The 60,948-nt window shown below is 33.3% G+C and overlaps 4 protein-coding genes across 4 annotated transcripts; 1 reads left to right on the top strand and 3 right to left on the bottom strand.

Annotated features, from left to right (window-relative positions):
- Positions 1-18,091: 18,091 nt before the first annotated feature.
- TRIADDRAFT_19608 (uncharacterized protein) lies at positions 18,092-18,370 on the bottom strand (the record flags this gene model as incomplete). Its single annotated transcript, XM_002108435.1, has 1 exon — positions 18,092-18,370. One exon carries the CDS (start codon positions 18,368-18,370, stop codon positions 18,092-18,094), a length of 279 nt encoding a protein of 92 aa, XP_002108471.1.
- Positions 18,371-33,047: 14,677 nt separating this feature from the next.
- TRIADDRAFT_19120 (uncharacterized protein) lies at positions 33,048-38,392 on the top strand (the record flags this gene model as incomplete). Its single annotated transcript, XM_002107637.1, has 5 exons — positions 33,048-33,121; positions 35,349-35,446; positions 35,604-36,853; positions 37,359-37,505; positions 38,234-38,392. Coding segments are annotated over 5 exons (1,728 nt in total), but the record flags the coding sequence as incomplete, so codon positions are not given.
- Positions 38,393-42,670: 4,278 nt separating this feature from the next.
- TRIADDRAFT_4444 (uncharacterized protein) lies at positions 42,671-46,733 on the bottom strand (the record flags this gene model as incomplete). The annotated part of the gene is made up of 5 exons (XM_002108436.1): positions 42,671-42,880; positions 42,976-43,110; positions 43,202-43,242; positions 43,343-43,532; positions 46,569-46,733. Coding segments are annotated over 5 exons (741 nt in total), but the record flags the coding sequence as incomplete, so codon positions are not given.
- Positions 46,734-57,238: 10,505 nt separating this feature from the next.
- TRIADDRAFT_16340 (uncharacterized protein) lies at positions 57,239-58,505 on the bottom strand (the record flags this gene model as incomplete). Its single annotated transcript, XM_002108437.1, has 3 exons — positions 57,239-57,429; positions 57,533-57,534; positions 58,237-58,505. Coding segments are annotated over 3 exons (462 nt in total), but the record flags the coding sequence as incomplete, so codon positions are not given.
- Positions 58,506-60,948: the final 2,443 nt, after the last annotated feature.

The raw sequence follows: 60,948 nt of genomic DNA on the forward strand, positions 1-60,948 counted from the left end.
AAGCTACTGAGTAGCAACATAAAACACCTTTCCAATATACCATCTTTTCGAATGGATAGATTCATGATATCGTTCTATACTTCAGTTGAATTAGAATAATTGTTCAAAACAGTTAAAATCATCTATTGCATAAAATTGTATTTCATTCGATGCCTGAAGCTTAAGCTACATTAGTACCGACATAAAATGTTTTTTTTGAGACAAACAATTCTATTATATTAAGAAAGTGATGCTAACAAGCACCAAGCTATTTAATTCGATTGGATGCTTGTCTAAAATAGTTCAAATCAGCGATTGAATGAAATCTAATTTGATTCCTGGTGCTAAGCTACAGTAGTACTAACATAAATCGCCTTTCCAATATCCAATTATTTTGAATTTATAGATTTATGCTACCTTTCTAGACTTAAGTTGAACTAGAATAATTGGTCAGAATAATAAAAATCAGCTATTTCACGAAATTATACTTAATTCGATACCTGAGGCTTAAGCTACATCAGTACCAATATAGAACATTTCCCCAAGACATCCTATTCTGCTACGTATAGGAATTGATGTTCCTAGCACTATGCAACTTAATTCTATTTAAAATTGATAGACTCATGCCACCATTCTATACTGCAATTGAATTAGAACGATTGTTTAAACGATTAAAATCAACTATTGCATAAAACAGTGTTTAACTCGATAACTGGGGATTAAGCTGCATAAGTATCGATATAAAACACATTTCCAGAGACATTCTATTCTGCTATGTTGAGGAAATGATATTATCCCATGCTACTCAATCATATTTAGGATTGATAGATTTATGATACTATTCTATATTTCAGTCGAATTAGAATGATTGTTTAGAGCAGTTAAAATCAATTATGGCGTGAAATGGCATTTCATTTGATGCCTGGGGCTTAAGCTACATTAGTACCAAGGTAAATCGCTTTTTCAGACGTTCTATTTTGCTAGGTTGAAGAATGGACGATAGCACCATGCTACTTAATTAAATAGAATGGTTGTCTAAAATAGTTAAAGTCAACTATGGAATGAAATAAATTTTTTTTGCAATAGTTGAATTTAAACCACACGGTGCTGATTAATCATAAATTCTAATTCAGCTGCATTATAGAATGGTATCACGAATCTATCAATTCGAAATAGTCGGATATTGAAAGGCGTTTTTATGTCGATACTACGTAGCTTAAATTACATTGATAAATTATTTTTCATAAGATTTATAGCAATTTTGTTTTCGCTAACTTATTAGCAGCTATTTCTAATCCTTCACCTTTACTGCGAATTGTAAACTAGATTATCTGGCTGTGTGGTAATTGGAATCAATTATATGACATTGATTGAATGATCACAGCAGCTTTCCGCAGCAAATATCCTACCTGGACAATTAATTAATGGTTACCGGTGCCATTCCAACACTGATAGTATTCTGTTGATTTCGTGAGATGTCTACCTATCCGAAATATCTAGAATGTTCATTTAAATTGCAATAATTACAAATTATATCTGCATCCGTCGATCTATTAAATTACGTGAATATGCAGATCATAAATAGAGGTTTTCTTTTGCACTAAATAATCTGCTTTACTAGCAGAAATGCCAAATAAAGTATCTGCTTCCGAAAAATTTTGGGCATATAAAATAGAGCACCTTTTCATGCTTCATGAAGTAGGATATACAGTAAATGTTATAAGAAATCATCGTGTTATTAACATGCCTTACAAGGATAGGCATAATTATTAAAATTAGCGCCAGGATTATTCCATTTGAGCTTTCTACCTTTGCATTAATTTTGCTACAGTTACAACATAAGTAAAATAGAACGGCAAATACAAAATTGATGAAAAATATCAAAGTTGTTATGACAGTAGAATATAGTATAACAAGTTCAGCATTCATTTATCAACGGCAATCGTATAGAATTTTTGCAGATGAAAATTTTTTCTTTTCCATTATATTATTAGAAATCTTTTGCAAGAGATTTTATTAATGTCTTTATGTTTATCGTTGCGATAAGATCATGCATGGTACATTTAAACTAATTTTTGTGGCTGGAAATATATTGCTCTTAATACTCTAAGAACTTTTATTAGCGGTGTACTCTAAAATTTGTCCTATAATAAAACTAAATAACATAAATTAAATTCATTTTTTGTAGCTTTAAATTTCTCATTTCTAACTCTAAAGGAGCTTTCATGAATGCCCAATAATTATTGCCCATGTTGTCATCACTCTCATATAATCATCCAGTGTTGAATTGATTTTCTGGAAGTGTAAAGTTCTTGCTCTTCATTCTCTAAGAGCATTGGTCAATACTCACATTTAAACTACTGTGATACGATCAAAGAGTATTAAATTATATTAGTTTTCTGAAGCTAAAAAATTCTTGCTGTTAATTCTATACCGGCTTTTCATGAATGCCTGTATTGTCGTAATAGAATCAAGCAGTATTAATTAAATTGATTCTCTTTATAAGTGCAAATTTCTTGCTTTTGATCTTTTAAAAACTTTATGAATGTCCTTCTTTCACCACCGTTATATCATCGTAAAATATTTAATTAAATTGTTTTTCTGTCGCTGAAAGTTTCTTACGATTAATTCTAGAAGAGCCTTTATGATTGCCTGTATTTCTTATCGTCGTGATAGAATCATGCCCTTTAAAATAAGTAAGCATTCTATCCCTGCAAATTTGTTTCTCTTCATTGTATAACCATCGGTCTTACTCTCATCATAGCGATCTACTGTAATCATACAATGTTAAATTGATTTTTTGTAGCAGAAAATTTTTTTCCTGTTAATTCTATATGACCTTTGTTAAATGCCTGAGTTGTTGTTGTGATAGAATCAAGCAGTATTAAATTGAATCGATTTTTCATTAACTGCAAATCTCCCTTCTTTCCATCACTGACACATAATGAATCACCAAATATTCAATTGAATCGTTTTTCTGTGGCTGAAAGTTGTTACGATTAACTCTAGAAAAGCTTTTACGATTACTTGTGTTTCTCATCGTCATATTAGAATCATGTAGCATTAAAATAAGCTGATATTCCATCGCTACAAATTCATTGCTCTTGACTATGTCACTGCTGCTCCTATCCTCATCACAGTGATATAGTCGTACAGTGTTAAATGGATCCCCTGTAACTGGGAATTTCTTGCTGTTAACTCTAGAATAGCTTTTATGAATGCCTGCGTGCATTTGGTCTGGTAGAATTGTGCAGTGTTCAAGTTTGCTAATTTTCTATAGCTACAAATTTCGGGGCTTTGATCCTGTAATCGCCTTTATTAATGCTCTTATTTTCATTATTACGTTACAATTATGCAGCGTTAAGTTAATTTTCAGTAGCTGAGAATTTCTTACTCTTAACACTATAAGAGCTGCAGTTGCTGTAATGCTCATGTTCACATGGCGATGCCATCATGTAGTATTCAGTATTGATTGATTTTCTGCAGTTACTAATATCTTGCTTTTAATTCTCAAAGAGCTTTTATTAATGCTCTTATTTAAGACATTGTTACATAATCACGCAGCAGCTAATTGAATTGATTTCCTGCAGCTGGAAATTTCCTATTCTTAATCTCAGATGTGCTTTTATTCATGGCCGTATTCTTGTCACGGCGCCATCATCAAGTGGTGTTCAATTGAATTGAGTTTTTATGGTTAAGATTTTCTTGTTTTTTTAATTCTCTAAAAGCGTTCGTTCATATTCATATTCTATTGTAATTATAGAATCATGTAGAATTAAATCGAATTGATTTTCTGTAGCTGGAAATATTTTACTTTTTAATTCCCTGAGAACGTTCCTATTCTAACGTAGTTCTAACGTAGTTATGGAATCATACAGAATTAAATCGAATTCATTTTCTGTGGCTAGAAATTTCTTGCTTTTAATTCTCTTACAGTATTTATCCATATTAATATCCCTACAAGATTATAAAGTAGACTCATGTAGTGTTAAATCGAGTTGATTTCCTATAGCTGAAAGTTTCTTGTTCTTAATTCTCTACCTGTGTAATAAACTCTTATTTAAAAAGAAAACTTACTCCATTGCCGTAATAAAGCTTAAAATTAAAGTATTTACAGGTTATGAATATAATGAACTTAGTCAACTTTGAAATATCTTGCAATTATGTATTACCAGTGGTGCTTTACGCTTAGTGAAAACTGATTGCATGCTATAAGATAGAATAAATATGAAAATCAATAAAACTAACTATAGTTGCTTCAGTGCCTGTAACATTTAGAACTCTATACGATAGGATAGGTTGCCTTTCCTCATGTTGATGGATACCTTATGATCTGAAATATATCGTAGAGATGATAATAACTGAATGTCAAAACTTTCAGTGGCTGCAGCAGCGCTAATAAACAAGTGTAATTCACATAAGAAGTATTTGGAAGGAGAAGCCTTTCCTTCCATTAGAAAACCCAAATTGAAGTTATAGTATCGCCCGATTAATAAAGGGCAAATTCTTATAAAAGTATGCTACAATGCATGCTGATTTAGATTAGCTAATTCAATGAAAAAATTCGACTCCTACTGAATCTAGTCATTGACGACGGTGCTACTTGGACATAATCCATGTCGAAGGTTGTCGATGTATGAAATGACCTCCATCTTTAAAAATACTTCGCCAATTGCCAAGATGCCGGACATTTGAAAATAGATTTCAGGTACAATATCATGCACGATAATATTAACTTAAAGTCGGTACGGACAGAGTCTAAGGAATTTTAAAGCGAAGGCAAATATTCATCGGCATATTCAATGGGTACCGTGTAAGTTGGAAGCGGCCATTGTGGGCTAAATTAAGGCATTGGATATTATCTACTAATGGGGTAGCCAAAATTGAGGTTTAAGCCCTAGTTTCAAAGGACGAAAAACAGGTTTTAGGATTGACAGGAATAATGCCTTTATCTTCCCTTTAAATTTGCCAGCATTTGTCTTGAACGCTTAAAGTAAAATGAATTTACATTATTTGCTGTCTTGATTAAAGTGCTAGCTAGTAAAGTAATATACCGAGTTATCCTCTTAACTTGCCGGTATCTGTCATAAAGCTTAAAATGAATTTACAGTATTCGTTGTCGTGATTCTCAACATGTATGCTCATCTAATAATAATAATAATATGCCGAGCTATCCTTTCAATATGTCTGTATCTATCATTAAGGTAAAAATCAAATTTTGTATTCTTCGCTGTCATGACTGAGATGTAATAGAATAAATCAATCGATCTATTCTTTAAACTTGCTGCCTCCTTCTGTTTCCAAAATTGAAAATAAAGCGAGTTTATATTCTTTACTGTCATGATTGAGATGGAAAAGCGTAAAATAATATACCAGCTATCCTTGCCAGTTGTGTTATCAAATTTTAAGTAAAATGAATTTGTATTATTTACTGTCAAGACTGAGATATAAGCTAGGTAAAATAGTATATCGAGCTATTCTTTAAACTTGCAGCCTATAGCTATCTCCAAGATTTAAAATAAAATAAGCTTGCATTATTCGCTGTGATCACTGAGATATGGGCTAGTAAAATGATGTATTAACCTGACCTACTCTTCATACCTGTTGCCCATTTCTATCTCCATCATTTCAAATAAAATAAACTTGCCTTAGTTGCTTTTTTGATTGAAAGGTAGGCTAGTAAAGTGATATATCGAGCTATTCTTTAATTAATTAAGCTAAATGTCCAAAATTGTCTCTAAGATTTAAAATAAATGAATTTCCATTATTCGCTGTTGTGCTTGAGATGTAAGTTAGTAAAATAATATATCGAGCTATTCTTTGGTTTAAACTTATTTTCTATATCTTTTTACTAGGTTTAAAATGAAAAAACTTGCTTTAACGCTGCCATAACTGAGGTGTAAGCTAGTAAAATAATATATCGAGCTATTCTTTGATTTAAACTTATTGTCCATATCTGTTTACAAGGTTTAAAACAAAAAACTTGCTTTATACGCTGTCTTAACTGAGGTGTAAGCTGGTAAATAATATATTAAGCAATTGGTTTATCCCTTGAACTTGTCAGTATCTGTCATTAGAGTTAAAAATAAAATGGACTTGCATTACTCACTGCTTTGATTAAGGTAGAAGCTAGGAAATAATATATCAAAGTTAAGGTTGTCCGAGATTTGACTTGCTAATCGAATGTAGTTCAATATCAGTCATTGTCAATTTCTTGAATTCTACCCTACTTCTATTACTGCCCAAAACCAAATTTAGGTAGCCATACTCTAGGATTACCTATTCTACAACAAGAAATCTACGAAATTAAAGTAAGGTAGGTAGATTCAATTCCTTAATCTACGAATTCTCCAATCTTCTTGCGTAGAAATCATACGACGATTTTAACTATGAAATCAATCGTTAACTAATCACAGAAAATAATCAAAAGGATTGATCAACTATTGAATTTGGTTTTCCATCACCTTTACTACTAGCGAATAACAAGCAATATCATATGTATTTCATTTTGCTGTAGCGTAATTCATAGAGCAAGGAAGCTTTAGGAAGCTCAAGGAAATGAAGCATTTTCAAAGCTAAAATAATTTGAATCAATCACCCAGCAACGTAGTACAAATTATACACAATAAATTACTGTACAGTATACCAACAACTTGAATCAACTCTTGCAAGTACTACTATCTAATTTGACGCTGTCAAATATCCAAATATCCAACATCATTCATCATCTTATTCACTAATAATTCATTGAAGTTAGAACTCATTCCTACACGACTCTTTTGGTGCCCTGTAGACAAATGGAATAGTTCCCTTTTCCTTGATACTCTTTGAGTTCATTTTTTTTTTCTTTAACAGACTGAGCGTTTCCCATTGTATAGGATAATGGAAAATTCTAAAATTAAATAATGAAGCCATAATAGCTGTCTTAACGAATCTATGAAAATAAAATAGCATATTGAGTAAGCAACTATCATGTCTTATTTGTTTTCATCATCAATACATCGCATTAGATGCATAGAGTAACAGACTTGTTTAGGTGGTTAATTCTTTCTCAACAATAAAAGGATATTTCTTCATAGTGTGTTGTTTAAATACCCTACATTATTAGAGCTGTAAGCATTATAATGGAGAATAGATGATAATCCAGGTAATGTTAATTTACTGTATTAAAATTGTCTCCTAGGTAATGTATACTTGAATCAATTACAATACTCATAGAAGCGCTAGAATACAGCAGATTAGTAGCATGCATGTTGCCTTGGTCAATCACCATTGATTGAAATAGATATTTTTAGTCATTTAATTTAATGTCAACCATCCAATTTATTCCCTTGGTAGTTGTTCGACAATATCCTACTACAGAAAAAATGGCTGTATCATACGTAGCAATTCTTTAGCTTATAGCTACTATAGTAGAAGACACTTGAATTAAGCGAGAAGCTCGGGCATAATCTTGTAGATTGGAATTGATACGAGTGATTGCTATTTCCTACTTTGATACAATACTTTATAGGCCTATATTATAGCTATACAAGGGCAAAGTGTAGGATATCAATTAGAATCAGACATAATTACTTTGGCTGTAAATGAAATATACTCAAGATTTAATTCAATGGAATAGCATTATGTTATTTAACTATTGTAGGCAATAATCTGTAGCAAGCATTAAACTATTTATCAGGGTATCTTAGTTTGTATAATAACGAAACAGTCTCCTCTAGTAATAGGCAATGATTGAATTATTACTATTTGAATTTAACTTTGTTTCTATGACATACAAGGAAAGTATTGGTACATGTGGTCAAGTAAGGAAAATTGACTAATGGATACCTTTAATTAATTTATTCAGCCCTGAATGTGGAGATGATGCAATGACATGGATTATGTAATTATTGACTCCGCTCTTGGACATTTTAGGAAATCTTTTTCAGTTCTGCAAATGTCCCCGGTACTGTATTGACCATGACAGATAGAAGGGAATCTCGATTTATGAAAGAAAGCATCTCATAGCAAATTTTATTATCATATCATTGTCAGCATGGTTGAAACTAGTTTCTAGGATAAATGTCAGCATAATCACCATACTAGCGACAAATATATCGTAAGTTTACACCGATTCATGCTTGATGGTACTACTTTGCAATATAAAACACTAGAGAAGCCTATCTTGCCGCTATCTAATAGCAAAGATAAAATAGACGCCAATTTTGACGGACATTTTGCCGTGCAATTCTCTTCATTTATGATTATTTCTACCGCATTCTACTTGATTAACATAGACTCATTTCATAAAATGAATAGCAGCATTGGACTAGAGTAAATAATATCTGATTAATATACAGGTATGTATCATATTGTACACAGGAATGATGACGTCTATCATGACATATGTTGTAATATAAACATATTTTGCCTCTGCTAGGATGGCAATTTTTGCCGCTATGATGGAATTGAGGTGGATAAGGTGGCTAGCAGCTCTTTTTAACTTTAACCAGGAGAAAGTATACTTCGTTATAGGATTGGGGCTTTTGATTGTTTTTGATCTTATTGTATCAGGATCGTTTTCAACTTTTGCAACAGCGGTCATTGATCATCTGCCGTTGAAAAGGGAAGAAAAAATCATTTTCTCTCTACTTTCTCCAATATAGAGATTTTCGATCTATTAAAAAAATAGAATGGATTGCATTGATCATTCTTCTTAGGGTGTCTATTAGTTTTATTCAAGCCATTGTAGTCATTGCTGTGGACTTGATAGCATCTTATTATCCATTAATAAATTACTTCTGGGCTGTAATCGCCTGAAATAACTATTGACTCGCATAAAGACAATAGTCTTCTTATTTTGTTAATCTATATTCTTCTCTACAAACAAACTGTAAACTATTATTCAACTCATTTGGATCCACTGTTTGAAACTATTTTTCTTCTGACCGCCAATTTTAACGGCTGCTTTATTACGATAACAAAGCAACAACATCATTACTGTATAAAGATCAATGCAATCATCAAGTGAATAGATTCCATCATATAGATTTTTCTTTATAGCGATGATATTGTTTTAATCATTGTTAATTTAGTATATTCATTCCCCTTTTTGACCATTAATGCATAAATTCTTGTGTTGTATTCTCCATTCAATGATAATAATATTGCTAATCGCAATTATTGATCGTCATTCTCAATAGTCAATGCATAATAATGCGACAAAAGGTGAAGAAAAGCTGTATAACACAGTGAAAAAAAAGTGATTCTCTTGTCTATTCATAGTGGAAGAATAATTTGTGGATATGTTGTATGCAATCGATCAATGCGTTGATTTCCTATATCAAGAATAGGCGATCCTTTTTCAGTGGATACAATCTTTAATATTGAAATCGAGCTCGATTAGCAAAAATATTGACCCACTCTCAAGGCAGAACGACACGATAGAATAATGATGCTATCCAATTCCCTCCCCTTCGTTTAATTTCTAGTTTGTTAACGCGTAATTATCCGCTGACAGGCGATCAACAGAAATAACAGCTGCTAATCATATAAGAAGGAGGCTGGTGCAATAGAATATCACCAACAATAGTGGCAACAATTCTGTTTTATGTTGTGTATTATAGCTTATTCTAATTTAAACAATACTTCCCCATGAATAAAAAGAATGAAAGATTCTTTCAAAAAACAGCTGCTAATGACCTGATGATGATGATGATGATGACTCAAAGGCGTAGCAAACTTTATTTTTTATTTTTTATTTTTTTTTTACTCTCTCTCTCACGTACAGTTCTTCCTTTATTTTTGTTGATCTTTTTATAACATCCTTCTACAGGATGCTCATACACATCTGTCACTAAAAGTATGCTAAGCTGGATAACTTCCATTCCATTTAAATACTATTCAATTCGATTGATGAAGTTATTATGCAATAACAGTAGTCTTGACAAGTAATTCAATAACTTCAATAGAAAGCATAATAACAGCTTTAAATTTATTCTATTAGCTTACAATGTCAATCTGAAGTCTATCGTCCTTTTTTTTTACATCTATAGATCTAATTATTTTTTTATTTCTAGGAATAAAATTGGTATGACGCAACCAGTTTTTTTTAATAACTTTAACTTAAAGCTATAGAAAAGGAACATTTCTATACATTTGGAGCTTAAAATGGTCGCCAACTTGTTATTCAGTGAAAACTAGATCCATCATGATCGATAGGCAATGATCACGAGCAAGGAGTAGGAAATTGAAAATTACATATTTACCTTTCTACTCATCTTCATCATGACATCATGAAGATAAAGCTGTCAAGGCATCCATTCAATAGATTCAATTTTCCGACCGCAAAATAACCTTCAAGCCTATTGTTCGCGCGGAAAGTAATTTTACAATATTAATCCGTACAAGCGGGAGAAATAAAAAAATAGGAGAGTACTAACCACAAATTGAATTTAATGTTAATTCTGTTTACTGTCTTGTTATTATTATTCAAGTTACTGTAATTCAATTATGTTGAAGACAACAACATGTTGTAAGAATGTTTTCTACGTTCTAGGAGAAACCACGAGATAAACTAAAGTATAATATCTACATAAAAGAAATTGAATTGTTCCAACCTTGATGATTAATTGTCTACAAGTCAATATTTTTCTCCTCCTACTACCTTGCCTCTATTCATAGTAACAAATTCATCATTTTACTTGTCAATAGTGATTGATCTATTCAAAATGGACAGAAACAATTCGATATGTCAACAGGATGATGATCATGATGGACATGTTCAACTCGTCGATATAAAAGTTATCAACGAAAAAGAATAATATCATTGCAAAATAATGCATGATTATACAACTAGCGTATTTGTATTTCCGCTATTTATTATTTTCCCCTGGGATTGAATAGGCCAATGACACAATGTTGGTTAACTTTAAATTTGCAACAAGTGACAATGGTAATTAGACAAATGTTCAAATTGGATCGATAATTTCATCTGCATCCAAGTTGTTACTTATTCCAACTTGATCCATAATAGATACACTAATTAGAATAGATTCTATTTATTAACAATCTTTCATTGATTTCATTCATCCTGTCTACTTGCTTTTATATTGTTTCACTGGTAATAAGCTAGATTAAAAAATCATAGTAGTGTTCATAGTGAATCGATAGTCCATTCTCATTCGATCGAGGGCTTTAATTCGGGCCTACGCTTTTCTCATGACAATCAATAAAAATCAAAAACATGCTACCACGAGGATTTCTTACATTATTTGTCTACAATACGGGACAATATAGACATCGATAGTCATTAAAATGAACATTACTAACTTATAGAATTGAGCTAATGGATGTGTTACAAAAACAAATTCTGAAATGTCAACCACAGTATTAATAGGCTAATGTTAACCTAAAGAAGAAACATGATTAAAACAGATGTAATGAAAAATTAAAACAATAAATCTTGAACTTCAGCGGTAGTTCAATCTTTCATTCCTATTATACGAACCATCGAGATTTTATTACCTCTATAATACGAACAAAGCATCGTCCATTTTTATCCGCTCAATAAAAGTGAGTCCTACTGCATAAGGGATATTTTGAAAACAATCTAATTCATCAATAGAGTTATATTATAAGTCATTGTCACAACAATTCTAACATAAAAATGTTTGATTAGCTTTAGAATCAATTCAGTTCATGATAGCAGGATGCATTAATTACAATGTACGTATATCTTAACTAAAGCTGCCACATCTACGATCTTCTGGTTGTAAGATTTTATCGTGATATCGCAGCTATTAAAGTACAGGAATAGCATGGATTGATGATGAGAAAACATCCATTTCTCTATGCTATTTGATAATTAACTAACAGTAGTAAAATCTTGAAAAGTGCTATAGAGCATAAAGTGGTAATGGTATCATGAAATACTTTTACAGTTAAAAATATTCATTCAACAAATTAAATCATTACTCTTCAGTTTTCATTCAGTTGGACAATCGAGGCAGTGCGGTAGTAACGCAGTTATTATGCATCCAGGTTACTGCTTCAGTATAGGTACAGAAATGCTAATCATGTGCTATTTAACATCCAAAGCCATGACATAATAAGGGATTGCAAAGGGTTTTCGATATTATAGTAGCGATAAAGTATCTATCAATAAATCAAACGGCTAGTATAGTGTTCGCATTTTGTGCGTAACAACAAAGCAAAATCATTCATAGAAAAAAAACAGTGAGCAACAATAGGTATAGCTATACTACGATTAACATTCATATTCTTATAATCGATTGTTTTAAATGTCTTACTTGATAATCTCAAACCTTACCAATCCTTTCATAGTAGTATGTCAGACGAGTAAAATGAAATGTACCAAAACTGGATATTATTGCTACCGTATCTAATAAGTATCAAAGCATTACAACACTATACTTTCATTTAGATTATCCTAGAGTTAATAGATATTATTTCTATTAAAGGATCGTTTCTTTATGCTCAATTAGCCTCTCCTATTTCAAATTTACAAAACATGCTAGCTTCTGTAATAGGACCTTGCATTTTAACCATATCTATTACTAATTTTAATGTACAATAATACAAGAACTAATAATAAATGAAACCCTCATCTTTTCATTTCTGTGGTAGCTCATATTTTTCAAAAATTCAATAATCTAGTTTCATTAAATGAATTGATACAGCGTAAGCTACCCGTCATTTTTACCATCTCAACTAACCAATACATTATGCGATCATTTCAATGGATTGTACAAGAAGATTAAATTTTTCGACGAGATAGATAAAAAGAATAGAAAAGTTCCAGCCTATGGAAAAATGATCTAAATCTTTAATCAAGATATTATTCTATCTCGTTGTTATAGCAGATACGAAAAATAAAATTCTGAATCATTGTTTTAATTATTTAAAAATTAGGAAGGTATCTTTGTATGATTTCGGTATTAACTCAATGGTTGCCTTATTTTATCAACGAGCATAATTCAATACGTGTAGATAGCTTTTGCCACTGCTATCCTAAGTCAATTATTCCTCATCCAATTTCATCTTTGGAAGAAATCAATTTAATTCATTAAATTAGCACTGCACACCAATAGGATACAGATAAGAACTAAATAAATCAGTTGAATTAGATGTTATTGCTACCAAGAAATATATAGATTCCGGGCCAATTTAGTGAATTACGGTAACTTATGTACGATTTATTATCATATTCTACTAAAAAAAGGATAACAGACGACTAAAGCTAAACCAAGATTATTAATTAATCAGCATCTTCCCTATCATGTCATCATTCATCGGTTGACGACTTCTACATTACAACACTGATATAAATTGCATAGGAAACGACAACAAATGTTATTTGTTTTGAAACCAAGGCCATTACATAGTATATTATAATGAATCCATATTATCTCAAGTTGATAAGCATTTATATACTAGAAGTTCAATCGAAGACTGCATACAATAGCAGTAATAAAAAGTTTGGAATATTTATGATGTGTGACATTTTCCTTTGATTTCGATCGAACATAATTAAAATCAATGAAATCGAAAGGCAAATTTTAAATACTATCCCAATAAATCACTCCGGTAATGATAATAATAGATCAGGAAATCAATTAAAGAATGCTAATGAAAGAAAATGGTTGTGTCGATACACTAATAATGCTGAAAGATCAATCGATAGGTAGACTTATGCTATTGAAGAATGATCACAAATAAACTAATAAAATTGCTTGAGAGTATAATAAAAGTGTTTTCATCTTATCAATAAATTCGAAAGTGCGTGCAAGTAATAATTTCTTATTTAAATTCTGTATTCTAAATCCTGTTTATAGTGTATTTCAACAAATGTAATAGTTCAATATCTACTAATGAATTATAACGGCGGACCGTTATCAAGGACAAACAGCTAAATAAAATATCTTAACATTCAATACAATCTAAACGTAGAAATAATTACTCGAGCACTTTCAATGCATGCATGATAACCATCGTATACCCTAACTAGATGGGCTGATACGATGCACAAGTGTAAAATGAATATGATTACAATCAAATTAAACAGGTGAATTAACTGAAATAGCTATCGTGCTCACTATGGTACCTACAGTTTAGATGACTAGTGATCAAAAATGAGCTGCACCGCCTTTTTATTTGATGATATTGCTTTTCAAATGTGAATAAAGTGTACTCGAAGGTCAACATTGCCATTGTATACGCGGGTCCATAAACTATTTTTGCTACTGCACTGATGTACTTCTGATCAGAAATAATAACACAAAAATAGTTCGCTGAGCGCAGCCAAATGCTGTTGCTATACTATTTTCTAAAATAGTATATACTACCATCAGTCAAGCCGTAAATAAAAGGTAATCATTGAATATCATCCATAACACTCACAAACTTAGAGCAGTGCAAGGACAAATTGATGAGTCTAGTGTTAATAATTTTTTTATTTTACGTCTTACGCCAAACATGCAGTTCAACGCATTCAACTCTATTTTTAAACTTAAGTTATACAGTAATTAATCGTTTCACCCAACAAGTTTTTTTACGTCAATATATTGTGTAATTTGGTAATAGTTACCCATCGATAAACTAAAATATCGATGGACCGAAGTTGCTTCTTAATGATATACCAATGGCTAGTAGAAAACTAAAGACAAATAAGCCAAGTCAAGTTAATTATATTAGTATAGCTACTAACGTTACCATCGCAATATAAAAAGAATTTGAGACAAAACAGTTATCAATATCAAACTAACTACTACAACTCATCACATTAGCAGATCTGTAACATTAATCAGTATATCTATTACTTTACTATCAAACTACATTCAAGTATTACATAATATTTCTTCTTGATTAAAAACTCTCTTATATAATTCCCTAGAAGGAGTTCCAGATATAGCTACTTCGACAAAATTAATACTGTTAATGACTAGGCAATAGTTATGAGAGAATGTATTAGCAATCGTTACAACATACTACAATCATGATAAAAGCAGCATCATAGCCATTCCTTCAATTACGATGATTGCACAGCCTTGTTATGTACAATCAGTATAGATTATGGAGCATGAGAATCATATTTTTAACCTCGACTTGACGTAAAAGTGTCACGACACCGCGAAAGGTGCGAAAAATATTGAAAGAGACAAAGAACAGAAACGGTTATAATTTTATAGAGAACAAAATAGAACAAAATATCTTTAAAGAGGCTGTAACATGTAAAGGAAACCGATAGAACACATCTACCATTATCATTGACCTTTTCGCTACATTACAAAGTTACATTGGAAAGAGAATGTACCATAAACATAGTTAGCTATTACATCTAATTATCCCATTGATTAATCATAGCTTAATTACTATTTCCCTTCCTAGAAGTTGATCAAGGGAAGACATTAATTGAAAGTCGCAGTACTAAGCATTGATAATTTAAAAAAACGAGAAAAGGGAAATATGATAACAATGCAATGGTTAAGAAGACAAAGAAAGAAAAAAGTTATAATAACAAAGTGCTACCATATTCAAGAGAAAACAGCATAACGCAGACGGTAAGAATTGAAAGGCAATAAAAATTTTGTCGTGATACAGTATTGTAAATATATTGAGAACAATTACCATACAGTTGTAAAGTAATATACACATTAATTATAATAGTAGTAGGTTCAATTTATAATATCACTCTACATATAACGACAATATCATACGAATTCAAGGTTCTTATAACTATTAAAGTGAAAAATATCGTTCCTATCATGACTACACCCTTATTAATTTCACTTTATTGTCAAGAGCACTAATATTACAAATACGTTTAATATCGCTCTAAAGACAACAATTCCCTATAAACTTTATGCCCATCAAAACAATTAAAAAACGCTATCCAAACATTATCATTTTCATAACTGGAACAAGTTATGAACGCTATTATTTTCGATATAACTAAGTTAACCTGTATAATTTTGCGATAGGAGAATTACAGCATGATGACCATGTTCTGCAGAACGCCGAACCGAAAATAAATGTATGCACGTTATGATGAAGGCCAATCATATAATCAAACTCCTTCGCCTGACCAATTTGGCTTCTACTGTATGTTACATAGGCCAAAAGTAAAAAACTACGTTAAACAGTCAGAAGAAAACCAACGATACCACCACGATTGTAGCATAAACTAATTCACTTTACGGAATAGTACCAATGTCGTTCCATCATGTCTATGTTTACATCATTATTCTTGTCTGCGTGAACTATAAGTTATTTCCCTTTGCACTAAAATTTTAATATGATTTTATGATTTATTAATTTCTCACTCTTACAGGTATTCAACGTTATTTTGGTTGCCAGGATTGGCAGGCCGAGACGACTGAACCTGATTAACATAGGGTGGATGTCCTTGTGGATTGACTACCATCGATTGGGAAGCATTACCGCCACCGCCTGCTGGAGCACCAGTAGCAGGTGCTTGATCATGTTGCTGCTTGACCATAATGTATCCTGGCATAGGTTGATGAGATGTTTGATAATATGGAACGAAGTATCCTCCTGCAGCAGCCCCATGTGGTGCCGATTGATTTGACATCACTGAAGGCATCGTTGTTCCGTTAACAAAAACTGGCCCACCGGTTGCAGCCATAGTTGGGTAACTGTAGATCTGATTGCTGTTCATAACCTCGGTTGTCATTGGCCTCATCGAACCACTACCACCTTGCATGTCAACACCTCCGGCAGCTCTCTGATTGGCAACAGCAGCAGCAGCAACTGCTGGATCCATAGGATATGTAGATGTAGGCACTGCAACGAACGCCCTGAATACGTACAACCAATGAAAACCATGTTAATTGTATAGAATGATAGATACTGTGTATCCAAATAAAGTTATTTATTATCTATCTCATCCAGCAATCATAACAGCTTCAATTCGAAAGGAACTTGTTTGCAAAAATGAACACATAGCATTTAGCGTTGTAACTTTGTCATAGTACAATTTTGATATGATGCGACCTATTCAATATTAAAATAGTAGATTGCCAAGGAACACCAAAATGCGAATGATCTATTGCCTATAGGATCGCCGATCAAGCAATCGTCTATAACTATAGCCAGATACAGTAAACTATGTACAGTAGCAGCTCGTGCCCATTACCGGTGTACTGTATGGGTTGGTATATCGTTAAATAGGCCATCGATAGAATAAAATAACTTTCCTACATGTTAACACTGAATAGAGATTGAATCATGAAATAAATTACGAAATTTGATGCAATACCTAATTGAATAGATGAGGCTACACGAAAGTTATTCATAATTGACAATGACTATTTGAAAATTACCAAATACGAGATTGGATTTCACGCATAATCAATTAAAATGATATAGTATCATAAAGAGTACAATCATCCATCTCCAAACTAATCTTTATCCTTGCAGTCACTGCTACAAGCTTCAATATATATATATCTGTTGCATGAAAGGATTCATTCGATTGATATCAAGTACTTACTGTAATTAACTAAACGACAAAGATTAATGAAAGCAACTAGTACGGCATATGACTTATACAGTACAACGTCAATGCTGTAAACAACCCTTCAGTCTAGAATGTATTGCAAATTGAATGCGATAGTAGTACCCTTAGCTGTAAACTCTCACTATCGCAGACTGAACAAACTCGATGGTAACACTTGTAAACAATTGTTGCGTTTAAAAGAAAGCTACATGCCGGTAGAACAGCTTGTAGCGACTGTAAATCAATGATTGACACTGTTTTAGCGAAAACAGTTCAAGTGCTCTATGGCCAATACGTGTAATATATATCATCAAGTATGATAGAGATTTTAAAGGTGAGCACGAAAGGCAGTAAAAAATGAAAAGAAATGTTATGATGAATCCTCCAGGTAAATCGCTACCATTTGGAAACCACACTCAATCTCAACTAGATTAATGTACGTCAACAATTATCATTGGAAACTGTGTAACAAACTTGAATAACATGAGTCGCTTTTGACGGCGACAACAACAGCATTATGCCGTATACAATCCATAAAACAACACTATTTTTTTTTAACAATATACATATCCACTTATAAAGTACACTAATTTACCTATCTTTCTTTATTAATGATTTGGGCTTACGACGAGGTCGATACTTGTAATCTGGAAAATCTTTCATGTGTTGAGTCCTTAAATGTTTGGCTTCATCAACAAATGGCCTCTTTTCAATGTCAGATAGCATCTTCCATTCTGCACCTAAGCGCTTACTGATTTCAGAATTGTGCATTTTAGGATTTTCTTGAGCAATTTTGCGTCTTTGAACTCGCGACCATACCATAAAGGCGTTCATTGGACGCTTAACGTGATCACTGTTCGACTTTGACATGGCTATTTAGAAGAGACGTTAGTGAATGCAAAATAATAACAATTAATCAAGTAGCATTACAATCTTTTTTAACAAGCTTAAAAAGTTTTGTATAATTCTAATAGAAAAAAGGCGCTGCATATTATTTTAGGGTATGCAGTGTACGACTATGTCTAAGTGAGTTCAACATTCAAGACTTTTAAAGGAAAGTTCAATTTCACATTGAAAATAAGGAAATATGGAGTACGAAAATAAGAATGTTGATTGCTTGTAATGCAATAACTGGGCTATTCTATTGTATGCCTGTATCCATCATGATCAACGATACATAGGACGATAACTAGGAAAAAATTGGTCCAGTACACACATACATACACATTAATATCAGCCCCCAAAAAAGCAGTGGTGGAAATGTGCGCTACAGTAGGCTGTATGAGACGTACCTTTCTGTATTTTTCTTTCTTTTTTGGGGGGGGGGGGATAATTAATAACTGCAAGATTTGCTTTCAAAGTAATTGATTGCAAGCTACGTCTAGCGTTGAAGTTGTATTGATTCTTTGTATGATGATGGTTGAATAGAATGGAGTAGTTTATCCTACAGGTTTGAGCTTGAATTTCTTTCCACTCTTGTACTGGATTGACAATCTACATGGTATGGAATAATCGGCCGTCAAAAAATAAATCATGACAGTGATCGTCGTTAGTGTCAAATTGAAGCTAACAACAATATGCTGGACGCTATCTTATGAATGTTCTATGACTGAAATAATTGGTTTGAAGCAAATGAATGTCAATTGAATCATTTACTCAAAACATAGGCAAGTTGACATTGAAAAGTGGCATGGACAAGAAATCAAGTCCTACATTGATAGTAGCCTCAATAAAAATTTAAAATTGACATACAAAAACACAAGGAAAGGTTAAAAAGTCTATAAAGACGATTAAATTAGATCCAGTTAAAAAAAACATAAAGACAATTAAACTGGAGTACACCAACAATACAATGAAAGAATGTCCAAAGAAAAGGAGGAAAAATGATTTCAAGTCGCGTTGTATTGAAAAATGCAATTGCAAGTGACGAGTGGAAAAAGCAATGGCATCGCTCCATTGCTACTACTATTAGCCGACTGACTACTTACCGTCCTGGCGGGATAATCGTTTCATGCAGTATGCATGAACAAATTACTCTTTTTTAAGGGTTCCCTTTCCCTCTCTCTCTCTCTTCACTGAGGCAAATTTTTTCTGTTTTTTTTTTTCTTTGACAGGGATCAACTTACTACTGTGAATGAAGCTGACTGGCGACATTCAACAGTTGAAAAGAATGCAATTGAAGCGACAAGAACAAAAGGAGTTGGTGAAGAAAAGAACGATGAATAGAATAGAAAATTGACTCGTCTTTATGCTTCGCTACTACAGTAGTTCAATCCTATTGATCAACGTTGCGCCTGACAATCCAATCATTATTCTTAGAGCAAAGCAGTTGTATTATCTCCATTCTTTTGTTCACTCAATCAACGATACTGCTATTGACCGTCAATGAAATCGCTTGGACTGTGCGTCATTCGATACGGTACTGTACGTGGTGGAGTCGGTTCACTCCACCGCGGGCAACCTACACAATACATAGAATAAAGGACTACCATTCAAGTGACAACAGTAGACGTGTCGACATGATCATTGTTTTCAATCATCACGGACGAGTCAGTCGACACCAACTCACGATGCAGGAATCTAAGCGTAGACGATGACGAGAATGCCATTAGTTAATTTGCGTAGGCATTCCATCTCCAATTGGAACTGACTTTATAAAATGCTCATCCTTTATTCAATATGTCAAAATAGTCAAAGCGTTGGACACCGATAAAAACAAATTGGAGGGGGTAATGATGGTAGAAATCGCTTTGCTTTTTCCAACCAGCAAATGAATAAAAAAGCGCGGGCTCACCGATATGCCTACTCAGACAGCCTTCGATACTGTGGATGACGTTTTCTTGCGATAAGCTACAATGTCCTTCTGTCCGTCTGTCAAAACGAGGGGGACACTGGCATTCAAAAAAGAAATGCTGTAAAAAAAAAAAATGTACGCTATCTCCACAAATGGAGGCCAATAAAAATAAATAAAAATACAGTACGGCCGACAACATAATCTAAGTATAGCAAACGATCTTCATATTGTCATATTGATTATTATAATTTCAAATGAAGCATTTTCCTATCAAACAAGACAACAATAACGCCAAACCTCAATGGAAATAGCGATGAAGATTAATATGGCATGAAGGGGGGGGGGGGAAGAGAGAGAGAAAAGAAATTATTAGAAAGACTATGCTGTATACTGATTGATGTAGAATACAGCAAGAAGGAGAAAATAGAAATTCATGTTTAGAAAATAAAATAAAAATACAAGGTTGTGTATTAAAAATAGAAAACATCCATAGAAAAATATATAAAAGGTTCTCATTTCTTTTTTTTCTTTTCTTCTATTTCATAAATTTAATAATCTCTGCTATAAAACGCCAAACCAAAGGCAACAACAGAGAATAGAGATAAAATTCTATTAATACGTAGTGTAATTGATTTTTATTTTTTCTTTTCATTCACAACTGTTTTCATTTTTATTGCATACGACTAATTGGTAGTAACGAATTAACAAAAGTCTTCCAACTACGGATTACAACCCATGTTAGCAAGCGAGTCAATTAAGTTACGATAGAAAAGGACGGATTTAAACAAAATGACTTACACAACATATAAACACCAACAACCAATGCATCATCATGCTGTAGCTACACTACAAGTAGTCTACAACATGACCAATCGATTTGTCTGCCAACGTAACAGGAAATCTAAAGTAATACCTTCATTAAAATAAGATGTACGTAACCCTTTGAGTTGGATTGCTGCCTACAGTACACCCACACTGGAGTAGAAACACCGATTTAACGTTGTATCCAATTATCGTTACTTTTCAAATTGTACTCATCGTTAACTTTCAAATATGCAACATGGTGATGCATCGATTGTAGTCGTTGTGAACAACTCGTACAACTTCAGGTGGTTTCCATTGACCAGGAATAGATTGAAACAGTCAATTGATGAATGTGCATAGCATGTCGCTATCCGATCGAATGATTCTACTTCTAGATACGTGTACAATGTCCAACTTTTGAGGCACAGGCGTACATTAATCAATGACAAATCGAAGCATGAATTTGCATGCTCTTATCATCAGCCCTACTTTTATTCTATGCTGAGATGGTGTCCAAGCTATAGTACAATTGATTAAAGCAATCTTTTCTGATTCTCCATCGATTGAAATAGATTCCCATTGCGATTTGACAGTACTGTACCACCAGGAAATGCAATATAGCTATAAACAGTCCATGAATTCAAAGTGACCAAGAGAAAGTCAACTTCAATGAATCGATGTATCGTCTTCATTTTGGGTTGTTGTCTGAAGGGTAAGAAATCCATTTAAGAAAGGAGTCTACTGTATTTTGCTCTATTGGTGAACAAGTTGTAATCGATCGAAAGAGAGTATTTGATGAATTGATGACAACTCAATTCACCATGACTAAAAGTTTGAAAAGTCAGAATTGCGCCAAAAAGTGACGTACTAGGTCAATCATGCCACCGACATGGCCTAGATCAAACATGCAAACGTTGTTGTATACAAAGGAATACAAGGATGCGAAGTCCAGATTCTCACGTAATATTATCCAACTGCCCCATCATGTCTTCTTCTACAAGCGTGAGAGGTAAGCACATTAGGTGAAAGAAGGAGAAAGAATATCATTGGACGAGTCGCCCCCCCTCACCCCCCCAAAAATCAATCGTCGACAGTATACATGACATTCTCGCCGTTAGCATCGATGGACAATCTTTGATAAGGCATCGATAGAGTAGAGTCTACAACTTACCCACAAAGTGGTGCAAATGAACGTTGATTGATGAATGTGTATCCAGGCTAGATGGCAATAAGATCTACCACGCGGTTGTTGGAAGGAACTCTTTGGCCAAACTAGTTGAACAATTTGAATAAAGAAAGCAATCAATTAACCACAGTATTGAAGGAAATCATTCACATCATGTTATGCCACTTTGTTCACTGACAACTGGTATAAGCTTCAGTAATACTGTCGATTTGTTCTACACTCTTTCAACTGTTGCTCGACTCCGCTTTAAATATCCAATCAACTTGATGCAAAATGGACCGTTATGGCCTGACGAATATGACAGAAAAAAAAAATCCACTACTCACCGTTAACGGATTTGCGTGAAATAATAGCAAGTCAATGGTGGACGGGTTGAGCTCAACTCTTGCCGTGCTTGTTACTACGTACAATGTTGCTCGATCGATGCTACTGAGAATAGAATGAAACACTCGTAGTAGACAAGCGTTGCCTGAAATTTGCTTTCTACTACTGATTGGACCGGGGGCTTTTTGCTCTATTTGACTCCACACTATATGAGGTAATTACTACTTAACGGCAAATGGCTTTTGCTTACACAAATAAGTAATGAGAGAAGAGAGGAGGAGAAATAAAAATAACACCGTCCCAATAATAGCTGACAATTATGATGAACAATAGGCGGATTGATTGTATTCAAATAGTTCAATGGAATAATACAATACGAGTAGAAAAGGTTACGCATCTCATCGCTTCAACCGACTGCAATGTATGTCAATCAATCATTCATTGACCAATTATAGTCGTCAACAATAGGCTTGCACAAAAAATTCCATCTGTTACTATGGGTGGAGGTCTGCAACATAATGATAATAATAATAATAATAATAATATATTAATTAAACGTCAGTCCACACCGTGGAGATAGGGAAGAAAAACTCGACACTGAGACAGAGGAAAAAAATAGCCAGTATAAACTACGAGTACAGGATTCACCAAAGTAGAGTGAACAGGAATAAGAAGATGATATCTTGTAGCGTATTCCTTTAGCCGACTTATTCGCCATGTCACTCATTCTACTGACTATGTACAGTATATTGTACACTCTTCGTAGTCCACTCTTGTGTCCACATCTGCACCACTATACATCATCATCACTTTGAAAAGTTAGCCGACTGCACAAGTTCGCAAACTGCTGACTCCAGTACTTACAGTACTTCGCTGTGAATCCAATCATTTTAAATATCATTCACGGTAAAGTGATATTGGATTCACTCTGAAAGATGCAATCATCCCCCCCCCCCCTAAAATGCAAAAATAACGGTCCAAATGATCCTAGTTGTACCACTAAAGTTCGCACGAGTACGAGGCCTCACTTCATTATTCATTTCAACTCATTCAACACTTTACATTTCGAATATTGATTTTTGACTGTCGTCCCAATTTAGACATGTGATAAAGTAATTAATCATATACATCATCAATGTAAACTGCCGTCCCTTTCCCTTGCGCATAAGAATGAAGAGGGACGCCTTACTATGCAATCACTTTGTTATAAAATCCATGATAACTATCCAATCTTCCATCATCGATATCAACAGTTACAATACTGGAGAACGAGAGCTGGTAGCAGGATCAATTTGAAAATTTGCATTACTACCCTACTGCACCGTACGTAGATTGTAAGAGACGAAGCTGTGCCATTCAATTCACAAATATCATTCATAATGTTCACAACGATCAACTTTGATCGTTTTGAATGCGTTAGTTATGCAAATGTACTGACGTATATCCAATTTCATGGCAATTTTATGTTATACTTTATCTGGTAGTTGAAATGAAATTAAAATGTTCCTCATCCTCCAATACAGGTATCAACAGTATGCGTAATCTATTTACATTAGTACAGTACTGTAGCCTAGACGTTGCAAATGACAACTGTACAGTACTCGTAGTTGATCCATGTACAGTAGTCAGTAAATCGATAGAGCTGCATAATTGTTCTCATCCAAAACTGATTTAAGATTAACTTGAATTGCTGCAATCTGTTATCGACTTTGACTGCTACAGTATCTATGATCCGATACGATTGCAATTGTGCTATCAGACTGCTAGTGTCGCTATTACACTAGCTTACAACACTAGATCGATGCCAAGTCTACAGACGATTACAGCTTTATTGTTGCATTGACGGTCAGAAATGTAGCAGTACATCGTTTCAACATGTCCAATTTGGTATTTACATTTGCGAAGGGGACATTTAGCAGAAGATCATCATGACTGTGATTGCGCTAAGGCCTACAGTAGTCTCCCGCTTGCCTATCTTCATCTCAATCACAAAAATATTTCCAATACAAAGTCCATGAGGACAATAGAAAACATAACGGGTGAAAAAGAAATGACATTCTATTCTATTCTTGCTAAATTGTTTAAACAAAACGAAACGGAAAAAAAGAGATGAACAATAGAAAGAAAGATAGTTCATGTAGACAATAACAACAACAAAAAATAGGGAGAAAAATGAAAAATAGATCGTGACAATGATGACCCAAAAAGGAACAAATAAGCCTCGCTGATTCAATAGAAAGGAAAAATTAATCGACATTGCGTCCCATGTTGGACGAAACAATACATGAACAATGCGCTCTTCCAACAATAGGCATCGGCTGATCGTATTACGTAACCATTCGACTCGGACATTTGGACGACCAGATATCGACCTAGGCACAGTCATAGTCATGTTGAACCCTCGAGAGGCCAGTGTATTGTCTTCCTACTGTACTGTGTAATCGACCCAGGGACAAATAGGCCATTGTGGACGCTATTGTTGACGGTAACAATAGCGGACAATCATCCTGGTGAAAGCAACACTAGGCAAAAAAATGTTGACAATTAGCCTATCAAAGAGGAAGATGATATTGGCAAAAGTGAACAATGCCGCTCGATAGGAATGCTGCAAGACAAGAAATAATACTAAGCAAGATAAATAAAAATGATTCAATAGTATAAAGATAAAAGAAAAACAATTGTCAATCGATTGAATAACCATTACAATCAGTCTGCTCGATGAGAGCAGTATTCTGCAATAAGGAAGTGATTGGATCCACTCCAGGAAAAGAAACTGCGTCAGCAACTGGATACTTTCACATGATTGAAATGAAGGCTAAAAAAAAAAATAAAAATAAAATAGATGAATAGTGAGTTTAATTGGATACACAGTGGCAGCTGGTTAGCTATTCTAGGTGTTAATGAAGAAGAGCTAAACATCAGTTGAACAGAATGATCAAATTAGATCAATTTGTTTAGGTCAATATTCAGTATACGAGTATAGACTGATCAGGCGAATGATCACATAGCTGAAAAATACATGAATATCATCGCAGATTTTGAAGGAATTTTTCTTACAAGATGTCTATTGCAATGCTGTATTAGAGAATTCATCAAATAATCAACGGGTGCCATGCGGTAGTAAAACAAAAATGACTTAACTCAATCACTAATATCGCCATTACAAGTATTCAATGAATTTTTCTTCTCAGATATCATTTGCAATGATTTGAGAAAGAAATAGAATCCATAAATGACAAGGACGTCTATCATCGTTAGAACACACTAGAAAAATAACTTAAGTTCAATCGCCCATAAATACCAACCTACTACAGTATCAAAATATCTGCTAGTGGATTGACAATAGCTTTTGGTTCTGACGAAAAATTTACCAACAAACTAACAATGCCAATCCAAACATTCACCTTTTTGCCTCATTTCTTGCCGCTAGGAAGATAGATTGTAATCTGCTGCCATTCTCTCACGGGCGTCCATTCAAAGATTCATGGCGAATGAACTGGCATACATGCAGCAATAACAAGCCAGACAATAAATACTCTGAAGGTCATTCTACAGCCTTGCAATGTCATCGATTATACGTTGATGCACTCTTTGACTCCATATAAAATCAAGGGAATAATGAATAATAATAATAATAACAACTGTAATCATAATCATTAACTATAATAGATGATTATTATTATTATTATTGATGATACAGTTGAACTCCAACATTAAGAATTACTACCGACACTCAGTGAATGCTAAGATTAACTGCCTCGATACAGCATATTTCATCTACTTGATACTACTATCGTGCATAGATTACTACGTCCGATTGCACTCGATACTAGCTAGCATTACGAGTACTATATTGTAATCGTAAAGATGAACGAAACAAAATCCAAAACCAACAGTAAATATGCCATTTTGTTTTAGCGGAAAAATATGCATCACGTTAGTGCATGTAATGAAAGGCGTGCAGTAATTCGCCTACCTAGCATGTCAAAGTCAATCTATTGAATTGCACATTTTCTATTTTCCCCATCTATATTACATAGCACATAATAATGGAGAATGAATCCTGGCAACGGCCACAAATAGTTCTCTGGCCGTTGTTGGTCAAACACGTACAATGACTTATCAATCATAATGGACTCGATGTCTTACGTGCTGCGTTATGGCCATACAAGTTGCCATCCACATCCAACAGCAGCAGTCCTTCATGGACAGTACTCTACCTGAATGCATGATTAATTAAACAAATTTCTTCGTACAGCTATACTTATGAAAGCAACAGAATAGCGCATTGAGAGAGAGCAATAATAAACATAAGAGTATTTATATTGATACACATGTGTATACTGTACTGTATGTAGACAAATATTATACCATTTTATAAACGTGTCAATAATATTATAATCAATCAATGAAGCCATCTACTGGAATAGGTAAGAGCAAGCAGGGATTATCTTAGCGTGCAAACGTAAAAATGAAGTCATTAAACAGTAAACATTAATACAAATAGCTGAAGTTGTCTCATAGTGGCCCAACATGGTACCTATAGTAATCATTTCATTCGTTTGCAGCATTTTCAGTGCTCAAATTCAGCCCAAAGTGAGGAACGATACGAATCAATAATTAAGATGATGTCGTTGCTTCAATAAATATGAGCTAAAGAACTAGCATTTAAAAATAATTTAATCAAGATACCAAGTATAATACTATGCATAGCATAAAGTTTATAAAATCATTCTTTCCTAGAAATGCAGGAAATAATATGGCACTTTGATGCGCTACTAATTACTGTCATTACAGTATGCTGTACGGCCTCATACCTACCTACACTAGAATCCTTGCAAGGGAATATTCTTAAAATCTAATCTTATAACTACAGATATAACAAGGCTAATGCAAAAGCCTAAAACAGTCATATTATAATTATTATTTATCCTTGCATTAGTAAAGTATGATTTTATAGCCAGTTTTGAATTTTAAAGTCTTGATCTCAAGATACTGAAAAAGTTTCTGAAAACGAGGAGGGATGTTAACAGAAGCTATTGTATAATATAAACGTCATAAATTTGACATTATGTAAAATCAATGTGATTATTATCTAAACTAATGTAAAACTGCAAGTTTGTAATCTTTAGCAACAAAATAGATTGCTCAACTTGTTACTAGATTCGAATGATGAACCTTCAACAGTTGTAGCTGCAGTATTACAGGATATCGTCAATTTTTCTGAACTTTAACACGGTCAAGCCTTCACTCCATAACCTATTAGTTCCTCTGCAGATATATTTGGAACCGCCTTAATCTGTAGCTAACCATACCAAAATGTTCGAACTACGAATACGTTACTTTTAACAGTCTTAGCTACAATACCGTAGGATATCACCAATTCCTGAACTTTAAATATTGTAGCACTTTGATTCTATAGTCTAGAAGTAACACTATAAATGTGCGCAGGTGTATTTGAAATTGCCTAAATTTTTTACGACTAAAAATAAAATGGTATCATGCGACGCATCTTCTCTTGATTTTCAGTTGTGCACGCTGTCCATTAGACCGTTCAGATTTTAACTTGATGAGTAAGTAAACTTAAGAATGCATTACTGAGTAAGTAATGTGGTAAATGGAAATAATAAATACCGTCCGAGTGCCATTACTATTGTATACAACCTAATAAATGGAGACAGTAAATATATGCCAGAACCCCTATAAACTGTTAAATGGAAGGTAATATTATACGCATGGCGAAAATTTCAGGTCTATTTCACTGTCATGACTGATAACTTTATTGTATTCCGATAATGGTGTTGCCTATACTGGATTTACACTTTATACTACGTACCGTCACTAGACAATTTTAAATCTATTTTTAAAATATGAGACTAAATGCTTGTAACTAGAGATTGATCCAGACTTAAAACGGACTATGATCTGTCTTAAGATAAGCTAAACTATAGTGAAAACTGAAGATCTCAAAATGGTCTCCCACTTCACTACTATCAAGAAATACGATCCTACAATGTCGATTTACATACACCCGATATCTAAAAGACATTTATGCAAGTACATGAAAGGAATCAGCCCGAATTTTTGCAATTGTATTTAAAAAGTTGACTATTGAAAATTTTATAATTTACTTTAGGAGGGATTATCGATCGGAATACAACTCCGATCGATTTACTAGCAGCTAGTTAAACCCGACGTTTTCCGAGTTATCTTAGAAAATGAAATTTATGACGTGAAAATCGCTCAAATCAAATATCAAATTTGTTCTCCAAGTTATGATACAAGTAATTGTGAATGATTTATTAGGCAACCCATTAACTGTGCACATCCCCTTTAGCATAGTACTGTATACAGGTGGATATTAACATTAGAATTTTAATGCGATTGTTATACTTTCAATTATACGTAAAAGATTGTTGTAATAAAGTTAGAAAGGTTCAGTGTACAATTCTTTTAATATACCAAACTAATTACAATATTTACACTCCGCAACACGAGCGTACATATACCATTAGCTGCATGGCTAAGTAGATATTATGATGATACTGTTTTACCTTTGTAAACTATATCAACACGAAGCTATAAGATGGAAAAGGTATAACCATGGGTATACTTAAAGCGATATCATGATGATACTATTCTATCTTTGCAAGCTGTATTAACATGAAGGTATATCGTGAAAAGGGTAAATACCGTTATCGAGACATCGAACTATAGTCTCGTTTAAAGTATCAGCTCATCTATCCTTTGTGATATTCATTCATGATTTACACTACCATTTCTGCGAAGTAGATATCTAATGTACTGGAGTGCAACGGGGCGAACACTTCAGCGACAACTTCATTAGCATGTTGAATGTATACTACCAAAATCTATGACTTTGATCTGTATTAATGTATACTCAAACAGAACCAAAACATGCTACAAAATGTAACAGGAAGTAGGGAATCATGTGCACTAAAGCTGCAGTAGCTGTAACCTATCTATTGCTACCTAATCAGTAATAATGTCGCTATGCGAGTATTTGTCCTGTAGTTATATGAAATACAGATATGAGATACAAATTCTTTTTTTGACCGCAAAAAGTTTTGTTGTGACGTTCTTTCTATTACACTATTAATTATAAATATTACTGCACACCTTTAGAATACTTTAGAAACATGTAACAAGAATCTATTTGCTTATTAATATTTGGCGCTAAAATTGTATCCATGTCATATGAATCCTCAATAATCTATGATAATTAATTGCTGAAACTTGCAACATAGGTCGCTACATCTAATGAAAATTCACGGTAGAAAAGTACCACTGTTATAAATTTCGTTTCAGTCAAGGTGTTTTTATTTATTATACAATTAAATAAGAGATATTCTAAATTACGCAAGGGATATATGCAGCATATTCGTACGAGTATATGCCTTCTCTGTACAGGATCTTAAATTAAAAAGATTTTATAGTCGCAACTTCCATGAGCAACAGCATTATTTACAGGTCTAAATACTAGTTTGTATATTCTTCGAACATTAAATGTGCATTTAGGTTGTCATTCTACGCAATGGCTTGATTTTACTGCTAATCAAAATATTTACATCATGTCATTAAGAGAGAAAAGGTAGAATAGTGCGCAATTGCGTTAACATATTAAAGCTTTAAAATTAATGTGAATAACGGTCTGGATATTATAGAAAGGTCTATAGCTTATGCATTAAGTGCGAGATGGTAGCTCAGAAAAAATAATATATCTAGACTTGTACATTGTGATCATCTGAAGGAATGTCGCGTAATCTTTGTTAATGAGGATTAGAGATAATATCACTACCTTAATTGAACACTTATATGCTGCTATTTTGAACGACAGATATGAAATCTCTTAGTAACGTAAAGATTGTGGAGAGTAAAGATTGTGGAGATAGAGGGAAAATCTCTTAATTTTACAATGTAAAAATAGTGAAAGTTTAAGGCTTAGGATTTAGCATAGAATTATGGGTAATTTGCTCCTGAGTGTACTGCTGTATCCATTTTATAAACCTGTCGTCAAGACTTTCGGTTTGGATAACAATGTAGGCATAAATTTATAGACAAGAAATCTTGTAGTGTAGCGGTATGTGAAAGATGTGAATTATTTACTTATCCTGCATTAATACTCTATTATCATTCAAGTGATTACTTTTAATCCAGTCCTTTTCATCATTTTCCATGATAATGACTTAACTTATCGTGGGCTCTACATCTGTCATTCATGATATTTACAAAGAGAAATTGAAAATAAAATTTTTTTTCGGAATCATGCACTCTATTATTAAGAAGGAATTCTTTACAGTTGATAAACATTAGGGACCCAAATAGAGCTTACAAACCGTTATGAAATTTCTAGGAATATGTCATGTTGATGAAGGTCCTTTCTATAGCCCCAGGGTTGAAATTGATCTCAACTAAATATTCATTCGGAAGATTAGAATAGATTCTTATTTACATTTTCTTTATTAAACCTATTCACAGTCAGTAAACATCGTTACCGACTGGAGGGGTACATGCAATATTTATTTACCATAAAAATGGTTCGGTTTCACCATATCAACCAAATAATTTTAAAATTACTGTTTGATCTAGTAAATATCTTCCAAAGGATACTTTAGTTTTGCCTCTCAGGGCTATACTGTACTTATATGCTGCCGTCTTACTTATATCTCCTCTCTTTAATAGAACTCTCTATTCACTAGTCTTAGTCTTTCTTCCTTTTACTTATCATAGCATGCAATGTCTGTAATTGAATCACCAATATGCAATTGCTAATTTACGAGTATGTATACTACGTTACGGCATTTTTACTGACATAAGGCCTTTGCTTTGATCTCATAATTCTTATGAACTATATTCTATCCAATATTTTCATCGTTGTCTTTATTATTCCTAAGGCTATGGCTTTAATATCTAAATTTAGTCATGCATTCATTGAAAGTGATTCTTTCAAGGCAGTACTTCTTTCGTAGGTGAACTTACTATTGTTACCAGCTGCGGATCTATTGCAGGACATCAATTTATTCTTAGCTAGCAAATAATATGAATGAAGTCGGGATTAAATTGGTAAATAAAAGAATTGGCCGTTAATAGTTTAGATAATAACCTTGTAAAACAGCCTGAATAATGTTCTTACACTACATACTACTACCTACAGATCAATATTAAGGTTACTTTACTAAATATTCAGGATATAATTCAATCTTAAATGGTTGAGATTGAGTTAATGAGGCTGTGCAAATGTTAGAGATTATTTTCATCGTCATTCTCCGCTTCGACTTCCGAAATACCAATCAACTAAAAGTTGGCATTTATTTTACACTACGCATTTTTAATCTATTGCTATAAAGTATTGATCATGGGTTTCTACTCTTGTAAAATTAGCCTGAAGGTATTACGTTTATCTAAGCCCTCAGTCCATTCTCAATTATTATTTGTTTTGTACATTAATTTTTCAAAACAAGTTAATCAATCATTCATGAAAATGGCAGAGGGAGCTAGTACGGCATACGATTTATTTCTGTGACTAAAACGTCAATCTAGAGCTCACCATGACTAATTTGAAATACCTAATAGCTAGAAATAACTAAGATGATTTATTGCCAGCAGCATTAATCTTTAAAGAATTGGTAACAGTAGATCTTTTTATCTATTGATGCCTTTGATCTCCAACATTTTTTATACAGCTAGGAAGTTTTACAATAAACATAATATTCATCTAATTAGCGGAAGATCGATTGATGGATTTATGAACTTGAGGTATAAAGTCTGACTAAGATTACATGGACTAGGAAAGAATATCTTGGATCAAATACGTAAAAAACTGCATCCACTGTATGTTAACCTCAGATGGTATGGACAGCTTGTCCTCTCTTGCCGCCAAAATACGCAATCATCAGTTGGGCATAAAAAATTAAGGAATGGTCGATAACCATTCATCTAGCCAGTAATACTTTTTATTGCTATTCTAGTGATTCTATCAGGTAGAATTTTTAGCTTCTGCTACCCCATCAAGTAATTTGTCACACGCTGCCTTTTATTTAAAGAGAGACATGGTAAGATAAAAGATTTAATTTTTATTTCAGCTCATATCCCTGCCATTAATTGTTCTACTTTTATATAACCAAACGACCATCGACTCTGAAAATATTTTAAGCACTTTTACTTTAAATACGTAAACGTCATTTATTGTTAATGCCAAAACTGCAACACGCCAAATTATAATAAAGATATTTCTAACGAAGGCAGAAATGGATAGGACATTCTCTGCCACCCTATCTGAATACTTAAATTTAATTTTAGTTAACTCGCACCACCCTTCCACAGATGATTATAACATGATTTAATCCGACATCAAATCCAAGATAATGATCGCCAAGTGCATATACTAACATACGATGTTGTTCCTAATTTCGATTTAGTACGGTATTATCAATCATGTTTTTCAAGTCCTGGTGGAAGAGAGATTTGGCAAAGACACATGGCAACAGCTGAGGTAAAAAAATTAAACTAGATTCCTAATTCTCTGATACGGTACGAAATATAGAGAAGGTAATTTCTGTCTCGTTAATAGTGCAGAAGAGTTTTAATAGAAATTATCATAGTTGATTTCTATCGGATGTGACCATCCTTACTTGCTATAAAAATTATTTTTATCGTAAAGATTTAATCCTTTTGCCTAATTTTAACTATATACTGGTATATGCGCACTTAGGATATAACAAATAATTCTAGAATTTTTAGCACGGTAATACTGTTTGTCAAATAGCATATTGTACAGTAATTATGAATCACTTTTAATAGAGATTATCATCGCTGTATCATCTCCAAGTTAGGACGTATGTAGCATTTTAATTTACTACACAAAGTTACTGAGGCCACGATAAATTTGAACAATAGTACAAAACCATCATTACATTTCCCTCACAGAATCTATTTTATATCGATAATTAAAGTCATTTCTCGAAGTACTGTCCTGTATAAGTATAACACAGCATGACTATAACATTTGTAAGATTTGAGGCAAGATTTCAATTTGTAGATGTGTTAAGTGTTGATCAACCCGTAAAAGCTGCTGGAATAAATCTAAGCATCTATAAATAATTATACCTTATCCACATTAGCGTAATTTTACATCCCTTTAAAAAAATATCCGTGAAAGACGATTCATTTTTTAAGAAAGAAGGATATAGACTATCAAGAAAATCGGGCTGATACAATTTCCGGGCTTTTGAAGACATGAATCGCCTAAAGTACTATTTAGAGGTTGCTTTAGAAATATACAAGGCACTATTTTGATTTAACCCTTACTTGATATACAGTATAATAAGTACGGTATGCCTGCGATTATTCACTTGTTGTTGCCCATAACACCTTTTGTTTACGAAATTTCCAATTTGTTTGTAATAAGATTGAAAACAAGGAATTATTTCTGCTACGATAATTCAACAGCTGCTATTTCTATTGATATGCTCGTATTACTGTAAAAGTAGACATTAGGCTTCTGTAGAAATGTATTATTCATATTCACTGCGTCTTATATTAAATCCAGTCCTTATTGATAAATTCTAGTAAACTTCCATATTATGAGAATTCAATTTACCTTACATGAGTTTTTGAATATTTTATTTCAAACCATTAATCCTTTATTGAGCTAATTTTACCGTTCGTCCACTGATTGTAAAAGTATAGTTTGCTAACCAAAATGCTGTATTCTTTAAACCTTTGATGTTTCTTTAGCAGTCGGGTTATTATGTCTTTACTTTCGATATATACTCTGTATATCTTGTTGATTGCGTAGCGTTATTCTTAATTAAAGTAAGCATTACGTCACCAACATTGTTACAGATTCTTTACTATATAAATAGGAATATGCCAATGATTCAACACAAGTGATTTTATATACCTATAACGGCAGAAGGTGCCACTATTTCTCCTCCTTACCTGCATTTAAATTATCAAACAAGGTCTTCCCCAATTTATGATGCAATTACTCCTTTGCCTAAGAAGCATCATTCCCTACCTTATATCGATATTTGAACTATACATGCATATATTAAGCCAATTTATTAAAATAGATTAATATGAAATCTTGGAAATAGATGCAGCATCACTACTGACAGCCACTTCATCTTATAGGATATCGTAAAATGTATTATTGCATAAATCATCCATTATAACCCATTTACTGTTCTGGATTATTCTGTAACTACTAGTAACGCTAATATACAAATACTAAATCATTAAAGAAACTAGGCCTTCAGTATAAGAAATACCCATATATCAAGCTAATTAGATGGCGTAAAATAGCAAGCATTTATTAAACTGACGTGATCCTAGGGCTATGGTATTTTCATCACTAAAAGCAACGCGTAGTATTCTATAAAAATATAAGACTCTTGGAAAATTATTGTAATTCATTAAGATTTTTCGATCAGCATGATATTTAATTTAATTAATTATAAAAAATTCAATATATAAATTGCTAATGAAAGCCATTTCATCAAATGCCATGAAAGTGTTGCTGTAATATTAAACTTAATTGCTTAAGATAAATAAGAATCGTTGCTTCCAAGAGCGATATATAGTACTCTTAATGTGTTTGAAAACCAAATATACGTTAAGATAACCTTACCATCTATAGATTATTTGATCCTTGCCATATTCTAACTTTGATATTAAGATTCTAAAATGAGTAACGCTGTAATTTTTATGCAATGTAGGAATAAAATAGATTGTATTCCGGAGAAATTTATCATGAAACATCCTTACGATGACAACATTACCGTAGACGTCGCTGAAGAATGTTCTAAATTATTGGGTATATATTGATCTATAGATTAGTTGTGTATCCATACCTATAGCATTAATATATAATTATAGTACAGCATATTAGAGGTTGATGTTAAAATCTTATAATGACTTCCTAATTTTCTATTTCTATCTTTCGCTGTTTCTCTCCAATATATCATTTACAGGTATTTCAGTAGATCAATTTCTAGAAACTTATGGACAATTCTTTGTTGTTTGGTGCCATCGTACTAATTATGTCAGCATGATAAAAGTCATTGGATCTAACCTCTTCAATTTCTTAAGTAATCTAAATGCCCTCCATGCTCATCTATCTATGACTTTCAATGGTATGAAACCTCCAGAGTTTCAGTGCATGCCTTCAGATGATCCAAAAAAGTTTTACCTCCATTATTATTCGTGTCGTGAGAATTTATTCGGTATCGTTGTTGGTGCAACTAGAGAAGCTGCCCGCTCCCTCTTTAATCGTCGAATCTCCATTAAAATAATCAGTAAGACAGTTGACAATAGTCGTTATGCCAATCGCCATCACATCGTCTTCGAAATTTGCGATTTAGGTTACGCCGATATTAAATTGGCACGTACGGAAACAATTGCAATGGAGCCTGGAGCAGCAATGTTTGTTCACATGAATGGCTACAGCAGTGAGAGTTTTGATTACCAGTCACAAACTGAATACGTCAATTCTAAAGTCTTTTGCCGTATTTTTCCATTTCATATTATCTTCGATCAAGATTTAATTATTAAACGTGTTGGTGTTGGTCTTTATCGACGCTTACAGGATTTAAATACAGCGGATAAACCACGACTGGATCAATTTTTCGAATGTCTTAAACCACCTGTTAAACTATGTAAACGAAGTATTAAAAGCTACAGAAATAACGATTTTATCTTACAATGTAAAGATAAATCTATTAAAGAAGGCAATTTATTTCAATTAAAAGGTGAAATGGTCGAATTAGAAGAACATGGTTCACATTATATGTTCATCTGCTCACCCGTAGTTGAGAAGTTAACTGATTTACAAAATCGTGGTCTCTTTATAAGTGATATTCCACTTCATGATATGACTCGTGAATTATTGCTACTAAATGAGCAACGTTTAGCAGAATTTCAGCTGTCTAAGCAATTAGAAGAGACAACTGCTCAATTGCAAGCAACATCGGTAGCCCTAGAAATGGAAAAAGTTAAAGCAGATAATTTATTACATAGTATGTTGCCACCATTAGTCAGCGATCGATTACGCAATGGTGATACAGTAGAGGCTGGAGAATATGAACAAGCTAGTATTATGTTTAGTGATATCGTAGGCTTTACAACCATTTGCAGCCAGTGTAGACCTATGGATGTGGTTCAGTTTCTGAACAGTTTGTATGTGAAATTTGACAAGCTAACCAATGTTCATGACGTTTATAAGGTGAGATCTACTGTTGCATACTAAATTATTATTTGATTTATTTTCGCCATCATGTCAAGCGGTCTCCAATCGATTATTTTAGAACGAGACGAGTATAATTCAAGTTGAATATAGTGCCAGCTACACTGTACATATGTTATATTCAGATGCGGTGAAAGTACTATAAGAACACAATAAATTGCATCTTTCCCTAGAATTCTAGTTTTAAAAAATTTGTAATCGAATCATCTTAAGTGAAAACATTCGGTCATAATTAATTGAAGTCTTTTATGTCAACCACTTGATCATTTACGATGGATTGATTCTTACCACATTGGTAAATCATTTTTGCTAATACATCTAGTGATATCATTTCGCTAGTAAGATAAAATCATTCACTTTATTATCGATAATGATTGTCATAATGAATTTAATTTCATTGATATTAATGAAACACTATTATAACAATCTATCAGGTGTTGTACTTCGAATCATTAACAAGTAGAGTTTGCCTTATTTTGTTTAGGTAGAGACTATTGGTGATGCATACATGGTAGTAGGAGGTTTACCGGAACCATGTGCTAATCACGCTGAAAAAGTAGCTCGAATGGCGTTATCTATGGTTGATTGTGCTGTGCAAGTATCATCTCCATCTGATAACAAACCACTTCGAGTAAGTATAAAAAATTCTTTATTTTAAATAATAATCATTAGAATTACAGCTACAACTAATACTATAATTTAGATCGTATCTGCTGGACAGTATGGTGATTTTAATACATAAATGTTATCAAATACTGCATATTTTCAGTAATTGGTGTAGGTGATAGTATTATAGGTATTATTATATATCCTGCTTAGGAAGGACTATAAGTAAAAACGTTGATGCTTACATGATTCTATCTTAAGGCAAAGAACGTTTACAGTTTAAGTAAAAGATCTCATGTTCAGATAAAATTTAGTAACCAATTTGTTACCGGTTAGATATGCGTAGAGATGAAGTAAATAAATTATTGGAATAAAAGGGGTGAACAGGAAATTAAAATCTACTTTCCAATATTACAATGACTTTCATGAAATATATCAGTAATAAGCAAGAAAATAGTATAATAATTTGGAGAGATGATAGGTACTGTAGAATCTTTCTATATTATTATCACAATAATACTAATAGCATCTTTTATACCAGAATGGGAATTCATTTTAGCCATTTACGATATTGATTAAGATGGATAGCGAGTTATGCTATTGTTTAAAGTCATTAACAGCCTATCTTAAGCCAATTGATAGGACAATGTAATCGTATTTGCATCTGCTGGATAAATCTAATTTCTTCTGATACCATTTATTTTCATTAACATGAGTTAAAAGGTAAACGTTACCTTTACTACATTATCGTAGATTAGAATTGGAATACATTCTGGGCCGGTAGTTGCAGGTGTTGTTGGAAGCAAAATGCCTCGCTACTGCTTATTTGGTGATACTGTTAATACTGCAAGTCGCATGGAAAGCCATGGCTTGCCTAGTACTATTCACATCAGCGAAGCCTGTTACAAGTAAGATAATTTAATAAGCTTTTATACCTTCACTCATTGAAATCGAACTACATTAGAGTGTTCTATAAGAGCATTCTCGCAGTGTTCTCTATTTAAAATATCAATATTACCAATCCTAAAGAAATGATAAACTTTGACAGATATTTGAAAGGTAAAGGGTTTCGAATGCAATCGCGAGGCAAGGTGGCAATTAAAGGAAAAGGATTAATGAACACTTACTTTGTTTTACGTGAATGTCAGAGATCGATCAATTTAGAGGATGATCCACTAAGGAAAAAATCGGAAACTGTGCCCCCTCTTTCTACCCTAAATCGGCAACTTGTTGATGATAAATTACCAGTCACTTCTAATTGCTTAAATATGGTATCGTGGAAAGCATCTAATGAGCAAAATTCCTGTGTAATACAGTAAATCTAAATATCATTAGCAGAAATTTTATTAAAACTATAGTTTTAATCATCAATGAACACATGGATATTTGAATATAAATCATATTAGATTTTAGAAAAGACCATTAATATCATAATTATATTCGAAATGCAATATTGCGTAATCGAATTCGCTTCAGCCATCGACTCCAGAGTGCTTCCTCAGTAAGATTAGAATAAACTGTGTTATGTAGACTTTGAAACATGCCAATTAAGCAAAATAGGACCAAATCAATATAGTACTGAAATATCTTGGTAATAGCCATCGTTACTATGCTTTCTATCACCTATTTCTCCTTGTTATTGTAGCTGCTATAATAACTGGCCAATCATTGTATATCCATTGTTAAACAAGAGATTCTGAAATGAAGTTGTAACAATCTTTATTTTACGCCTAACTCCATTAACTGTAAAATTATTCTATTCGAAAGATATAGCTGAAGGTACAGCAAACAATCGAGGGCAGATTTACTGTATCAACATAATAAATAAAATGATCGCCTTGTGGATCGTCTTCGGTTGTCCATGGTCAATTGATACACGGTATAAAAGTAATTTTAAAAAATTATAACAAGAATTTTCTATTATAGGATTCTTTTTTGCCTTGCTGATTCCGTATATTACATTGGTTAGAAATCTTTTAGTTGGCTAACAGTTGACAAATTGTGAAGGATGCAGTTTCCTTCAAGTAATTGTAAACGATAAAATGATGTTGTATACGTCATTAATGTCACTACTATCATTCTACAAAGAATAATAGTCCATGTTATTAAAACCTCTTAAACACCGACATGAAGCAACAATAATTACTTCTTTCTCTAATAATATAAATAGTATCATATTTGCAAGTAATAATATTCATACTGTAAGTTAACTTCTCACGATAATGTTCTTTAAAACATAGTCCTGCTAAAACTGTAATTGATATTAAAGATCTGGAAAAACGCAACTAAAATTTTGACTTAAATATTTATCAACAGCATTGACACCAAATGTTAGTTAAAAATTAAGTTACCAGTAGTTCATTACTATTTTAATACCAATGCTAATATTATTATTAATAATAATAATAACAATGGTAGAACCGTAACGATAATAATAACTATAACGTAATAATAATGATAATGATAATAATAATAATAATAATAATATTAATAATAATAGTAATGATAATGACAACAATAATAATAATATAATACTAATAATATAATAGTAATAATAAATATCATAATAATAATATAATAATAATGATAACAATAATAATAATAATGATATAAAGAAATAGACGACAAATACTCATATAGCCTAACATGTTAAATTCGGAATAGTACGTAGCGCAGAAAGTACTAGGAATAGAAATTCGGCAGATATTTCACGATACAGTCATGTCATTTTTACTCGATGATTGGGTACAATGCCATCGACCATTCACATTGTCGCGAGTACCAGAGAACATCAAATTAAATAAAATCTTTACTAAATACCTAAACTTTTTTAACTATCAGATCTTCGAATTCATAGACCTGTTAAAAAATTCTAAAAATGTTTGATACTTTGTGATAAACATATAGTTTAAAAACATTTTAGAGAGCTATTTTTATATTGGATATTTTGCGTAAAATCGTAATACTGCCTCTTTTAGTTTGCAATTATTTGGATAGAATATAATCTTCAGTATACCAACAGCAATGGATCTTGTCGAATATGTTTATCAGATTACGTTTGTCAGAAAGTATTTTCAGTCCGAAATTACTCCTATAATCAGATTATAACCTCAGTATCAACAGTCGTCCGTCGTAATAGATAAAAATCGCTATCTGGTGATACCCTTAAAGCGCATTTAAACATACATCAAATTGTTACGGCAATTGCAGTGTATCTCGTGTCACATCATATCTCACCGTCAGGCATCCTCTAGGGAACATTTACGGGAAGGAATCCACAATCGTTACAGATGATAAAGAAAGAAAAATAATCTTTCATTAATACCATAGACGGAGCATGACAATAATTTCATATAAAAGTACGCATGATATTATACTAATAAGCGTAGATAATAACAAGGTTGCATAGAAGCTAACTAAAGTTAACTTGAACCCGTAAAGTGAAATAGTACCTGATACAATGGCGTGAACGAAATTTAAATAAAAACACAAATACAATCATTACTTATTAATATTCGATAAATACCTGAATAGGCACGAATGTCGGTGGTACACCAGAAGGTGTAATAAAATTAGCAGTACCAACCGTAGCCGGGACCGTTGGCATGTGTGTGTGAGGGACTATGGTAAAAGATAATTTTGCTGCTATTAAATTGCTGTACTAATGACGATACTTTAAGAGTTTAAGATAGCAATTGCTGACAAAAGGTAGATACCTATTGAATGCGTAATCAAATTAATAAACGGCGAAACTAAATAATTTACTACTTACTTGGCATTCCTGGTAACTGAGCCATGGGAGTAAAAAATGGCGTAAATACTTGTTGCTGTTGCCAAGCTAAGGTATTTGGACTAACTGCTCCATTAAAATTATTTACGTTGACTCTTCTTTTAGGATGAAATGATTCATTGACAAAGTTCTGAAATTAGGAAAAACTTGTCAATGGAAACTGCTTTGTAGCATGGTAATCTTTTATACTTAGATTAGCGTGTCAGTACATCAGTATTATCCGGATAGATGATACTTTTCGTTAGAGGTAGATATTACTACGTAGTTTATTATTTATGGTCGAAAAAACTTGCTTTGTTGTATCTACACCATAAATTGATAGATGTACTAATTCTGACTAATGTGAGGGTTGTACTATAACGTACACTATATTTCTCTGTAAAGGACCGATTGGCCTCATTTGTATATGATACGAAATAATTACAACTCATTGTTAGATTATACTGATACAATGAATAGTGTACTGAATGCTATCATCAGATATTAGCATTATTACTGTTCGATCAATATAATTTATGAACGAAGTATTCGTTAGTCTTTTTGACGAACATGTTCCGAGATTATAACTAAGTTGCAGACAAAAAACCTTATTGGTAGCCAGTATCGCGGATAAAAATATCACAGGGTAGAGACTGCCACAAAATTTTTTGATTTAGATTAGTTTTATACATAATATAAGCAGCGTGTACCGTATCGTTATGCTCCAGCTTGCGTTTTCTGCCGTCAGTCTAATTAGTAACGGTAGCAAGCGTTAGGCAGCAGCAGTGGCATAGCATAAGAGTAGAAAGTTATTAAAGTGTTATAAAAATGTCTGAAAAACGAAGCTGACAGCAAAGCTTAGTGTGATTCAACTGTCAAGCAATATATCACTGATTACATTAAAATAAATGCGTGAATATATTCTTAAATTCTATATCAGCGTATGTACTATGTGCTATTTAATGCGTGCTACCAGTCTAGTCGTCGTTCATTGTCAGTGATTCAGAGTCAATAAATATCGAAACTTTATTTCCATAATTGTTACTGAAAAGATTTCGTCGTTAATATCGTAAGGAGAAGAAGTGAAAGACGGGTTTTTATTATCAATTCTAAATAGTATGATGCCAAGTGTGAAAGTTGCCTGTTTAGGAATACAGTAGTTGTAAAAATTTAAGCTGTGATTCGCGAATACAGCGGATATGTACACTTATAGATGGCAGAAGAAATTATTAGATTCTGACAGTACGGTATACGTAAATCTGTATGAAAACGTATACAAAAACAGGTAAAGCAAGTCTAGTTCAAAATACTTACAAGCAACACGCACTGACCTGATCTGTTATTTGCTGTTGTTGCGGAGGTTGCTGTTCTAGTGTTGATTGCTGTTGTTGTTGTGGTTGAGGGAGAGGCTGTTGGACCGGCTGAGCTTGCTGTTGCTTTACTCGTGTTAGTAGATGCGGAGGTGGATGAAAGTATCTGCATACATCGCGTTGGCACTTCCCTTTGATGTGATCCATGCATAATGTGACAGTGTTATCATATTTATCGATAACAACATTAGTAGGAGGATGAGCGTAGCGACATTCATCTTCACCCCGTGAGCATGTGCCACGTCTGTACTGCCGACAAACCTAATTAATAAATTAATTATTACACTAGTCATGAAATGCATGATTTACGAAAGTAAAGGGTTTTATTATTCGCTGTATTTGATAATTTGAATTACCTCCATTCGGTCAACTTTAGCAGGCTTCTTAGGCATAGAATTACCGATAGCATTGTTAATCAGTATCGGTTCTAGTGGAGCACTAGTTACATATTCCGGATATAATGCTGGAACTATGCTAACAAAAGGTGCGCTCTAGAGAATTAGGCAAATATGCGTATATTAGGTACAACATACACTGTGCATGCATCGTTTATTTAATATATCTATATCTAGATATTTGAACATATGGCAGAAATCGATTATAGTGTATTCCTTCCTTAATATCTTAAATAAATTGTAGAACGAGACCGATGTGATATGTATGTATTCCGTTTGCAAATATTACAACATCTAGTAAATTTGTTGAAAAGCTCTTATATTCTACTTACTATTGGTTGCCCTACGAATGGTGGTCCAGTTGTAAGTAGCAGCTGTTGCTGCATCTGTCGTTGTTGCTGTTGCTGTTGCTGGTGTTGTTGTTGCTGTCTTAAGTTTAGTCTGCCGTTGTTTTCTAGTTGAATTTTTAAATGCTTCGGTGGATGAAAGTACTTGCAAACCTCACGATTACATCGATTCTAATTATGAATCACAATTAGGCGGTTTCGTTAACTAATACCGGCGTATTACATTTAAGACATGATTACAGATTGAATTTCCTTGTTTGTTTAAATTTATTAGCTATCATGTAGGATCCAATGAAACCGGCAGCATTTCCTACAGGTGCTATTCTTAAAGTGGCTATACAATGTACCTCTTTATAACACTACGACATACTGTACATTTTATTCTGTTACAGTGAATACATGTACAACGCAGTCAAGCTGATTGCGATAGTTGTTTAAAAGAATAGGCACCAGATGCTCTGATGTTATTGACTCAAAATCACAAGCATCAATATAACACATTATATTATCTCCTTCCATAACCTAACTACGGGCAACTAAAAGAAAATCTACTAGGTTTTCTTCTAATGGTACGTGACCTAGCTCAAATAACTACATTATAATGTGCAACAGCATATTATGTCATTAAAAGAGGTAAGTATAATGTAATCCAATGACGGTAAAATAAAACACAAAGGTACTGACTATGATCATGACTTAAATTATCACGGTAAGTGATGATTAATCCATTCATTTACTTTTAAATAATTGGTATTGGATACAAGCGATGTTGCTCCAACTTTGTACAAAGATAATATTGTAAATTATATCAGAATAAAGAGAAATAACAATTGAAAATGTAAATATCACGCGCTATTCGAATTTCCCATCTGCCCAATATTAATTATAAGTACTGCGTGACATAAGCATATGGTGTCATGTCGTTAGAGAAAATGAATTTCTATATAAAGTAATTGATTTGATTGAATACAGATTCGATGGATGCAATTACAGTTATTGAGGAAACAAGGTCTGCGATTGACAAGCAATCTAAAACAAAATGATTTACGTGATGACCATGTTTTAGGAAAAGCTATCACCCAACAACCAATCCTTGTAATGATTACTGTCGTAGCATAGATAAACAGATTCATTAATTATACAGTCATTGAAAGGTGTTAGATGCAATAACACCAAAAAATTGCTCTTGCACGATTTACAGTCAGCAATCTTACGCAAGAATGTGCCATACACTTAAGTCTAAACTTTTAAAGTACGAATGTCGCGCATATACCATGCAAATACCGTTAAAAGCTATTCGTAGAGAATCTTATTTTGCGATCGTTAAAATGAGACTGCAACTGCTTTGATTCCATCAAGTCACCTACCCCTTGCGATAGGTCCTCAAATTAAATGGTTACTATAGTATTTTTTATATGACTACTCATTCAAAACCCACGTTTAAAAGAAAAAGAAATGATTGCTGCAACAAAATTATATCTATAGTTCTTTAACAGGGATGATGATGATCCAGTTAATTTTTCATATTCTTGTTCGTTTAATAGCAAGCACCTTGCGTTTACAAATTTTAGCGATGCTAACCAGCAATACACGCATACTTTACGTCATAGATGCCAACTTTTTAGTACACAAACCCAAAATTTATAAATGATTTTAGAATCTTAACTATATAAAGAAGTTAAACAGCAAGAGCGCAAAGAATACAGAGAACGGGATTTTTATTGGGTTCATCGACTGTTCGATAGGGTGCAGTACTGAATCTCTATTTCCGTAGACGTAAAGTCAGATAGTCAGACTTTAACATGGGCAGGGGTGATGACCAACCGTTCAGGTTTCAAATTTACTGTACGTATAAAAGTAAGCAGTCATGAGATTTTGCTGCAAAAGTAAATCTCTATTGCCGAATTATATAATTATCGGAATCAACGTAGCGCAATAGTACGATTAATAGTATGTAAATCAAAGAGTTACTGCCATCTATGGCAATGTATCGTAACTGGTTAATAATTCAGTTCCAATATACCTATACGGAATTAATTAATTACCCAGTAGATCTTTAATAATTTTACTAGGCGATCTCATTTTGATAGGCCTAAACTCCTTCATAGCACATCTCAAACCGCGATAACAATTATTTACTATTAGCGTGTAACTTAGTGAATTACTAGGATATGCTACCAGTAAAACTAATAAAACTAAGACTACTTCCATAAAAATAATTGATTAGACCCAAAAATTATTGAATTGGGCGACGGAAGACGAAATTGAACAATCACTGTCACCCATTTACAATAAAATAAATAAATATATTATACTCGAATTACAGTTATATTGTATGAATAGGACTGTATAAACCTCAGCAAACAAGTTTAATTTTGGATGTCGAAAGTTATGCTTTAGTGTACAAGTTCTTTAGCAATTAAAGCAGTTCGCTTGACTATGAATGATCGTAAAATCCTGCAAACTCGGCATAGGCGAATAAGCAAAAACTTTCGGCCCGTCTTTGTGGAATATTGTTTTACAGTACTGTACTAGTATGAGGATTAGGGGTCGGTACGATACATTTACAAATCCGCCTAATACAGTATATGCTCAACATACGTCAATCGTTAGCTTTACTCATGTAATTCAAGTCGTAGACACGCTAAATCATGGATGACGACCATCTTGTTATAAAGAAAAATTATCCATGAACTATATAGTACAGTACTTGGCTATAGTGATAGGCTTTATTATTAGGTATACACGTTGATTCTATTCTTGGATCGCAATATGTGGTGGTAAAACGGTATCAGAATCGATCAACGATACTGACAGTGTCAATTTTTATAAACGCTAATTCATTATCTCTTGTAAGAACTATTGAAGATTTTGATTGAGCAATGTACTGTGCATTATGTTGGGTAGTCAATGCATGATAGAATTATGGCATGAAATGACCAAGGATTACTTTGTGTTTATTTAGTAGCAGAACTGATCGTAGTAATCTACCAGTGAACTAGATCGATGTGTTTGATCCATAAATGCAGCAAAAGCCCTACAATAACTTTTTAGGTTACGCCTTCACTAAATCGTAAGCAATCACTATAGCGTCAATGATAGCATCAACGAGGGCATATGAAATTAATGTCAAAAGATGTTGAGTTTTTGACCCACGGTGATGGAAAAATTGATATCAACACCAATCAGTAGAATTAAGAGACTTACTTTGATAGAATCGTAACAGGCAGTTACGAAGCCATTGTCGATTTGAATATTGTTACCAGGATGTGCGTACCTGCATTCACCTTCATCTCGTGCACATTTGCTACGTAAAAATTCTCGACAAACTTCCACTTGTAGCCAGCTTGTATCTTTGCCAGTTGTAATATTGGGATGAGTCATTTGCATGATTGTTGTTCAAAATGGATCAACACTATCAACATGCAGAGGATAATGAATCTTAATAGTAAGAGAGAGCAGCGATGATTGTATTTACCGAATCAAGCTTATGCGTACGTAGTTGCTAGAGTGGTCGACAAGAGCGTTGAAATGGAAAAGAATAATCAAAAAATGTTATTCACCTTAAGGTTAAGAATCAATGTTGGGAATCGGCGATAATACAGTAGAAGGGGGAAAAAAAGAAAGGGGGAGCAAATCAGCAATAGCGTCTGTTACAGCGTAATTTTTGAAGAAAAGGGAATACAATATTGAAAATTGTAATTTAGCTGGGTTGTATATCGCTTGACTACAACATCAAGTCAATGGAAGCTGTATTGGATCTTTCAATATATTAATAGTATATTGTCCAAATGAGAAGACAATAACCAAATTGAAATTAGTTTAATTGAATATTGCTTCGTTGCGGGAGGGGTGCAAATTGGAATACGGTTAAATAATCCTGGTCATACAACAATAGTATCAACAGGGTAAAAGGACCAGCTGGCTTACAAGATATCCTTGCCGTATTGACGAAAAGGATGCAATACCAAATTGCCCAAAAAAGCAATGTCTACAATAAGCAATGACCTTAATTAAACAAGCAAAAGAAGCACAATTTGATACTATAGCATCGCAGTTGAATTTCAAAGTAAGGACTAGCCAGTGTGCTTGGCAAAGCAACAAGTCGTTCAATTCACCAACAAACAGTATAGTCCAAAGTCAAAAGAAAGAACAAAAAAAAAAAATGCACTTTGCTTGAGTGAAAATGGTCAAAGTAAAATCAACCGCCAAGTACAAATAGTGTACTACAATCTGTCAACAAAGTAAAAATAAATCAAGTCAAATGGATAATTTCCAAGGACTAAAGTCAAGTGGACCATTCGTCAAAGAAAAATGAGTGAAAAAATGCCAATTAAAAATGTTGCTCTTTCGTCTTTGGCGATATTCCCTTTTCTTAGCAATGCGGCGAAAAGCAGCAGCAGCGGAATCGGGACAGTGATAGTGTGAACGCGTGCGTGTGCAGCCTACATAAGGTATTGTAAGGATTAGACGGCAGACGGCCAATACCGTAATTTAAGTAGATTTTCACCTTGCCAACATGACCGTGACTACATGGGTACAGTACCGACGGCACACGTACAACACCACAACGGTGTGTTGCAGTGACGTCAAGTTAGCATACTGTCGTACAATGGCGTTGGTGGTCCAATCATCCGCTAGCCCATCCGACGTCGACTCGATCCAGTCTCAGGTCGACTGACAGGTAGAGACGGACGTTTCTCATGTTGTCACAGATCGATAGCACACACAGCCCCACCCTCACAGTCGGTTAATCTAGACATGGCAGAGCAAAGCTAGCTGCTACGCTTTCCTCTCCTAGTACTGAGCTTTTCACGTTCTGGTCTAGTTCGTTATTTATTGATGATTATGCGGGATAGAAAACATTTTAGTATTCAGGATTCTCCATCTGATTTTCGCGCTTACTGGTCTAGTTAGTTATTTATTGATGATTATGCGGGATAGAAAATATTTTAGTATTCATAATTCTCCATCGTCGTTGCTACCATGCAATCACATCTTGCTCTTGTACCTCGAGAGACAAAGCTTAGCGGCTGCTAGCTGCTACGCTTTCCTCTCCTCATAAGTAACCGCTTCTAGTACTGAGCTTTTCGCATACTCCTCTGGTTATTTATTTATTGATGATTATGCAGGATAGAAAACATTTTAGTATTCATAATTCTCCATCATCGTTGCTACCATGCAATCACATCTTGCTCTTGTACCTCGAGAGACAAAGCCTAGCGGCTGCTACCTGCTACGCTTTCCTCTCCTCATAAGTAAACGCTTCTAGTACTGAGCTTTTCGCATACTCCTCTGGTTATTTATTTATTGATGAATACGCACATTTTAGTATTCATAATTCTCCATCGTCGTTGCTACCATGCAATCACATCTTGCTCTTGTACTTCGAGATACGAGTAGATTTAGATTGCTCGTGGGTGCAGAGATATCCAACTCTACCATCGACTAGGAAAGACTGCCATCCTACGTCGAATCTACTGTATAAATGCAATCATAGACTCAAAATATCCCAAAGATAACAAACATTCCCCGACTAGGATGAAATCAGGCATCATAAAATACTGCCCCTAAAATCACTTTCATCATAATTTGACATCCATTTTATCATTTCTCATCCATACTCGCATCAATTATATTTCATAATTGTCAAATCATGAATAAGAAAGGCCATAATGGTGTTGGTATTTTCTCCTCATCGTAGCCAGCGCATCCATCCAAATGTATCCAAGCGTAGCCACATTGAATGCTTATCCATGGATTATAATTAATTAATTTACCATGAAAATTGAAATAGTTAAAATGGAATATCAAGAAGGTATTATTGCATGGATGGAAGTTCACTGAAATATCACGTATATGACTCAAGATGGAACACAACAACCATTTCTATAAATACGCCTATTCAGAAGTTGACAGTAAAGCTTGCATGCCAACTTATGCATCATTTGAATCATTTTATCACATGTTCATAGGAATAATTAAGTAATATATAAATAATAATCAATTGGCCAAATCTATATTATACCATCGTACATCATGTTTGCACAGCAATCAAAATAAAGGAATCTAGCAACGAATCAATATTTTTCATAATCGGTATGATAAATCCTTTTCAATTTTCTTGGATCGAGTACAATATGGTCTCAGCAGTTCTCAATTTTCCTCCTATGGATAATTGGTGATAATTTACTGTTCGTTCTAGTAAAGACAATCATAAAGCTTGCAACATACACATTTCCGGTAGAAATTGCCAAACTATGTGAACTACATGTCAAATTTTCCGCTTCTAAATTACTTTTATACCTTGTACCGTTGCATAGAAATGTACAATGTACTGATCATAGTACTTTGTACTTTGCACTTAACCACTTTTTACTCTTTCACTTGGCTATATTTCTAGAGTGATCATCAACGATCGTTACTCCAGTCATAAAATGACCATTCTAATAGTCTCTGACACAGGAAGAGTGGCTATCAAATTTCTCGAATTAATGATTAATACTGCATAATGCTAACAGATTAATGAATCAATCGTTATGATCCAATATTTGCACACAATAATATAGCCCAGTTGGCAAGGCGATCAGAAAAGCTAAATAGTCACGTACACGTTGTAGCCCTGTTGTACAGTTACAGTAAAGGTACATTAATTTGTATAGGTATATTACATTGTACGTAGAGCAACATACGTTATTTAAATACGAACAGACAGTATTAGGAAGTAAAGTTTATTGTTCGCCTAATATCCTATAATATATTTTAATCAATGCATTCATTTTAGATGCTTGAATTATTTACAGCTTATACTAACTCAGTGCCATATTAAAGTACAAGATGTACGTAGTAACCTTCAGGGCACTCTAGTAATCGCTTCCTAAATAGACTCCATTCAGGAATATTAAAGTGGTGTAATCGTTTCCTTAGTAGACTCCATTTAGGCACACTAAACTGACATGATCACTTATAATACTTTGTGTATTCCTTGTACCCCGCTGATTAGAGATAAAAATCATCTATGCTTTGATACCAATTGTATATCTCCACTAAAAGTCAAAAATTCAAACTGCGACGCAGCATGCCATAAAAGAACGATTACATCATGCGGTGCAAGTGCAACTAGGATATCCATTAGAGTAATGTAAGACATTTTCGTACGTAGGCATAGCGCTAAGTATCAGCATCTAGCTGTATCGTAGCCAGCCCAAGAATCCATTTTCTCCACTATCACTATTTTTTGCCTCCGAAAATCAGTATGCAGTTTCAGTTATTGCACACTACGAGTATCGCAGCCTTACCTGCTGATTATCTGGCCGAAGCACTCAATAAGAAAATTGTAACTCGAACCTCAAATATTATGCCACCGATTACTATATTTAAGCTACTAATGATAATCCTGATATCAGATCAACTATGATCTTGTTACTTGTTGCACATATGGGTATTATCGTTTAAATAATCATATCAAAATAGTATCCAACCAAGCAGAATAGGCAACTTGCAGACTGGATCTATATGAATCGTGCGGTGAACCAATAAGCAGACAAAATCAGACGACAACTCTTGTTGCGAGGGGGCTGGAAAAGACGGAAGGGAGTAGTATTTGAGTAGATATTCAGACAAATCAAGAATACTAATAATATTAGTCGTACTTTTCACTGTTTACCACCGCTATATAAGGAATACTATGACAGTACAATATTTACATTAAGATAAAATGATCACCTTTAGCGCGTAACTATAAACTCCAATCTAAATTTCTTGTTATCGAGATTGATCAAAGTTTTTCTCAATTTTAAATTACTAAATTCCAAAATAGATTTATAATGTTACGACCTCCTTCTTCTCATATAACAGCATGTAATGGTAATATATTTACAATATTGTTTATAGTGGCTATACTATTCACGTTTAACTGATACGACAAATCACCAATTCATTCATCGATTGCAACAAATACTATAGCCGATATCAAATTGACAAATTTCATTTCATTTGAGACTTATCAAGACAGAAAGTGGTAGTTGCCAATATCTGAAACTTAAAATCTAAAATCTTATCACACACTTTAAATTAAGATATCACATGATCCTTATTAATATTACACAGTAACCCATCAATTAAACTAAATTTGAAAACTATTGTATTGAAATATTTGTCTTAGCTTTAGATTGTGAACTACTGTGTTAAGTAATCAATATAAATTCCGTAGCGATCTATTACCAAGTGATTCTAAATGAAGGATTGTCCTGGAGCATATCATCATCATCTATTCTTTTCGATTAATGCACTTAATCATTCCAAAAGAAAGATACGGTCACGTTTGTATTGAAATAATTCAAAAGTATTAACTGTATTAAGCCTAAATCATAGTTATCTTAGCTAAGGTGGATAAATTGGAGTTAGCATTATAAAATAAAATTCCATGAAACATAGCAAATCTGTCGTCCTCCTGTAAAGTTATTTTGACATGGATTAACAGATTGGATAGAGGAATATTTATCTTTACATAGTTACTGCGATATTGTGCAATGTGTACCATATGTTTAGTATTATCGAAATTGGTTCATACTTTATTATTATATGAATAAATACAAGCATACATAACATAGTAGAAGATTCAAGAAAGACCTACAAAAACAATTATACAACCTAATTACTATATCTGTAATCTTTACCAGATTCAAAAAGATCTTGCCGTTATAAAGTTACTTCTATGCTCTATTGATACGAATCAATTCGTATCCTAAGTCGGCAATAGCACATATACATTAGAGGAAATTATAGCCTTGTTAACACCACCTATATGGCTAGTTTTTTCATCAGAAAATTTGTTACTACTCTTATCTGCCTCTATCGTAATATTACTAATAGTTTTCATTCTCTGCAAAGGTAGAAACTAGGGTGATCATGCCTGCTTGTTTAACACTTTATTTCATGATTTCATTTAAATTTCAGTTTACTTCAGTATTTTGCCACGATTATTGAGGTAATTTAAAGTTATTTTACCGTATTATCATTTAAGCTAACTGTAATAGCGATTACCGCTAACGATTGATGATACTGTACTGTATGATAGCTTTTATTAATTTTTAAAATATTGCATAACAAGCATTAGCAAATACAACTTATGTTGAGAAGGTCAATATCAACTCTAATGAATTGGCATTAACATTCTATTATTCCCCCGTGGAAACAGATTCGGCGATTAATTGTAGTAACAGCTGTCACATCGGAATAACCTGTATAGGATCAACCGGTGTCATCAAAATTTTATTAATTAAACTGAAATATAACTTTACTCTACATATCTCAATGTCATATTGCATGTTTGCAGAAGTAGCAGGTTTACGAGTACAAGTGCAAGGAAAAGCAGATTTCATAATGCTTAAAATAATCCAATACTATTCTAATTCAAGTTTGTAGATATATCTGCCCCAGATTTAGTAACACTAATAAAAATCACTTACTGGATACGATCCAAATGATACGTTATGTGTCAATTTTTGTAATAAGCACTGCTCCATGATCTAGTTCATTTAATCGTATTTACTTACCAAAGATGTAGTGGGCTGATACCATATTGTGCCTAATTATTAAAATATTAACAGATGGCTTACGGCATGTAATAACTTTATAGATCCTGTATGATGAAATTAGGCAGACTTTATTGGAATACACCAATACGCTACCATCCTGCTTGTCTTCATGACTGGATAATCGCTGTATTGCAAATGTTTCTTAGAGCAAATATGAATCAGATTCAATATCAACAATAATAACGAGATATGGATGCATGTATCATACCATCATATGGTAGATACTTTCAAGTTCAATATTGCAATCAAACCGATAACTTTAATTCACTACTTTAGGCTTTAAAATTTCGACTGTAAAATTTATACTGGTTGCTAAAAATAGATCTATTACTATAGTCATACATAATCTGATTTATTATTTAATATAAAATCGCGTATTTAACCTGCGCTTCGAGATAATCTCTTTCTAATTTATACTAAAATAGATAGATTTGTAGCCCTGAATAGTCTACAAGTGACGACATTATAGCATTATATTGGATTAGCGTGATTTAATTCTACCATCTGTGTAGTGAAATTAATTCAACAAAACTGTTCAAGGAATAAACTAATTTTTAATCTTCAGTGTTCTGAACAACGTTATTAAAATCTATATCTTTCTATACTATATATGTAATTCATGTGTACTAGTTATAATATAAGTGATTGTAATACATATATCTATGTTACCTATAAATTTATATTGATGTACAATTAAAAAAAGTGTAGTGCTACCACTGTATTAAAGTACTGCTCTGTGGCTTAGCATTACGTTATATAAAATTAATATATCGCTGACGCATAACGTATATCATAAGACGAGTATTCAATATACATTTGGAAATTTAATAGCAATTAGATTCTTAAATTGGTTAGCAAAGTTGTTTTCCGAGTATCTCAAGCTGGAAGTGGCCACCATCTTGTACGCATATACGCGTATATCGTATAAGATGATAATATGATCAATGATTACGTTATCACGTTGTATCACTAAAGTGGTTATCATTTTAATTGCGTTTATTCAGTGAATGTTAGTTGAAAATCAAATTTTTCTTACATATAATTTCTACGAATAATTTACCTTTAAAGCAAAAATTCCCGAAAAATAGATCGCTAAACATTAGAATTTTACTTTCCTGTACCATTTCATAGCACAGAATTATCATTATGTACGCGGTTAAAATTCATTTTCTTTAATGATTAAGATATTTGCGATTTGGTGTAGATTTTTGAAAGTGTACTGAATGCACTGAGTGACTTATTGCAGTAATTAAAGAAGATTTACGACGTTGACTACGTGGATCACTAATACTAAGCGATAAGCAGATACCATTCCACCACAATTAAATTGTGACAGCTGTAGCTGCATATGACATCCAAGTAATACTGTAGCATAGAAATTGTTACATAAATTGCACAAGCCTTCACGATTAAAACCGGAATGTATCAGTCTCTCCTCAATTGAGCAAATCTAATATGATTTATCTTCCCAACAAACCTCAGAAAATAAAGGATTACTAGCCTAATTATTTTGAGGTTCGCTAGAATCACATTCCATCTCACACATAGTTCTATTATAATTATAAATAAGTTTTAAGTTTTATAGCGATCGTTCCCTTTGCAAATCAAGTGGCATTTCAGTAGAAATTAGCATGTTGTACCGTAACTTAATTATTATAGTGACAAATAGTTATAGTATAGTCGTTGTTGACAATAAGGGGAAGTTAGTTCAGCCAAGGGACTGCGATATTTTAGTCGTACCTAGGGGTATTTATTTAATCCTCTAAAAGTATATACATATGTACATTTCTCGTTCAAGGAATTAGCATTGAGATCTTAAGTCAGCTTAAACTCATTCATTCGAATTTGTGCAGCCTTTATCCACTTAAGAATGAATGATTAGTGATATAAAGGGAATTTGCTGCATATTATTGGCCAAAAGATGACTACAGATATTTATGTTAAAAAGATTAGGATCATGAATGTTCTTCGCTAACCGAATAAGTGCTATTAAGAAGAGCATGGACCATGGATAACTGTCGGTTAATTGTGGAAAAAGTAAGTCTAAGCGCTACTACTATTATAATTACGGTACAGGATATAACTGTAACCGCACTAGGATCATTAAAGAGCTTTTTGTATCAATCGTGTGTTTGAATTTCTATTTATTTAAGGATTACTGACGTTGTTTGTGCAATATTATAGATAAAAGATTTATAAAGATAGTGCTGTGGATTGATAGTCGCATAACCCAAACAATAGCCATTGCCATATTAATTGACTGATAGACTGCATTCGTAAAACTTTGCAATTACAGTATTGACAATATCGTAAAATGATTACATTGGCTTACATTAACTATCGCATATGACAAGCCTGTTTAAAGCAATGTCCGTGTTACAGCAGAACGATATCAGAAGTATATCGTACATACACCTAGCTAAAAATAAGGTAAAAATATCCAAAAGTATCCATAATTGTTACAGTTATAACTGTAAGTGTATAAAGTGGAATAGTACTATTACTGTAGCATATATATCATAATTTCCGATTAACAAAGTATAAATAATAATAATTATTATTATATTAATGCGGAGGGTACGTTCATATTTGATAAAATCGGCCGAGATACAATATCATAATTCAGAAAAGTATACCACTTCATAGAACAGATGTGAAATATGGATAGGTAAAATTAGAATAGAAACAGCTGGTTAAGTACAGTTGCATCGCCAGTAAAACTATTGGAATAACGAAATACTTTTACAAGCATAATACTATAATTGCCTATATATCATGCTACGGTTAAATATATATGTGTTAATACCTTTAACAATAAGATTGTTATTAAGGTCTCTTAATCAAGCTAACTTCATGGCCAGCAACTCTTGGCCACTGAAAAATATTACGTCTAACAAAGTAGCACCAACAATCAAAGCCTTCAAATGCCTAGGTGTACACGCGTATGTCATCGATAATTATGATATAATTTATAAAAAGCGTATACGGCGGACGAAAATATTCGTCAACAAGGTAAAATGATAGCGAAAGTAGAGTAGTCACGTTTCAATATAACCATATGTAAGTAATACAATAAAGCGGATAAATTATTAGTAGACTACAATTGATTGACCTAATCATTATAAGATCATTACGTTATATACGCGTAAATGCCATACCACGATATCTTTCATCATAATTAAAAGCAAAGCTAATATGCACCACGTTTAGTTAATTTACGCCGTACATACTTAAAAATACAGAGTAATCAGTATGGATTAATTGACATTAAAAAACACTTTACTTACTAAAAAGGCTTAGATAGATTTATACATACATGATAATAGCATCTGCATAACAAAAATAATAACAATTTTATGAAAGGCATAGGAATCAGATAAATCACACTACTAAGAATGCGAAGACAGAAGCTAAACTCATGTTGCAAATTCGATAAAATAAATAATTATAAATTGTTCACAACTCCTTCAAGTCGATGACGATTTAGATCTCGTGACATTTGATATATATAGGAAAATTTTGCCGGATAAAAAATTGAATATTAAAATGTTATTACCTTTTGTTACCGCTGTTAAATGAAATGCACAATCAATAGAGATTAATATGCGAATAGTATCGATTAGCCATATAAGTTGATTATCCAGGAAAATACTCGAATATCATTCATTCCAGATAGAGCATTATAAGTTAGTGAAAAGATGCGCAAATACACGAAGCCCTAACCAATATATTATGCTATTTAGAAAGAGGACCTATGAATAAAAATGTATTAACCGTATTAACGCCAAAATGTAAATCAAAATAATGTCCATAGAAGACTAAATACGCCATTGTGTACTTCAAAGAAACAACTCTAAAGAGACATAATCTCAAGTTTCCGATTATATACCAGCGAAATACAACCAAAGCTAAAATGAAATGATTTGTAGATATTTGCGACTAATACGGAACTTTCATCAGTAATAAGTCATAGCTACCAATTAATGTTTGTAAATTTGCCAGATTGCCATAACCAAAACTTTAACTAAGGATTGTCCTTTAATATTCCCTATCAGGTAATCAGTCCGTAATTTATTAAGCATATACTCCATTAGTATTGGCGGTTACATGGGAAACATTGTCACTTGCGTGATTTGATGGATGATCGTTGCCTTGAGGTGTAGGCAAACCTCCCGCATTAACGTACCAATCGACTCCAGGCTGCGTTGTGTTAATACCAGCGGTATCGCGTGCAGTTAAAGCCTTCGTATTTGGGCCTTGATCAAAAGATGTATGACTTGGCGATGATTTACTATGGGTCTTCATATGTTTTCGCAATGACGAAGGATGCGTGTATGCCTTTTCACATCCCGGTACTTTGCATATATATGGTTTATCAGAAGTATGAACATGCGAATGTTTTTTTCTATCGCTGGAATTGGCAAATCGACGACCGCATCCTTCAAACTCGCATATAAACGGTTTTTCACCTAATAGCAATAGTGATATTATTAAATACAATACAGTTATTTTTTGCGCGCTCTGCAATATATCTACTTATCTGATTGAAATCAATTCATTAATCAATCATACTACTAGATATTATAGACCTAGACAGATATTACATTACGAGTTCAAATATTTACTTTCTATTTGATAACAGAAGATGATAACGAAGTATGGCTCAGTTAATTTATATAAAGAAGTACTATATCACCCATGATGGTAAATCAAGTAACATTAATTGTATCATTAATCCACGTGGCAATCAATAATGAAGCAATCATAACGTTATATTATTAAATAAAACTCGTTTCATAAAATGTAAGAGTAACATAGCTGTTAGAGATACAATTGTACAATAGGATAGCATGCCTACGATAAAATAATTAATGAATGGGTAGCGATTCTTTATAAACCATTGATCAACTTTGATTTACAATATGCGCGTAATCTGTTAACGGATACTGTATACAAAGTAGGCAGGAAAAATAAGAGCGTTACTACTAAAACTGTATGAAAGTCATGAATCTATCTGATAAGCATTATCAAAGCCGCCAGTGGGAGATATTACAATTTGTCTACTTCATAAATAATAAATCATTTTCAACTTCAATCGTAAATCAACACCGAAGAGGTACCGGTAAATGTGCAGCATGCGAATTTTATAACGTAAAATTTACCATGATTCAGGTCGTACTAAGTTATTTTCAGCGCACTCATTGAAAATAAAAACATCAAGTATAATCTCTTGTTTTCTACCGTTCAAAAATACTAATTTAAAAAATTGATAAAACTTGCCTGTATGAGTCCTCTTATGGATTTTTAGGTTTTCAGAGCGGGCGAATAATTTGCAACAACTTGGAAAAGGACATTGAAATGGTTTCTCACCAGTATGTACTCTAATATGGTTAACTAGCTTATATTTGGCTTTGAACGGTTTTCCAGCACGTTGACAGTTTTCCCAATGGCATGTATGAGTGGTTTGATCAGGGGCTCCAACATGGTCAACATTTAAATGGGAAACAATTTCCTGCATAGAACCAAAAGTGCGGTTGCAAACCTTACCAAAACGGCTACTTTGACGGTCCTGGTTAATCCAGCGACATGTCAATTGCTCTTGCTTGGCTTGCGGACGAACAGTTGGTATAATAGAGTGAAATGAATTATTTGGGTCGTGATTAATATGACCATGGGCGGATGGGTAATCGCTAGGTAATCTTTGAGCATGTTGATTTAAGCGAGAGTTTTGATCAATGTTTGAAAAATCGGTAAGGGATGGAGCCAAACCTAAATGGATAAATTAGTTCTTGCTTTAATTTACAACTTAAGTATATTATTACACGAAATTTGTAAACGCTAGGGTCGGTAACGCTAGTACATTAAACTTTTAAACACCCATCTCTATCTTGACTGAACATAGCATAAAAATATATAACGACTAAAATATAATCAGTCGTCATTATTGTATTGATGAATTAGATTATATTACTACGCAGTCATGACTAAATGAGCCATCGATACCATGTGAGACTATAAAACTATCGATAAGGCACCAACTATGAACGTATTCGTAATAATTATTAAGCAGTAAAAGCTAGTAGGATAAAATGATAACGCTAATCTACATCTAAAATAATAATCTTAGATCACACAGTACTACATCCTAGGTTCATTTTACTACTGTGCCAGGACTATGATACACTGCATGTGTACAGACACTCTCAGCACGTTACTGAACATCATATCAAATGATTACTCGCAATGTGTCTTGCTTCCTATATTATCACTATATCCAATTTAATTTACTAAAATGCAAGCGATCATTTTATCTCGAGCAGCAATTGCAAGTTAAAAAAATACTTAGTATAGTCTAAATAGTTTCCTGTTGCGGCTAAACACTATATAACAGTTTATCGCCGAATGTGAGACGATGTTAAATAAATACAGTTGTACCGTGCAAATATTTACATTTTCTTTTATTTTAGCTCATTTGGAGGTGAAATTCTACTGTATTTCATCTTCAAATGTGAATATGGTCGGTCTCTAGATTCACCATTTGTTCAATCAAGGATAAAACAGTATCCGTAGCAATGAAGCCCACTATGTAGCGAACTGTGTAAATCACTAACGGCTGTCCAATATAAGGGCTTTTTAAGCATAAATAGGTCAACATTTCAACTGATTCAGATGTTGCAAAAAGAGATTTCAATTTCTTTATATCATTAACCTCTCCTTCCTTTTAAAATGTGAAGACAAACACGCCGTCTTTAAGTGAATATGGATTCAAGCTGGCAAATGACATTTGCGTTTTATTGAGTCGGCCAAATTTGCAGAATCAACAAGTTAGTTAGCCGAAAGCACGCCATTGCCCCGGACACTGATGTCCACTTTCTTAACATACTGTAACGTACGGTGGTCCATGCTATCTTAATCAATCCAAAATTATAATCGCTGGAGTTGTGCTAGCCTCGCTTATCATATACTGTACAGCTAAGAATTATTAGAATTTGTATTTAATAATCCATGAAATTGTGCCTATTTGGCACTTGTTGATCACGAAACGAAATTGGAGGATTGAATCCGTGGATTTATAGCGACCTATTCTACTACTTACTCGACATGGTTGCTCAATCATTCACACTAATCCATTTCCCGCCTGATGAAATACTTTATGAAAAAATTTATGGATTGCGCTGACCTAAACTATTCACCACTCAGATTTCTCTCTTTCTCCGCATGTCTATAGTACAGTGTACAGTATTAACAAAAGAGATTCTTCTGATGAGATCTAAATGGCAAGGCTGCCGTACATGCAACATGCTTTCAATTGTAGATACAGCAAAGTAATGTAACGGAAATTTGTTACTGTAGTGAATATTAGTAGTAATGTCATCGATGTTATAGCAGTGTATCAATCACAACGAACATCCTGAATTGGGTGGATAAGTGTATTGCAGCTCTCAAAATGGCAACAATAGCTAACCAACTTCAAAGTACGTATATAAACAATCGAATCTCCTGTACTCGTATCTTCTGGAAGTAGATTAATTAATTAAGCACGATCGTGATTCTCAGTGCCATACGAATTAGTTAGGCACAATATAAATGATAACAGTTAATGCTATTTATTGGAGCATAGATGCTTTAAAGGAAAGTAATCTACTACTTTGAATTGCAAAGCCCAGCTGGGAGCAAAAACATCACACGCGTATTAGGACACAGGCCATTGGTGTTCTACTTTCTGAGGACCCCGTGCAAGCTGTTGTTTCATCGCGCTCAGTAAAACAAGTTATCTGCGTGCGTACTTTTCGAAAGTAGAATACCCTCAATCAAGATGATTTATGCCTAAAATGCAATCATTTACACATTGGATGTCTCCCTGAGTGGAATATGTTTGCTTTCTTATCTTAGAGAAGTATCGCATCCTAGTGTACAGCACGCTACCTTATAGCACATTCATAATTATGATCACCTAGCAGCGATCTTGGAATCTACTCGCTATACTG

Source organism: Trichoplax adhaerens, genomic scaffold (genome assembly GCF_000150275.1).
Source record: "Trichoplax adhaerens TRIADscaffold_1 genomic scaffold, whole genome shotgun sequence".
Lineage (NCBI taxonomy): Eukaryota > Metazoa > Placozoa > Uniplacotomia > Trichoplacea > Trichoplacidae > Trichoplax > Trichoplax adhaerens.